Source organism: Chlamydotis macqueenii, chromosome 10, assembly GCF_036417535.1.
Source record: "Chlamydotis macqueenii isolate bChlMac1 chromosome 10, bChlMac1.mat, whole genome shotgun sequence".
Taxonomy (NCBI): Eukaryota; Metazoa; Chordata; class Aves; order Otidiformes; family Otididae; genus Chlamydotis; species Chlamydotis macqueenii.
In genome coordinates this window covers 21,328,806-21,400,354 of record NC_141565.1, presented here as the reverse complement: position 1 = coordinate 21,400,354, position 71,549 = coordinate 21,328,806, and the positions used below count along the sequence as shown (strand labels likewise).

Genomic DNA, 71,549 nt, shown 5'->3' with positions numbered 1-71,549 from the left:
CAATATAAACAAAACAGAGAAACCATTTAATGCACAAGAAAGAGATAACGAAAAGGGGGAAAAAAACCCTAGCTGCCTGACAGTGACTGCAGTGAGGACTTACTTATTGCATTTCTGACATCATACAGCAAAACCAGGCAGTTTCAGATTGTTTCAGTTCTAATATCCCTAGCCATTAGTCACAAATTAAACTCAACTACTGTGCATTTCCTAATGTTGCCAGTCCCCGGCGTCCCTGGTGTGCTGGGCGGCTAGGCTGACGTGCAGCTCCTGGCTCTGGGGGTGCTGGCTGGGCTGCGGGGCGCACGGTCTGCAAAGATCTCTTGTACTGGAGGACAGGTGAGGAGAGGAGCAGGACGGGATCTTGGGAGTCTTTGCCCATTTGCACATTGCTTTGTGTTTCCCGCACTTAAATGTTCTTGGCCTTACAGAGCCATGTCTCGGGTACTCGCTGCCAAGGGAGAATCTACACTTGGTATTTCTTTCGGAGGGAAATATTTTTTCTGGGAAGTGTAATACAGTAAAATGCAGCTCTTCCTAAGGGAGCAGCTAGTAAAATTTAGTAGACTCTGGTTTTTGAGAGGTCAGAATATAACAGCACTGGCACTTTTTGGCCTTAGCAGCTCTAAGTTGAATCTCTGAATACCTAACTTATTGTAGCTAAATTTTCAGAGGAGACAAGTGACTGTGTTTGCCTTTATTCCTGGGGTCACAGTTGGAGACTCTTCAGGGGAAACGGTAGAACCTGTCCCTTTGCAATCAAGCTGTTGTACCAGCTTTTGCTGTGTTTACAGTAGCTGCATTTGTTTTGTATATAAGAGTCAGAAGAGCCATATTTCATAAAATATGTATACTTCTTATTTTTGTATCAAGCAGTCAAATGCTTTAGAAATGAAAAAAAATATTTGTTGGACCAGTTTAAATAATTTTTTTTTTATGATTAGGCTCTGTAAAAACAGAGAGAAATGGATCTTGGGTGATACAAATATTCCTGCCTTCATTGAGGTCATGAAAATTGTGACAATTGACACCAGCTGAGAGTCTGCCAGTGAGGGACATCAGGTTGGTGGTTGTTTGATTACAGAAATGAACATATTTTGATACAAACTTAGATAAGCTTCTATATGATTGACTTGCCATGACTTACTGGTTTTAATTCACTTAATTTTGAGTGAAATAATAAAGTAGTATAGAAGGTGGTATGATACCATAGAAAGTATTATGGTATTTAGTGAACTGAAGGAATGATTTGAAATGTTGGGATTATGTTAGAATCTCTTTCATTCTTTTTGTTTGGTTTTTTTTGTTTGTTGGTTCTAATGTTACTTTTGCCATTATGCACTTTGCCACTGCCATTTCCAAATTTCTTTTCTGAGAAGTAACGTAATTCAGGAATCTGACACAGTCCCTGGGGTTCACAAATTGGTGTTTCAGTGTACACTTCTGGTACACATTGATTTGATTTTGTCAGCTTCAGGAAATTTGATAAGCAGGGCCATCCTTTTTCCCCACCTCCATGTATTGTATAAGTCCCTAGCTACTCATTTGAGATTTTGTAGACTAGTGCTCAGTAGTGTACTTGGTACTTTTAAACACTTAAACAAAATAGGAATTGAGTTCCTGAAACACTGGGCTTTAAAAAGAGGAACTGCTCTGTGTGTGAGGTGTCTACTTCTCCATGAAGACATCCTGATTTTCTGCCTACTCGGCATGTGTGGTAGAGCCAAATGATTTTAAGCATATTATTTTTGAAATATGTCAACTCTCGTTGTTGTAGTAGAACATAATGACATTTCCTATGATACAATCTGCAGACTGAAATTCTTCTAGTAAGCGTTGCCCTAATGGTGAAGAAGCAGTTGTAGATTAGCGGGGTTTTTTATATCCTTATAATAAGGGATACTTTTGTATCTGGAATATTTTTTCTGTGGTGTCAGTGATTACTGTGTGAGATGTGTATGTATCAGTACGGAATACTGTAGACTTCCTGTACTTTGTAAGAAAAAGCCCATTTTTCTACAGTTCTATCTAAGTTGAGCTTGCTCAGGCTGCTTGGGATGTTTCACGTGACTTTCAGTCCAGTCAGCTTCTACTGGTTTGTCTTCTGAAAGAGATCAATACACATCTTACCAAGAAATTTAAAAACTTTTTAAAATAGTATGGCACCTATAATCTCTGCTAGGCCATGACATCTCTGAAGTGAATGTAGTTTTGGTGCAGTGCTGTTGTAATTCCAAACTACAGGAGGCTACGCAGCTATGGGAAAGGCTGGAACGCAGTACCAGAGTTTAGCTGCTCCTCCAGCAGAAACTCCTGTCTAACATCCTCCCTTCATTGTTCAGCGGTTTTGCATTGGGTGTGCGGTATCCTGAAGCAAACACCCATCTCTTCTAAGGTGGGATTGGTGAAGGTGACTTGAACAGAGTAAAATGATGGGCTTTTTTGCGGGTTAGTAGTGTAATATTATGCCCTTCTTTTACTTTGGGAGGGGAGATGACCCCCTCTTTGCTGTTCCTCAAGTCCACGTGTAGTGTTGTTTCGCAGCCTGTGACACAGTCCTTCCTCTGAAGTTTTGCCTCCCTTATGCCCTTAAGAGTAGGGGGAAATCCAGAAGCTGAAAACCTGTCGAGCAGAACATTCTCTGAATTGTCATTCCTTTATTGTCATAAAGGAAAAAAAAAAAAAAGACCCTGAAGTGACCTACTGTAATTTGCTTCCTACTTGTACAACTTAGTGAAGCTGTCAGTTGTGTTGTGTGGTGTTGGTGTAGCAGTAACAGCAATGTCCATGCTTTTCATGGAGAAGCAGAGTTAAGAGCAAGAGAGAGTATTTAGCAGTAAACTCAGGCCTTGCAAAGTGTGACCTAGGTTGTTTGTAAAACATCTTAATGAACTTCAACTCTGAAGATGTTTCCTGACAAGCTGTACGGGTGTATTCTAGGGTAGAGATGTTTGCATAGCTGTAAGTTACTAAAATGACTGAGAAGAAAACCAGTAAAAGCAAACTTTGAAGTTTGCGGAATACATTAAAAAGAAACCTAGACTTGAGGGTAAACAATACAACCGTAGCATTGGCTTTCTTTGTGGTAATGTCTCTGAGAGGCTTCTCAAATAATTAGCAGGATATAAATATATCAGTTCAAAGAAACGTGCAAATCTTGTCTGACAGACATTATTATCTGGAGGCATTCTTTTTATCTGCAGGCGTTGTTTCTTGTGCATCCATGGTTACTTACTTTCCCAGAAGCTTAAAAAAAAAAAAAATACTTCTCTGTTACTAGGTATCATGTTTTATCTCTGGCTAAAGCTGTGCTATGGGTGAAACAGTTTTTCTGCATAATCTATGCTGGGAAGTGGTCAATAACTAAACTGGAGTAAAAGTTAGTTGCCAGCCTGTTGGTAATGCCATTAAAAGCATGCCCGGGGTAAGAAGAGGCACACGAAATACAAAGGAGGTAAGAAAAGAACACTTTTCAGCAGGATTGTAGGTCTGAAAGGGAACACGGTAGTCAATGTACATAAGAGAAGGCAAAAGAAGGCAAACTTGGTGATTAAGTCTGATATGCTGAAGCCTTATTTGATTAAAAAAATTGTTTCAGATAAGCTGCTGTTTACAAAAACTGAGAGGCAACCATGTCTTGCATGATGGCTCTCTGAGTATATTTACCGCTGAGATTTCTTTATATACACATCTTATCAAAGAGAAATGCATGAAATAAGGTGTCAAGAGGGCTCCAGAAGCCTTTTTGACTTCCCTTACAGCCAACTAAAATTCTAACAAGCAGATTTGTTTGTATCCCGCATCACAGTCTGTGGTCACCTAAGGCTGAACAGTCTGAGGGGTAGAAGCAAAGCCCTCAGAACCAACAGTTCCTTCTCTTCTGTACCATTTGACTCATGAAAAGTAGTATCACGTGGGTACAACAGCAGACAGCCGTTTCAGTGGTTAGATCCTCTCCAGTCAGATTTCTCTGCAGTTAGATTGGGTATGGGCTTTATGATCGGAGCTGCAGCGAAATCAAAGTGAGCACTCAGGTCCTGGTGTGATGAGCACACGTGCAACGCCAGTGACTTCCACTCTGGACAGCCAGCAGCGGCCTGCTGCTGCCGTACCCTGATGTGTCCGATGGCTGCGGTCTCCCAGTCCCCACGTGCCGTGTGTGCTGTTGTTATGGCAGCAGTCATGCCCAGTGCCTGGGTATGTGTGGCGTGAGGAGGGCTCCTGGAGCATCCGAGGGGGCTGCGTTGGGAAGCTGGGCTGGGGCTGCGCTCAGGGGAAAATCCTGTGCTGCGGGTAGGGAACTGATAATGCGAGCCAAAAGCTAAGCACTATGCAATCAGAAATCAGTAGCATTCACGTTTTACAGGGCCAGTAGAGATTTGCAGAAAGCATCTTGACTAAAATGCTATCAACACAAGCTGTGAATGTATTGCTATTCCAAGGAATGCTGTCATCACCACACAACTTGTCTGTACAATTTTATCACTACGGTTTTTGTGTGTGCTGTTCTTATCAGCCTGCTGATTACTGATAATACGCAGGTTGAAAACACATTTGCTCTTGCTTTTTTATTCATATCTGGTTTATTGCAGAAGGCAAAGATCATTGGTTTCAATATATTCCAGGCAATGTCTTTTTTTAAGAGCAGCAGTCCTTCATCTTACTGAAGGAAGGAATTTGGGAAATTAGTGGCCGTTCCATCTTTCGCCGTTTACACTCTTGCCAAAAGACAGAACTGACTTGTTGGTTGCTCAGTACGTGGTGAGTTGTTAACTTTTTCAGGCATTGGTGGTGGTACACAGAAGGATGCTGTATAGCACACAACAGGATTGGTATTTTTCCTGAATGACTGCTGGGAGTGTCTGACAAAATCCTAATTCCTACTGAAGTATTTTTCCCAGTTTCTTTTGCCAGGAATCACTGTAGCACACAAAGGCAGCAAACATCACCTTTTCTTTACGGGAGTGCCTGTGTTCATTTGATTTGGCACTGACTGGGACATACATGAGCTGACTTTAGGCTGACCAGCGTGGGTCCTGCTGCAGCGCGGCCATGGTAACAGCGAGCTCAGGGCAGGCTGACTGCCTGCGTCTCAGCGAGCTTCAGCTCTGAAATTGGGGTAGCCAAGCCAGCCGGTTTAAAATAAGCACAGTATAGATATGGTCTAAATAACTGTGATGGAAGATTGCACGCTGCCATGCCAGCTGCAATCCTGTGGGAAGATTTGTGTGTTTTATGAAGTTCAGACAATTTTACTTCCTTGACATAGCATTTTGGTGGCTTTTTAGTGGCTCTTAGCGGTTTTTTTTTTTTTTTTTAATTGTGTTTAGCAGCAGAAGCAGCAGAAAGGTGGGGATATGGGCCAAAACTGGTCTCTGAGATTCTTTGCTTGGTTTAAGTTCCTTCCTAAAGTGCTTTTTACTGTGAGTTTGATTTAACTGCTTGAGAAAGATGCCTGGATATTGTTCAGCCTAGGTAAAAATAGCCCCATTCTGTCAGATGGTCTGTATTTTAATAAGCCTTGTGCTAAGAGTATGTGTGTTTCACAGCATAGCAGAGGTGACCTAAGAGACTTGTGGGTAATAATTCATATTCTGTAATAATGAGTTTTCTCTAACCCTTTCTGTCTGCCTTAGGTTTTTCACCAAGTAAAAATTAAGGATTTTGTAGATCACAATTCAAATTCTGCTTGTCTTGAAGGACAAAAAGGGCCGTGTGATGAGACACAAGACCTGAGGTCGGAGCAGAGCTGTGTACACTGCTGTTGCCCTTTGCCAGGGAACTGAGACCCTGCTGACTGTGGGTGAGAGTACTGAGTGGAGTCTTAAATGTGCAGGTAGGCCCTCCTTCAGTCAGTGGGCTCAGTAGCCGATTGCAGTCTCAGCTTGGTGTGCATTGGCAGCCTTTCTGAAAAGGTAGATGTCTCATTGCTGCAGCTCCAGCTACATGAGGCACGCTGAGATATCAAAGACAGGGCGAAAAATCCGTCAGCTGCAGGATGGTGCTGCTGCTGTCGTTGTGCAAGGTGAAACACAAAGCACTGGGATGTTGGAACAGGCTGTCGCTGCAGGCAGCTTTTCAGGGGCTCTCGTGTAAGGACTAAGCACTGCCAGAGCCTGAAGGATGAGGAGGAGACAGAGACCTTGGGAAAACTGGAGCTGTGGTTAGGAATTTGCAGGAGACCTGGAAAGCGAGTTCATGTTAGGAAAGACTGCAGAGAGCCAGCAGATGCCTCATCTGCAGAGCTGTTGCGGTAGATGGCCTGCTGCGGTACTTTGGGGAATAAAATGGAGGACTCTTTTCAACGTCTGCATGAAAACTGCTGTGGTTGGTTACTTTTACTACTTGGTCATTTAAAATATTTTGTAAGAATCACGTTTATATTAGTTGGTGTATAATTTGGACCCCAGCTTTCTAGATGTGACAAAAAGAGAAACTGAGTGTGAAAGGCAGCAAGAATTTTATGATAAAGGATACTTCCCTAAAATGGCCAATACGAAGCAAGATAGGAGCGTAGCTGAGACATGGCATTAGAAACATATCTAACATTTTTAAGCTGTCAATAAAGCGTTCTTATCCTTCCCTCATGTCTAATACAAATTAGTCAAAATAAGTCATTTTAGTTGCAAGAGACTAATTAAACTTTCTGATATGAACAGAAATACACAACGCAGACAAGTAAATGAGGACGTTATGTTACTGAAAAGTGCATTTGCCAAAGAGAGCTTCACATCTTCTGCTGACTGCAGAGAGAAGAATAACTGATAGCTAATGCAGAGACCTCTAATAGGGTGCTGTCAGCTTGAATATGTCACTTCCTTGGACTTCCTTTCATTCTGTGTTGCAAGCAGTGCCTCAGATCCTGATAACAAACTAAGTGAAAGGCAAAGTTTGATGAGGACTATATATAAACTATTTTTAAGTAACTGTCAGCAAGGATAAAAATAACCAACAGCTTTTGGGAGTATAGGTCCAGCTTTAGGTGTTTCTTCAGGGTTTGGGTACTTCAAAGTTTATACAATTTTTCTTTTTTTTTTTTTTTTCCTCTCTTTTATATCAGTTGATCTTATTAAAAGATAGCCTTGATGTTCAGAGACCATAACAGAGGTGAGATTTGTAGGAAAAGGTTACATCGTCAGCACTGCAGAAAGTCGAATTTGTTCAAACTTTTTTCCTCTTCTTGCCTTTGATACCACAAGCTGCGCTACGTGGTTGGAGCTGCAGTGGTTTCATTGCAGCAGAATTTCGGCAACTGTTCATGGAAAGGTGGTGCTTTGGGATTGAAGGTCTGTTTCTGGTTGTGATCCATTGATGTTATGTCAGTGTTTGAGTTGAAAAGTCTGTTCTTTTAAATAAAAATAAATATTTTTTTTCTTTTTAATTGAAAGTTTGTGGTGAGATCCTAGCAAGTTTAATCTTCAAAAAGCTGAGTAGAGCTTGAGTGGCTGTTGAAGTGGCATGGAGGGTGAACCTCCATGCTGGGGCCCAGCTGGCCTGTCAGCAGATCCAGTGGAGGATGTTTTGATGCATTTGATTTTAGTTGGCTGTTTACTTCAGTGTTTTTGAGACAAACACCAAAGCAGATGATGTAAACATGTCAGACAACATGTTGTTGGGGTCTTTGTGGGTAACAGTATGTACTTGAGAGGAAGTCAGCAAATTCATTATTGAGAGAATCATGTTCTATGCTGTGGCAATGTTGTGTTTCAGAAGCTGAAATGCATAATCTCAAGTCCTTGTAATGTTCTTTCTGGGGTTATGGGGTCCCTTTCTATGTTTGTTAAATTATTTTTAGTAAGGCTAGTCCACAGCTAAGCTCCAGTCTGAGCTTTGGACCATGTTTCATCCTCTCCTCCCTGGCAAGGCAAAGCATAATGTATGGCTGAATGGCTTTTTCAGTCTTTGTTTTCTAGTCCTCAGTTTTTGCTTCTTATATGGAAACTCATGTTGTGGAATATCCAACAAATAGGAATTTTATTTATGATAATACATTCCTAGCACTCCAAATACCAAGGGGGGGATTATTAAGATTGCTTTTCTTCATTGTTAATGATTCTAAAAAGGTGATGAGAGCATGAGGTAACTGTTTTTATTAGTTACTGGCAGATGGTGACTGTGTAATGAGTGTGGATGTAGTGACAATTCACAACCACAGTAATTCATGAGAGAATTTTTGGTCTCTGGAGAGTGGAAATGAGCCTGCACAGCATCTAAGAGTGAGAGAAGTTTCTGATAACACTAGGAAATTATTCTAGTCAGGAAACCATTGGGTGATGAAAATTATGACTCTATTGTTCTGTATTAGATATTCTAAGTATGGGGTTGTTCTTGTGATCTGTGGTTTTGAGTGCACTGAAGACCAGTAAGGGAAGAAAACTCTCATAATTATTTGTGTTAGTGAAATGTGTTACTTTGCAGAAAAGCACATAAATCTGAGTGTTCTGTCTGTAGCTGTTTCCTTTCTGTGAAGATGAGTGGTGATGCATGTGTATTTGTGCTTCTGTATGACTGCTTCTCCTTTGAATTCTGTGTCAAGATCGTTCAGTGGATAATGTCCTGTTTTTCCAGCAGGCTTCACAAGTTCGAGTTGTTTTCACATGCATGTGTAGCGCTAATATTGGAGAAGCTACCATCATTTGGAAGAGTGGCCTTGCCTACAGCCTCTCCTTGCTTTGGATATGCTGTTAACTTGGCACTTTGTCTTGATCTCTTCATTATTTTTAATACTTGTTTTGTGGCCTTGTTCTTCAGAACAGAGTATCATACCTGACAAATTCTGTGTGGTAATGAAAGAATTGGACTAATGGATCTCAGACTAGTTTTTGGCTAAGAAATCTCTCTCTCAAGAACAGAATTTTTCTTGAACGTTCTACTATGGCCTGTATTTCTGAACAAAGAGAATGTTGAGGCTGCATTAAAACAGTATTTAGGTACCCATGACATTCTGTGATTTTTCCCATAAAATCCCACTAACTATTTTCCAAAACCTATTCTCTTTCTGTTAGTAGAAGAGCTAGTTTACTGCTTTTTTTTTTTTTTCGTAAGGTAAAGAAAGGCATGTATTAGACCTCCAGTGCAGTCTTTCCTAGTTCAGTTGGAGGAGAGAAATTAGGATGGAGATGAGCGTTTATATTTCCAGCTTCTCTGTGCTTCACAGAAATTATGTATTCTTTCTTGAGAAGGGAGACCATTATTTATCAAATATGAAGATCAGTGTAAGTTACCTTCAGGGTTGTAACTGGGGAGCTGCTCTGTGTGTTGTCTTGAGTGATAAGCAGTGTGGTTTTTCTCCATATAATACTGATTTGCAGAAACTCTTCCACACATGTCCTGGGAATCAAATATCTGAACTCCTTCTGTATAAATAAGAAAAAATAATTTGCCTTTTCTCTTCCTAAACATATAAGGATGTGTTTCCTACCTGAAGGTAGGATGTGTTTCCTACAAAGAGGATTGGGCTCCGTAATCTGCGATTCCTTGGTCTTGTCTGTATTACTTTCCTTCTATCTTTTCCTGTATCTGCCACCTACAAAAAAATACCTGATTTTCAATGTGCTTATCCAAGTTAGCTCCACTGCTTCAGAGCTTTCCTCCTCAGCCCACTGAATCCTTCCGCCCTATTCCTCCATCTTGCTTTTGCTGTGGATTTCTCCTGAACGGAGCACTCTGCAGCCATACTTCACACGAATTACAGGCATACCACTTTTTTTCCAATCATTTGCTGTAATTAAGGGAGAAGACTCCATTCCCTTCAAGAATGGAAAGCTCAAATCCATTTTCAAAACATATTTTTTGTAATGTTCAATAGTTGTTGTTCAATAGGGTTGTTTATGGGGCAGCATTGTGCTGTGGTTTGGGAGAGCAACGGTAACTGAATGCCAATTCCTCTTTTTTTCCAGGGATTTTCTCTGTGTTGCTTGATGGGTCACTCAGTTTCTTTATCTGTGAGAAGACGATGCAGATCTGCATTTATAGAGTGCAGGAAGGTACTTTCAGAAGAGCAATGTGTGTTGCAAAGCAGCATTTTGATGATTAAAGAATAAAGTTGGTAGTCTTGAAAATACCCAGCTAGGAATACAATTGAAAATTAAACCTTAGTACGTCAATTCAGAGAAGAGGATTTTCTGCTTAGTCTAGTGACTCCGTTAGTTTAAAGACCGTTTCCATGTACCCAGCAAAGATTATGCCCCCAGAGCAGATGTAGAGTTTGGAGTCCTGCTGAGGTGAATCGTCTCTTCAGAGCTTGAGTTTGCTGGCAATAAAAAGAAGGAAACAGCTGGAGAAAGCTGAGACAGGCTTTTGGGGGTAGGCTTCCTATAGATTATTCTCCTAATTGCTACAGCTGAGCACACAAGAAGAAAGGCAGAGCTGGGGGAGGTGTATTTATGAAAGATGTGTGCTTTCTGTTAGCTGATTGTTGGCCTTCTGACTATTGCGCTGTTAGGGTTGAAGCTTTGCTTCTGAATTTTATCATTTAACACAAATAAAAGTGTTCATTCTTAATAGCATCTTTCCTTGCAATATTTCACTTTCTCAAGGTGTATGGTGTTCTAATTGCTACTGGGTAACAACAAAAAAGAAAATGCAAACCCAGGCTGTAAGGTACCTGTTAAAGTTTTATCAGCTTCCATCTCTGTGTGATTTGGCAGCAGTTTTTTGCCAAATGGGCCAGGGAGCTCTAACTGTGACGAGTTTGTGCTTGGTGCCCATAGCTCACAAAAGTAAGGAGGATTGATCAGCTCTGGCTTGTTATCGCTGAACACTTAGGAAATAATAAAAGGAGAGACTGTCTAGCTGTAGTTAAGGGTACTTGTTGTGATTCTCCAGGATGAAAGTGGTGTGTATTGCTATTGCGTTTATGTCTAGTATGAAGTTTTCTGCTCTAGGCTTGGCTCTGTTTTGTGGATTACTACTTCCTTGGTTTTAACGTCCTCCATATAATCAACTAGTTGCGTTCCAACCAGGTTTACTGTAGGAAACTATACTCTTGCTAGATACAAGAAAATAGCTGTCAGTGAAGCCATGAGACATGGACACCTAACTATATTCGACACGTTGTGCTAGGAGGCAGTGGTGGGGAATATGTAAGTGATACTAACGTTTCCGTGCTTATGCTCAGTTGTGGCCTAACCCTTTCCATGTATGCAGAATTGCTCACTGTTGACACACAGTGCAAAACTGCCAGGTGCCTCAGCGGGCTCTAGGATCCTGAGACCCCCAAAGCATCTTACCTCTGGATCATGATAGAAGCCAAAGCAGATGTACCTGGACAGAGATGCAGCTAGGAGGAGAGGCCATTGCCCATTTACAGCCACTAGCCAGGACCCTCTCCTGTGGAGCTGCCCAGCCTTTCTTGACCTGCTGAGTTTGTCCCAGCACTTCAGCATTTCTCCTGGCTGCTGACCTCGTTTGTTAATGTTGTCTGTACCTCGCAGCCTGTGCACTGAGATGCTGCCAGCTGACTGCTGGAAATTAGGAAAGATAGCATAAACAAAGTATTTGCACAGAATAATTGTTGTGGTGACCTTTATTTCCATTTGACTTCAGAAGATGACTACACAGTTGGAATAAACACTAGTGCCTGTTGGCCTTGTTCTTTGATACAGAAGAACTAAGTCCATGTGTTCTTTCAGCATTTTTTCAGTCTCTTTTCCTCTAATAAATCCAGCCTCCTCAAGAGGCACTTCAGTGAAAATTTAATACAGAGTTCTGGTAATTGTTATTGCCCTCAGATGCAGGGAAAGTTAAGGGCTATACCAAGAAATGCAGTTACAGATCAAAGCACATTTGTTTTTTTTTTCCTTTTTTTTTTTTTCTGCTTTTAAGTCATGAAATCATGTAAATGACTTTATGCTTTCTTAGCATAAGAGGCTACCTAAACTATTGCGAAAAATGAGTAGCATTTTGGAATCCTCTGAGCATTAGCTGCTCCTCTTTTTACCACTTACTGAAATTGTAATATCAGAATGGCCTGAAGAACACGATCGCCTCTTTTTTTTGTGTGTTCTGGAAAACGTATTTCACATGTGCTTTTGATGCTACTGTCTTTACAGGAAACCTGCCTTTAATTCTTTCCTGAGAGAACTTTTCCACTTCCGTTAAAGCAGGTGTCCAATTTGAAGTCCCAGGAGAGGCAGGATCTAGGTATGGTTTTGTTTTGGTGCTTATTTTTTAAAAGCTGCTGTAGCCTCTCCCAGGGTTTAAGACTTGTTGCATACATGGAGTTGAAATTTTCTGGGAATATATGCAGATCGACAAGCATGAGCTGTAATGTGGAAAAGCTCTATCATATCATATAGTGATTTTTGGGGAATGAGGAGCTCTCTGGCCTCTGTCCTGGTCAGTCTGGGCCCAAGACTTGTTAGCACAGTTATGTGTTCATAAAAGCAAACTAGTGTATTTTTATGTTGAAGACATTTTTCTTGCCTTCTGGCATTGTAATTCTGCATGCTGTCTGCCTTCTGATCAGTTGGCTGTTTCTGCTGTATGCTCCTATCCAACGTCAAACTGGATGGAAACTCTCAACTCTCACTGCAGAGAGCAGCTACACTGAGCTGGATGTGATTAGCTTTTCAGAGCTGAGATCCTTCTGATGGCAAATTCTCAGGAGGTCTAAAACCTCATATAGAACTTAGTTGCATCTGTGCTCTGTTTAGTAAATGTCAGCTCATTGGTAACTTCAGTGTGCCCACAGACACACTGCTGCTGGCAAAGAATTGTTCTTATTTCCCCTGTGCTTCCCTGCTGTTTTCATTAGGTTTGTAACGTCATTTTCTTCAGCTACATGATTAGTGTCTAACTGTTTTTATGTTAATGCTTGAGTTCAATTCATTTAAAAAACTGATAAGGAACCGTGTTTCACTTTTTGAAATTGTGGAGGTACTCAAAGAGCCTTTTGTGCTCATACCAGATTTAATAACCACTTCTGGTGGGGCGAATGCTTGAAAAACGATGACCTCTAAAAATGTCTCTACTGCATATGCCAGAGGTAAATGGCAGCACTGTTATGTGTCGGGATAGACCATGCTAAACATGAGCCAAAGGAAGATGGCAAAAATTAGATTTACTGTTGCAAAAGCCTAAAGCAGCCCACTGCCATTAGGCAAAGCAACTCCCACCTTCACAGCCACGATGCTCTCGGCCAGGAGGACTTGGAAGCTTTTTAGCTGGGACTATGGCTCAAAAGAGGAGGCCAAAGATGTCAGAAGAGAATTAGTGATTGATCTGTATATAGAACTCATTTCTGAGAAACTAGTAGAAAAAAAATCGATTTATCCATCTCCTAAGGTATTTGGAACAGTGAAATGGGGGGAATACGGAAATCTTGAAGATAGTTTGGTGAATGGTAGCACGCCTCATCAGTAGCGACAGGTGCAGTGTTCTGCAAAGTTCCTAACGGTTATAGAGGTACAGGTTGTTCAGTAATATATTCTTTGCCTGGAAGCTCTTTCAGATGTTATTATTAGTTCTTAATAACTCACTTTTAGATTATAAAAATCTGTTGAGGTAGCTGGTGGTTGCTAGCAGCTTTAATTGCCTGCAATGAACTAGAGAAGCTCCTAGAAATGCAAGTGTGAGTGTAGGGATGGTGGGGGTTGAATCTCCCTGAGCTTCTTCCCTGTGGTCGATACCTCACAACAGAGATGCCTTTTGCTAGTTCTGTTGGTGTTTCCAAGCTCAGTTAGGATGGTTAGGCTGTGGATTTGGAAGGTGCTGTGAAGGACTCCATCTGTCAGCAGTGCCTCCCTGCCTGGATTTAGTAATTTGGGTAGAGGATAGAGCCTCCTGTGCAAATCTATCCTGTGGGAATTACCGGGTTTCTTGGAAAATCTGTTTTCAGGAACAGGGCATGCAGTGATACGATTTGTTCTTCCCTTTGTCCCTGTATTGTAGCTGTTCTGGATGCAAATCCTTCTTTGCCTCCATTCTTCATGGTGTATTTGCTGTGTATTTTGGGATTGCTTTGTACAAATAATGTACTCAGTGCTAAGGGTCCTGTATACACATCATTAATTTCTTCTAGTATGGGATTTGTGCTCCATTCTTAGTTTTTCCTATAATATCCAATAAATATTCTAAGCTTTGTGCTAAAGAGTATTCTACAGAATGAATTTCTCAATCTTTTCTACTGTAGTTGTTCTACTTATTAGGGAAAACTTAGTCTGAGAGAGAAGTAATGGAAAAGAGTGATTATAGCCGGTGGGGAAGAGAACTCCTGGGATGGACCAAGTGATACAAAGAGAGCCTGGATTCTAATTTTGTGTCTCCTGAATATTTATTTATGCAAAACAGAACAGGTTCAGTAGGAGAAACAGAACAAGGTCTTCCTCTTAACTGTTCCGGAGTTCAGCTTTGAAATAATGGCAGCCGAACAATTGCAAGGGGAAATGAACCAGTAAACCAGAGGGAGCACGGCAGCGGAGCGTTAGTGCTGCTGGGGCTGCCCAGGGGGGCGAGGCGAGGGGAGGGGAGCTGAGTGCCCCTCTGCTCAGGCCCCACATCCCAGCTGCCGTGGGTGAAGGGAGGAGCCAGAGTTCTCCTCCCGTGGCTGTGATGAAGGAGGGGAGACTGTCCCAGGGCAGCATCTTCCATGAGGCTGTAGCTTGCGCTTGGGGACCTAGATCTGTGGTTTTCTGCCTTTCATAGGAACGTAGTTAAAAGGTGCCGCTGGACAAAATGGATTTTTGGCATGGTAACAATTTTTGTTCAATCACAACAAGAATTTCAGTTGAACGCAAATAGCTTTTTTCATCTGCAATTATTCATTTGTATAAAGTTTTAAAACATCTGGCAAACAGAAATAACCCTTTTCCGCATCTGACCTCTGCTCAGAGGTTGCACTCTTAAAGACACAAGATGCACCTGAGTTTTTCTCTTCATGTCTTGTGTTCCCTTGGAAAACTGTTTGTCTGCAGGAAGCGCAGCGGGCAGAGCTGCAGGTACCCGTGTGCTGTAAATCTGCTGCCTGGCGGAGGTGTGAGGAGCGTTAGCGTGAGCATAGTGCATATATACGTATTTCTGTGCTGAGACAGAAATATGCCAGCCTGAGGTAAAACAACAGAATTTTTTTTTTATTCCCGAACCCTATTTAGAAGAGCCTGCAAGTATTTTCAGTTCGTCTGAAACCCTAAATCTGTCTCTCATTTAGCTCCAGCCCCCCGTAGGGGAATCGAGACAATTTTATCATTCGTTTATGTAAGCTTTTGTCACTGAAAAGTTAGATTTATGCAATGTAGTTAAAGCAGATTTACAGGACACCGTTAACTCTGAGAGAATGACCCAGGGGATATAAAGAAACTTCAGCTGAGGATATATTTTATTTTAGTGTCTGGAGGAGTTTTACACCAGACAGACACTTGCACCCTCATGCTGGTAAGAGTTACAGCAGCATATTTCTGGCTGTAGAGTTAATGAGGTTACTTGAGTGCATCTTAAATTCTGAGTCTGTAATGGGCTGAAAGTTGTCTGCAAACATCCAGATCAACACTTCCCTGCTAGAGCTCGGTCTCCGATGCTGCTTTGGGGCTGGAACTGGCGCGGCTCATTCCCCGGCCCGGGCCGGGGTGTGCTTGGTTCCTGCTCCCAGAGGAGGTGGCAGAACACCTTCATGGGCAGTGCAAAACTTCAGCCTGAGTTTCAGAACAGCAGGGTGGCTTTCAAAGTAGTCTTTGTCATCTGCAGATACCAAATAGTTTCAAAATATCTGTAGTCCTTGCATCACTTTATGTAATCAAGGGAATTTGGTCTAACTTAGCAATTGAGTACTCATTGAGTGTGAGCTGCAAGGGAGGAAAAGGTCCTTGCCTGGTTTTCTGGTCCATATGTGTCACTGTACAGCAGGAGCTTGCTTTTTATCAGTGGGGCTGAATTCCGTCCTCTCTCCTCCTCCTCCCAACACAACACCCCAAGCTGTGGGCGTTCAGCACCATGGGTTTGATTTGTGAGGTGAAAATCAATTAAGGCTCCTCCTTATCTCAGGTGTGGGTGAAGATGTGAGCATTTGTGAGCAGGCTCAACAAAAGCTCCTTAATGTTGTGTGGTCTGACTGAAGCTGGTTTACACTGTTGCTCTGACAAACCTGACAGGCCCTGGGGAGCATGGGCCAGTGCCCTTGTCTTTGGATGGAGCTTGGGAAGAACTGAGGGAGGTCACTTCAACTGGGCTTGTGCTGGGTGTCCCTGGGGGCATCAGCCCTGCTTACTGGTCAGGGTTGATGAAAGCTCTGATTATTTAAAAAAATCTGTCAGGAAAGGGGCTTTCTTCTTCCTTTCTCTTCTTGCGGACCAGAGAGATGACAGGTATTCCCTTGTGGCACCCACATCTGGAAGCTTTGTGCACAGCGGATGTGTAGGTGAAATAAAATAAAATAAAATATCATAGACAAAGCAAGAATGGTGAAGGTTTTGGTGTAAACAGCTGAAATGTTTGCAAGAATCGGGTGTTACGCAGATTTAACTTTCTCCAGCAGTAGTAGGTTTTGGCACCTCAGGCTGAGAGGGATACAAACCCAGCTTTCTGAGCCTTGGAAAATATTCTAATTTTGGATAAAACCAGAAGTAATTTTCTGTTTGTTTTCTCCTTCTGATGGGTAGCTCTGTGAATTTTGATGTTCATCTTTTACACTTGGATCCAGATGGCATTTCGTTTGGCTTGATGTCCTGGTGGTGGGTGCGTGACCGCCAGCGCTGCGCTGGCTGCGGGGGCTCTGGTGGGGCACACGGGGATGTGCTGCATCCAACCTGCTCCGCAGGCTCCTCTGCGCCCTGTAACTGCTTTCGCTGGCTCCCCTTCTCGCATAGACGCTATTTCTCACTTCTTCAAAAGCTTGGTGTGGTTTGTCCACTCTGTGCGCTAAATCGTTTCAGTGATTCTCCTTAGGTATGCAGGTACTATTTTGATGAGTACAGTAAAGGAACCAGAGAGACTGAAACCTTTTTTCAAAGTTTATTTACTGTGATCTCTGTGGATTTTCAGATCTGAAGTGTTATGTGCGTAAGTCTGAATGAAATTGCCGCATATCGTGCAATTGCCTGTTTAGGCAAGCGTCATATACTTTTATTGGTAGAGCAGGACGTGCTGTGGGGGAGTTATGTATATTTAAGACAGCTTTGAGTCAAATAGGGTAAATTAATTAATTGCCTCAAAAGGAGCTGTGAAATTTTGTGAATTAAAAAAAATCATATCTGTGTGGAAAGATTATAATCTTGAGACAATGACAGAAGCTATCATCACAATATACTGATAATGTCCATGAAAGGCTAAGTGAGATTAGAAAAGCTGCAAAAGCAGAAATTAGACCATAATTATGGGTATGATGGCTGGGCTAAGAGAGTAAAGATTTTAAGTCTTACAAAGCCAAATTTTTTAGAGCCAAATAAATAACCCAATCTGAAAAGGTGGAACAAATCTTGATTAATCCTGCGCAGGGAACAGGACACGTTTGAAGATACTGCTGTGAAGTTGGTCGTCATGTTACTCAAATTTGCAATAAATCTGGCACAATAAAACATTTAACTTCCAAAACCATACCTGTTTAAGAGGGTGTTTAAAAATAATTTTAAAGATACAGCTGAGGGTATAATGCTTTCAGGTAGAATGACACTGAAAGCTAGTGTGGTTAAAAACTGAAGTGAAAGAGACTCTTCAAAAGTGCTTGTGATAGCAAAAGAAAGAAAATTTAAAGAACGTGCATTCTGATTAATTTGAATGTGAAACCACCAGTAAAGCTAAAAAGATTCTGATGAATTGTCAGTCATGATTTAAAAAAAAAATCCAAGCCCTCTGAAACCATGTCTTTAGCAGTCTGGCGCTTATCCTGCTTTTGCAGTTAATAGGTAATCAATAGTAAATTAACAATAATACAGGTCACATTCAAGGAAAGTAATGCGACAGTAGAAGAGTTAAATGCGTGCAGTGTAGGAAAGCTTAGGAAGGCTCCCTATCAGCTCCCTGCCAGCTCCTTTTCTTGTGGGAATAGTCTAAGGAACTGTCACAAACTGATGTGCCAGTAGAAGATGGTCAAAACAATCAGTGAAGTAACGAAATGACAGGAACAGATGGTAGAATCCTTGGTGAAAAGGAACTTCAGTGTGACCATGAACTGTAGAGTAGCCTGTCGTTTAAATCAGCCTCAGCGTTACAGAGGCGAGAAGGACATGGCTCTTTGTGCGAAAGGGTAGGAGAGGTGGTGTGGGGAACTACAGGTAAGGATGTGTGGCTTCTGTGCCAGCACACTAACAGATAATAAAGATTATTAGACACATGTAAATATTATATGGTAGGAAAACATAACTTTTCAAGGGAGTCATGCCTGACAAATCACTCAGACTTGTCTGAGGGAGTTAGTGGATATTTGGGTAAGGGTGGTCTAATCAACCTGGTGTGCATTAATTTTTTCAGAGCACTTTCAGCAAGGTCCTTTGGGAAAAAAAAGAAAAAAGCCATTTTATAATGTAAAATGGATTAATAACTTGCTAGTGTGTAGGAAAGAGAAGGTAAGAATAAAGGTCTTTTTATTTGAATTGAGGGAGGTTTCCATTAGCCAAACAGATGAATTATTGGATTTGTGCTGTCATTGTGTTTGTAGCTGGTGAGGAAAAGGAATGAATAGTGAAGTGCTAACGTGTGGCCATACATAATGCTCTGTAAACAGCATGCATAGAGAAGGCTCTTCAGGAATGAGTGTACAGTGTTTCATACAAAACACACTGACTGCATAGTGAAATTATTAGGTGGTACATTTCAAACTACTAAAATGAAGCAGTCTCTCTCCCCACAGCATGTAATCACATTGTGGAGCTCATCAGTCAGCACAGGCTGTTGCAGAGACTTGAACTACAATTGTATTCAGAAAAAGAGTCAACAGATTTTTTTGGCTAGTGAATCTTTTCTGCTAGTGAATATTACACAAAACAGTCTCGGTGCCTGTCTCCAGCTCCGAAGCTCCGCAGCCTGAGGATTATGCTATCTTTATCATGAAGATCTACAGCTGGCTGTTGTCAGACACAGTGCTCTGCTTGGTTGGCCTCTTCCCTGACCTGCTGTGTCAGTTCTTAGGTGTTCATTTTAAGACCTGGTAATGATACTTGGAAAAATGTCCTCAGGCAAGGTGGTGTTAATTTTGAAGCCTACTTTCTATCAGATGGAATTGGCAGCTTAGAGCTATTTTTAAATTATTGTTGTGTTTATGGGCAGAGGTTGGATAAACTTCTTCCCACCGTTTTCAGGGAATGAGCATCTCTGGATTTCTTGTGTGAGTACTCTGCTCCTGCGCTCATCCCGTGTGTGTTTGTGCCATAGACAGAGATGGTCCGTGCCTACTGTGGTGTCATTGACCTACAGATACATCTCTAGAAAGGTTTTCTTATTTGAGCAGAAAGTGTTTTGAAGCAGCTGAACCACTACAGGTATTTTCACCTGTGCTGGAAGAGTCATTAAATGGGAGGTTAGCAGTAAAATATGGAAAGTAGTGCAAAACAGCAGCGAAGGTCTTGCTACAGCTCGTTAGACTCGTTTACTGTCACTAATGACTGAACTGAATAACCATTGCAAAATCAGTAATATTGCTGTCTGCTGTAACCTCCTGGCAGTAGAAACGGCAATGCTGGTGATAAACTGTGTGTTAATGTGTGAAAAAAAATTATTTTTAGCTTTCCACTTGGAATAAAAAGTCTAGTTTGAGTCTAGTGGGTTAAATATTTTCTGATACAGTAATTACCAGCCTTGTTGACAGAAGGATTGCACTGCTATTAATAGATATGTATCTCTGTTTTGGTAAATTTTAGCCACCTTTGTTTTGAGCTGTGGGAATTCATAATGTAGCTGATGCAAGTCACGCGAATGAAGATTGCTGAGATACGCAACTTGTCTGTTCTCACATATGGTAGTGTATGCTGGTTGAGATGTGGAAAAGAAACTAACCGTTGAGACAGAAAATTATGGGAGGGAATCAAAATAGTGCAATAACAGTTACTGTGTTTTAACAAAAATTCAAAAATTTTTCCTGTGATGCTACAAAACCGAGCTGTTTGGATACCCCTTAGTGATAGCTCTCCTGAAGTGACCGGGCTGCTCTCGGGGGTGTAGTCCTTGGCTCCAGGTCGCTAACGGCGACACCATGTCTGGATGCATCTGTCGTATGGAAGGAGTGATTTCTCTCCCGTGCCCACCCCCTTCCTTCACCTAGGAGTGCTGAGGAAGTGGACAGCACATCTGACAACTCTGAAGCAATCTCAGAGCTGCTTTTAATTCGCACTGGATTATGTTAGCAGGAAGCGCTGAAGCCCAGGTCTGAGTGCGTGCAGAGCGGGAGGCAGATGTGCTGGGCTCTGGTCCCAGCCCGTGCTACTGAGCAAGCCGGGATGCCGCTGGGCTTCGTTCTCATGACAAGACTGCACAAAGCAATTAAGCGGTGTCAGCATAAGCACTGTGCGCCAGAGGAGGATGCAATTACTGCTTCACCGTGGGACTGGCAGGGCAAAGTATATGTGGGGCTATAAAAACCACCGTAGTTTCCTTTAGGTGACTCTTACCCAACTAATGAAATGTGGCTAAAGTTTATCTTTGAACATTTAAAACTCCTCCAAGAGGAAGACTTTATTTTAATACAGACGGAAATGTTTGCTCTCGTTCAGTGTGTGTCCTTGGGTTTTCAGCCCCGGAGCATAGAAGATCTCTGTTATCGGCAATGTGTGTTGGTCCCTATATCTTTTATCAAAAAGATAGTTCTCTCCTCATTTTCAGTACTAAAGTATGCTTTAGTTTAGGATTTAAAAAAAAATAACCTCTAAACATTCTTTTTTACCATATAGGCTACTGAATCCCTAGAATCCATTTCTAGTTTGCTGCTATAACTTAATTCCATTTATTTTCTTTTTCACTCTTTTTTTACACATTTAAAAAAAACTGAAAAATGGAAAGGATTCATTTTTTAGGTGAAGGCACATGTCCAGTCTTTGAAATTTATCCAGTCTGGTAGATTCCCAAGAAAAAAATCCTGGGAAAAGGAGAATCTGCTGCGTTGAGTTCTGCACAATGTAACCACATTGTACTGGGGAGTGTGTCCAGTTTTAATGCCAGTTAAATTCTGCAGGACTTTCTCATGACAGCAAGCAGTCCCTCTGTGACTCCCGGTTTGCTTGCCAAACTCTTCTCAGTTGCTCTTTCTTTTGATCAGCTGCCTGCTTCACGCCGTCCCTCTCTTCGCAAGGGAGAAGCTAATGAGAGGGAAAATAAAGCAGACACAAGGGGCTTCCTTCCCGAAGATGTGTTGGCACGTAACTGACATAAACCTGCCTTCAGATTTTGATGGTCTGAACCTGCAAGCAAATGACTGACCTTGACGAATTACTTATAGTAACGCACGTGTGGAAATTATTCTCAGTGTTCTGACCCACTTTAGGTTTTTTTTATATTAAAAAAAAAATGTTGGTAGTTGATTTTGTGTTATTTTTTGATCTAATGAACACTTGCTCTGGAGCAGTGTAGCTGTGTGCGTACATATCATTGATTCCGAATTGGGGAAACTTGGTGTCAAGTGAAGGAGACTTGTTTAACAGTTTAAAAACAAAGGCGGTGTTCTCTTGAGTGTTGTATGCTGTACACAATTGCTGTGGGTAAGCTGTCACATTTTGTATTCTAGTTCCTTATTAAAATTATCTTTCTTGCTTGCTTAGGGCTAAATTTGAATATTGCTATTTCATGGTAATGTGCTTCTAAGCAGGAAAAAAAAAGCTGATGGTACATGCTAAACATTTGGTATTAAACCATATGACTAATTTTAGTTTTGGAATATTCTTTTTTTCTCTTTTATGCCGTAAGAGGCTTATATTTTACCTGACTTCAGACTTCCCCCACAAAGCTAACTGAGATTTACGTAGCACGGTGTGGAACAGCTTATTCTGAGGTGGAAAAAGTCATTGGCTGTCTCCTGCTGAGACCTTGCGTTGAGAAAGCTGAATTATAAGCCACTAAAGCTTAGCATGAAGAAGAGGTAAATTATTGTTTATTATCTTACCGTTTCCTGCTTGGAGCGCTCAGGCTTGTTAGTTAGGCGTGTTAGATGGCCTTTTTGAGGTGGCTGGGGATGGGGCAGGAATTGAACTGAAGGAAGAAATTTGGTAGAATGCTTAAATCAAACACTAGTTTCCCATTGCACAGATTGGCAGGAAAACTGCACACCCCCATCTATTGAATCCTCTTGCTACCACTGCCTGCTGCAGAGTTTGTAGGAGTTGTCAAAAGCAAAATGTTGGCTTTGCTGCTTTATCTTGGGAAACTTTTCAGCATTTTTTTTTTCTCCTTGCAGCAACTGAACATCCGTAGCGTACGTTGAAATAAGACGTATGCATAAGAAGTTAGGAAAACAGCAAGGCATCTTTTTATGTTGAATTGCCACTTTTTGTTTAAATGGAAAACAGTAACATATATTCAGATTTTTTTTGCCAAGACTTTGTGCCTTGTACAGTGGTAAGAGACTAGGAAATTATAATACAGAATAAATATATTTTCATAAACTAAATTCTTGGCTGCTTTATCTGTAGCCTTAATACATGCAATATATAATTACAGTGCCTTATAAGCATTTCTTAACAAGATTTTTTTTTTTTTGAGTAGTCACTAAAATGCAGTAAAATCAGTAAAAAAAAAAAAGAGGGCATTAGCACTCAGACCACAGTAAAAGCATCATTAAAATGTAAGTTCTAGGATACACTACTTTAAATTTAGCCTCGTTACATGTGCAATCGGGGAATAAACAATAAAGTGACCATAATTTTTCCGCAATTCCTTATCCTAACTGCCTTTTGAAAGTTTAATTAATGTTAAAAAATATAAGAAGGAGTCATGGGATGAGGCAAAGTTTAATAAGGGGTGCTGTCCTTCAGAGTGGTCAACGCTTACTGCCTGCTTGTGGTCCTGCAAGTTGCTCTTTGTTATGGCAGCAAAAAAGGCATTGCTGTGTTCAGGTACTGCATGTGGCTCATCCCCCTCACTTGGAGAAGAACATGCTTGTGGAGTAACGAGGGAGCCATCCTGCCCTCCCCGAAGTGAACAGCAGTGTTCCGCTCCTCTGGGGAAACAGCAGCGGGCCTCTGGAGTTAGCGCTGCGCATTTGGTTCTCCTAAGATAAGATGTTAATTAAGATAGCAGTCACCAAAGGCCTGATTTAATATATATACACTTCTGTTTGTGTGTGAGCTTTGTAATCCATCATTTTGGTTTCGTCTGGAGAGATACATTAGCTGTGGGTTCGGTGCTAACAAAAATCAGCAGGAAAACGTGTTACGGAGCCAGAGCTGATCTAGCAAGTGGTAAAAGTGTCTGTCTGTCCTGTCTGCTAACCCTCTTCAATATTAATTTGGAATTCCATTGTAAATATTCTGTTGTAGATATTTTTATGTTATTTATTGCTGGTAGCTAACACTTCTATTGGGTACTGAGTAGACCAACCTGTTGGCTTGGAGAGCTTGCCTCCCTGCCTGAAAGAATTGACCTGTCATCTGTTTGGTGAGAGGGCTGGAAGGGGCCAGTTTGGGGAACAGGAGATGAGCTTCAACAAGATCTTGACCATACATCAGTGTATTTAGGAGGCTTGAGGCCACAGGGTGAGTTCCTTGTCAAAAGGAACTGGTGTTTACTGTTTCTTTACTGGTGTTCATTAAGAAGGAAAAAATATTTTACACTGAGCGTTGTAAGGCACTGGCCCAGTTGCCCAGAGAGGTGGTGGATGCCCATCGCTGGAAACATTCTAGGCCAGGTTGGACGGGGCTCTGAGCAACCTGATCTGGTTGGAGATGTCCCTGCTTCTTGCAGGGAGTTGGACTGGGTGGCTTTTAAAGGTCCCTTCCAACCCTAACCATTAGATGATTCTAAGAAGTAGAGGAAAGAAAAATCTGTATTTATCAATTTTGCGCATATTTTGTTACTGGGATTTGCGTTGGTTAAGAAGCACAAGGCAAAAAGTAGGACTAGGGTAACTGTGTGGCATCTAGCGAACGTTCTGAGGAGAAATCCAGTTGGGAAGTAGTACATTAATTAAAAGCTTTACCAGAAAATCATGAGCTATGAAGACTAATGAAATTATGGGATGAAATGAGGTTGGTTTTTAACATTGCATTGTTAGTTAAGCAGCCATTACTGAAACTCTGGGCCTAGGTTAGAAATTTCATAAATATTGAAGATGAACCTTACGGATCACATCTAACAACTTTTTGCTGGTCTGCAGGAAGAACAGATCTTGCAGCATTGGGTGTCTCCTGCTCTTGGGTGTGTTACCTGGATCACAATGTGAGCGCAGCAGCCCGTAGCTCGTTTGTGTGCTGACCGTCCAGCACAGCACGGCTGAGGTTCCTGTTATCCAGGGTGACGGCCACTGCGGATGCTGGTTCTGCCTCTGTCCTGCTGCACCGTGGCTGGGAGTAGCTGTGGAAATCCTGTGAACTCGTGCTATAGTTTGGGACAGGAAGGAAATCACGCTGTGTTAATTGGAACCACAGAAAGGAATTTAAACTGGAGGACAAATAATTGCCAAAGCTAAAATGAGGCTGTAAGGTGGTTAACGCTGCTGATAGAAAAGGCCAGTGGAAGATTGCGTAGTTGGAAATACTGGGAGAAATGTCCTCTGTATAATTAAAAAGATGACCGAGGTACATTATTTTGAAGTGATGGAGAAACTTAGGTGATTTCTTTGCAGATAATGGAGCGTGTTTATTTTTCCAGCTCGTCATGTTTCTGTGAGATTTTAATCCAGTAATTGTGTTTGTCTGCAGCATACAGATTGATGACGAACTGATCCTGCTTGGCTCGTGATGTCTGTCAGGACATGGTTTTAAAGGTATGGCTGACGTGCTGATTTTTCGGGTGTTACCTTCAGAAATCCCTGCTGAAACAAGGGAATAAGAGATATTAAACAGATATGTGAGTTTGCGACTACAGCGTCAATGCCAGCTTGGGAGTATCGGGCAGCCGTGCAGGGAGGATATTATGAGATATTTTTCTGTAGCTTGTTTAAGTAACCAGATATATCTAAATCTTCACAAACTAATATATTAAGCCTCCTTCCTAACCCCTACAGTACAGAATGAGGACAGTGAAGAAGGAGCGATAAAATAGAGACAAAAATACCTACTTGTCACAGAAAGAGTTCAATAATTTTGTTTCTTTGCTAAAGGGGGAAAAAAAATGTAAGCTCAGGTACTAACTTTAAATTAGCTTAACTTGCTGATGCCTTAAGACGGGGGATTAGTGAATTTAATTATGGGATCCAGGAAGCACATTAAGATAACATTGGGCCTTAAACTAAAACCCACAAAGCAATGAAATTAAAGTTGGTGGGTTGTGTTCTATCTTTATAATGTCCTGTTCTTACAGCACTGCATCACAGGAGGCCCTACCTTCCCCCCCCCCAATGAATGAGTGACTTGTATGAGCTTTTCATGATGTAGCAAATGGTCTGCTTGATTGTCACAATTGTACGTGGACTAGAGTCTGTTTTAACCTGTAATGATGTGGCTGGCATGGTCAAGTAGGTCAGGTCATCGTCTCATTCTGCTTCGCGCTGTTCCAGTCCAAATCACTCTTCACCTTTGTCGATGTGATCGCAAAGCACCAACTTGAGCCAGATTGTGAGGGTTCCAGCAAAGCGTGTTTGGCTTCCTGGTGAAGACAGGTTGTTAGTAGTATAATGCTGACACAATGTGTGAGGCCAACCTGATTTTATTCCTGCTTTGCTTCTACTTTCCTGTTCAACCCAGTCTACTATTAATTATTGAGTTTTGTATCTGGGCTTTGTATTTACTTTTTATTTTTGAAGACAGAGACTCAAGATTAAACCCTTTTAAGACCGCTTTTATGAAGAGTCCTAATTCCTGGTCTATTTGCTGATGAATTATGCAATATTAACCTTTCTCTTGCCTACACAGGGTGGTGATTTTCTTTTTCACTTGCTGATGTGGAAGTCACACACTCCTTACCATACCTTTTTAACTTTAAAATGATACTGGTTTTGGTAGAACATAAGATTGCTTTGAAAAAGGAAACAAGTTTACTTTCCTTGGGTTATGTCATCCTTTCCTGGGCTTTCTGTTACCTAGTGTGATTTTTTTTTTGGTATTTACAATTTCTCTTTTACCTGATGAAAATGCAATGGCCTTTAAAAAGGGCTGCAGTTTAGAATTACTTGCTCTCGTGCTTCAAAGCAAAGGAGCTAGGAACGTTACGTCTTTGAATCTGGAAAGGTTTTGAGGAAAAGAAAAGGTTTGAGTCCCCTTGAAAGACTTAAATCAAAGAGCTTGGGCGTCAGAGAAATCTATGACTGCATTTATCAATAATATAAATTCTTGAGACACATACTGAAGGAAAAAAGTGTGCGCAGCCTTTTAAGTGTTGGCACCATACTGAGGAAAGGAACAAATCTCAGGGCTTCTTGTATTTATCCTCATTATTAGTTACTAGTCCTTGTGAAGCTTTCACAATTGCCATTATTTCACAATTTCCCCATATTCCACAAGAAGTAAGAGGTGAAAGAAACTACTGTGCAGATTTGCACAGGTAACTTTCTACAGATTCTGTAGAAAGTTATTAAAGCCCAGAATGATTAGAGGTAGAAAAGGATGACATTTTTAATAAGGGACTTCTTAATCTGCAAAAAAAGTCCAGATAGTAAAGCTTTTGGGTAAAGGAGAAAAAAACCCACCGCTAATCAATCAATTTATCTGTCACTTCTCTGTGGGTGAGATGAGTTGCCCAACTCTTTCCTGTCCTATTGATTATGATTATTTGGAATCATTGACTTAATGACTGTTAGGCCTTAATGTGATCCTGTTTTAAAAAAAAAGCGAGGGATAAGCTATTTATCTTTTGAGGTCGTAAATTGCTGGAAAGCGCAAGTTGGAGACTGAGGTGGAGCACTGGCAGCAGTGTTCTGAGGCGAGAACAACAAGCAGTGGCTGTTGTGTGTTATTTATAACTTCTGTACTTGACCTCCTGTTTATTGCATTGTAAAACAATTTAGAAATACCTGACTAGATAAAAGAGAATAATAGTATCAGTGATGGGACAGCACAATGTGCAGTGCAGCCAAGCAGTCTTAAATAGACAAGATGAAGCTATTTGATGCGCAGGACAGTCTTTATAGGTTTCTGAGTGGAAAGATTTCAATGCAACAAGTCATAATTCTGTGATGATCTTTTGAGCTGATGCAGAAAGTAATGTGGCACTGATTTAGCCACATGTATGCCAGCTGTGATATAATTGCGTTGCAGTACTTGTTAATTGTTTCATTTACTGAAAATTTACTTAGTATTTATTAAAGCATGTAGTAGTGCTAGGTATTTTTTGAAGTTCACTATGAATAGTCAAAAATCTGTCAGTCCTTTGTGATTAGCAGTTGGTCCTGCATTACTCTTGTTTTCACTTTCTCATTTGACTAATCTTGCTTGTTGAGAAGTTCAGTAACGAGTGACTGGTGGTGAAGCTGTCTGCAGTAGTTCCCTGACTGTACGTAGAGCCATCCGAACACGACCTACTGTTTATTCTTTAGCCGATGAACCCTATGTTACAGTCCTCAATATTTTACTGAGGCAAGACAGTAAATATGCCAGAAACAGTCTTTATTCTGCGGGGTTGTAAGTTCTGGTAAGTGTTTCCCAGCTGGGAAATGGTGAAGTGGCTGGTGGCTGTGTAGTTTATCCATCATGTAGGCGCTGGGCCTGACCTTTTCCTCCGGCAGAGCACTTGTAAGCAGTTAATGCTTGCGGGAGCGTGTAACTCCCAGGCTGCCGGGCTCTCTGGACGGCTGAGACTGTTGTGCCCTTGACATTCTGCTCTGTGAAGTCCTGCATTCCTGGGGTGGGACTGAAGCTGCCCCATAGGTGTTACCAAAGAATGTGTGTCTGCCTTTGATTCCTAGAAGTATTTTATAAAAAGTGAAGAAGGGCAGATGCAAGAGCAGAAAACTTCCCAGTTTAGGTGAAAAGTGGTGGTTATAGCAGAGGAGGAACATTTTTCACACTTCAGATGGATGTCTTGACCATTGAGTTGTTGGATAAGAGACTGGTGGTACCGTTTCAAGCTGAATCTCTTCCTTACCTTTCCTTACGTAAAACAAAACACTAAAAAACAATGAAAAAAAAACCTCCAACACTCCACCACCAGGCTCCTGTTTTGTGCTGGCATGTGGAAAGGCTTTCTCTGTGCCTTGTTTGGTGGTATCCGAACAACTGTCCTTAGCAGGTCACAGCCGTCCCTCTTGGCACTTTCAGCTATGCATGCTCACTCAGGGTACTTCCCTGGACTTTTCTCTGAATATTGAAATGCCTGAGTTAGCCATGGTTGATAGCTGATTTTAAATTATGTTTACAGAAAATCTTAGCTTTGCAGTAAAATACAAAGCTTGAAAAAAATAGGCTAAGTGTGACAAGATACGTTGGACTGGGGCACTCCTACTGTCTCCCATGGCAGATTTGAAGTTCTCTCTTGTGGCAGAAAATCTGGCAGCTGCTTAACCTTGGGTTTGCCTGCTTTTGCAGTGGGTTTGTTAGAGATCATCCTGTGCATCAGGAATCTTCCAAAATTTCTTTCTTAAATTAGACTTAGCACACGTTTCCTTTAGTATAGTCTGTTCTAGAGTGGATCTTCCAGCCTTACTTTTTTCCTGTATAGACTCAGTGCTTTCAGGCATAGGAAGCTGTTGCTATTTTTGCCTCGTATGTGGGTCTTAAGGTTGACGTTTAACAATTTGGTACCAGTTGTATTTATCCTGTCCCCGCTAAACGCACTTCCATGATTTCCCAACTGCTGCGGCGCTCACTGTCTCATCTTGTGCAGGTGAGAGATCCCCTCTGCGATGGCCAGCCACAGGCTCATCCAGCACAACGGCGTGTCTCCTGCAGTGCTCAGCAGTGGACACCTGAGGAATTCAGAACAGGGCGGGCACCTCCGGCTCTTTCCTCAAAGCACAATCCCAGCCTTCAACGGCTCCTGGCTTCCCATCTTCCCATGACAGATGCGCTCCCAGGAGGCAAGGTGGGTGGCTACTTCTCATCTCCAGTGGCAGCAGAAGAAACTGCTTATACCGAGTGTACAGAAAACCTGCATTTTCCCACCACCACCACGACACCTGCATAGCACACTGTGCCTCTCATGTCCTCTCCCTGGATGACAGTTTGTTGATAACACATTGCTAAGCCTTTTTTCTTTAGTTTGAGGTGGTTATTTATTGATCTACTTGTGGCAGTTGGTAAAATGCCAACTTTTAGTATTAGCTACTGGCTCCGTTTTATTTAAACCTTGTAAAATTTTATGGTTTCTCTTCAATGTGTGTAAATGTTTCTCATGGAATGGTTTAGAAAAAGGCTTTTAGTATTTTCTGCCTTAACCCTTAAAACTCTCATTGTGCGGATTTCAAAAAGGGGAAGATGAAAGATTCCCTCACCCATCCTTCTTCTAGCAATTGAAAAGGAAACGTTCTAAAGCTGGTGACCTGTCTGTAACAGAGCTGAGAAGGGAGGGAGGCAGGGCAGAAGAGGCATGATGACATTCAGAATTCCTGCAGTTTGTAAACATAAATTAATAATATAAAAAAACAGCTAAAAAAAATTGTTAGCCAACTCTTGTTTTTCAAGTATTGCAAGAAAACATAATACTGTACCTCCTTAGAAAGTAGAATATAAAAGCGGGAGGAACGGAGGCAGGTGTGGCGAGAGGCACAGACCCCGTTGGCAGCCAGGCCTGCTGTGTTATTAACACGCAGTTGCCACGTGCGGGTGTCTGTGTACTGATAAAGGGAATGCGTACAGAAAGTTTTAATAAAATAGGCTGACCCTCCTTCCTATAGACAGGTTTGTTTATGGGAGTCTCTTGGAAGAATTTCAGGGCTGATGGGTGACTCAACAGTTCTTACAGATGAGAACTTTTTAGAATATTTTGTGTTTAGTTACCTTTGTTGTCATTTTAAGTTGTCCAGCTGTTCTGTATCTTTTTTCCTAGTATTTAGTCCACATTATCTTTATCATGAAACTTTTATTTACATTTTTATTGTCTCCTTGTTGTCCAGTTAGATTGATTAATCCTTATTCTAGTGAGAACACTCCTGGCAGAGCTACATAGACTTTATCCCGTTGTAACCTAGACATATACGTACAAAAGCCGTTACCTTTTCCTGGGTGAAAAAATGACTTTGCTTGTGTCCAGTTAGAGAACTGCCATATTATATGGATCAAAAATTACTAGTGAAGAAATGCAAAACAAAGGACTTGACAACAGCTATTTAGATAATACAAGCTGTTACTCATTATGTAAACTTTGGGTTTGAATTTTCTGTAGTTATATATGGAACAGTTGACTTCCATGATCCCAAATTGGGTAATATAAGGTTTATCAGTTTGCAAGAGCATGAGCTATGGGAAACAAAAGTAGACTGTGACAATGTTGAGAGGAAACAGCGTGCTTGAATTTCCTGGTATTTCTGATAGGGATTGATAACTTTTTGTATCTAATTATAAGTTTAGGATAGAATACACTTGTCCATAGCCTTTCTGTGCTTGTAATAGAGACAATATTGATGACTTTAGTTTTAATAAATCACCTAGCTGGTATTTGCGGTGAGTTGCTTATGCCGTTAAAACTCCAGTCTAATTCAACTTGAGTATATGAAAGATCACAGAAAACCAGCAGACTCTGTGCCCATTCCTCTGTCTTGTGATGCTTCATGTTTCTCTTGGTGAAGTTAACTGTCAATTTCATTTGGGTTTTACTGCTGAAGAATGCCACTGCTTTGATGGCACGTAGCAGCCTTAGAAGCAGATTGTGAAAGCAGAATTTTTTCTGCTTTATTTCTATTTTAATTTGCTAGGCATGTCACTTGTCTCTAAACCCTGCAGTACTGCAGAAATGGCCTTGTAATTCTTTGTGTAGAAAATAACTTGCACCAGATCTAATGTTAGCCTTTTCATTACTCACCTTTTATGGTAATCATCAGTGGGACCCAGAGAAGAGGCGTTTACACAGGCGCAGATTTCAGCTGGGTCTGAACAGATGGAAGCCGGAAATGAGAAGTAGTGACAAGCATTGCATGCCTTGTATTCTTTGTGATAAATTCACCTGAATGCTGAGTTGCTGTGTGTATGTGTAAAATCAGTCCTCATCTATTTTTAGGAGCACAATTTGTTTTGTTTGGTGTTTATATAGCCTTTGGCTTGTCCCCTATGGCAGTAGGCATATAATTTTTTTTTTTTGAGAGCAGTGTTTGCTTTTGTGTATTTCTTTGCAGCAATTAAGTGTTTTAATTTCTTATCTCCTAAGAATTTGTTTCTGTTTTCAGTTCTCTCTTGTCTAATCCATGCTGCTTTGCTGCAACTCATAGGCAAGAAAGGAGCTTCACTGGTGCTGTGACAGAAGGGGTGAAAGATGAAACTACTTCATTCGGTCTGCGTCCTGTTACAGTGGTATTGGGTAAAACACAAGTAGTATGACCAATGCTACAGGATGTCCAGGAGTCACAGCCCTAAAGTTTGATTTGATTCCCAAGGCTGTAACACAAGGACCTACAAAATTATTGTGTCTTCCAGAACTACCTGTTAGAGATACAGTTGAAATTCAGTAGCGCTAATCAAGGTGAAGAGTGAAGTACTCTCAGCCTGTATACTACAAGCAGCCAAAGACTAGAATTAGAAGAGAAGTCATAGCTATATAAGAAAACCAAAAATAACATGAATTCAAGGTAGTGTCTATTGCCAGCTGTGCATAATTGTACAAAAGCAATATTTGCCCAAATTAATCTAATCAGACAAAGCAGCCTGTCTGAGTTGTGACCCTCCAGAACTGGCATGGGTGCTTATTTTAGGCAAATGAAGGAAGTCTGACAGTAAGGCGGTAACACAATGCAGATCTGAGTAGGAATGAAAACGCTTATTTCAAAAAGTTATGTTAACTGAGTACGTTAATGTAGCCCTAAAGAATTTTCACGCAAGGTATTCTATAAGGTCAGTTACCATTGCTGAAGAACTCCGTGATGAGCAGGAGGGATGTGGGCTCCAGCAAACGAGGGGATCTGCAGGCACTAGCCTGGAGGACTGCTGGTGGAATTACCCACGTGGAGCTTCTCAGCTGCTGCTCTGGCAAAGGATCACATTTAACGTTGGCAGAAGGAAAAGAAATGGACAAGAAATACATCTGGTATCCCGGTGTAATTCCAGGGACTTGTACTGATGGGGCATCTATACAAATGCTTATATTCTCTGACTTCTTTGAAAGACCTTGGATGGAGTTGGAAAGCCACAAATGTAAACCATGCCTTGAGGCACGTTCAGCATTCTGGTTCAGGCCTTGCCCTCTGAAAGAAGTCAGTGGTCAGACATGACAAACTTGCCAAGGTGCTTTGAATGTCAGAGTGGGCATGCTCTGCTATCTGCAGAGCGCAAGAGTATGGATGTGTAGCAGGAAATTTAGGTGATAAAACAGCACAATTTATTCAGAATAGAGTAATTCTACATTTTGTTGGTACAAAGTGAAGAATATTGCAGAACAGGACCACTTAGTCATACAAATAAGATCTTAAATTATTTTCCTCCTTATGCCACCTGTTCTAGCAGCTAAAAATAATCAAGAATTTTATATTGTATTATTACTTGAAAATGGAAACAAATGAAACAAAGCTGCGTAGCAGTCATTTTCATTCAGTGCCATCCATTCCCATGTCAGGTCTCTATTAGTCGTGAGCAGTGGCAGCGCAGGCAGGGCTGCTGCTTCTCATGCTTGTGGGCGAATGTTTGCATTGTAGCTCATTGATTCTGCAAAATCATAATAGAAGTGAGGCTTCCTACTCCTGTGACTATTGCCTTGCCTTGTGTTTGCAGAGGCTGATTGAATCTGAAGATGAACAGCGTAATATTTCCAGTAGATGTATTGGATTCATAAATCTTCAGTTCCTCCCTCTCTTAAAATTTCATGTTCTGTAAAGAAAAGATTGTAGATGGAGTAACCAAACTGTGGAACAACTTGTTCAATCATCCCTTCCACTGATTTTCCTAGTGCTGAATGATCCTTTCTTACGGCAGTGTACGTGCCTCCGTTTTATGTCACTGCCATTTACCAACTTGGGGATGTTACTCTTAAGGTGCAGAATTACTGTCAGCATAATTTTTAGTAGAAAGAAGACATTTACTCTCCCTTACCAAAATCAAAATCCTTCCTTGCTCCTAAGGGTTCTTGGAGGCTTTTCTGTGGATTTAATTACCAGTATGGCAATTCTCATGTCACTTGTTGACTTGCTGTTACATTCTTGATTCAGCATGTTGGCAGTTGATGCCTGCTTTATGGGTGCAGAGTTATACCGAGTTATTTAAAGGCTGTCAGCATATTGGAAAACACCCCAAACATACAACTGTATGACTGCTGGGTACTGAAGCATAGCACTTCAGAAACTTGGGTCGCTGTGTGGCTTGTCTGTTAGTGGGAGGTTAGATACAGCCTGACCAGCAGCTGCGTGGTGAGGTATGGGCTTCCCTTACAGTGGAGGCTGATGATTGTAAAAGCTGGCGATTAATTCACGTAGCGTAGAGAACTGCGAGAAGAGAAAGATGAGGAGACAGTTCAGTGTGAGATGCTGAAGTCAGGTCCCACTTTCAGGCAAGTGGCTTGTAGGGGAACCTGTAAGAACAGCCAGGCTGGTTTATAAATCCCCAGACTGGTGTAGAGTGAGGTTTGCTTTGCTGTACTGGTTTTATATATAGGGAGATCAGTAATCCTGAAGGATTTAGAGAAGAATGTGATAAGAAGCTCTTTATCATTCTGCTTTCTGAAAGGGAACTAGACCAACAGTCTTGAAAAATGATGACTTAAGTAATATATCTAGTTTAGTAGTTATTAATGCCATAATTACTCATGCTATGAATTACTTTCTTCTGGGTGGTACAAGAAGAAGGACTGATTGTGTATGAGTGTTTTGAAATTAGCGCAGTGAATGTATGTGCGATAACAGAAGTCGGAAGTGTTTCTTGGTTGATCTAACATTCTTAAGTTAATACAACACAGTGCTAGGTATGAGCCGTGCCATTTTCCCATTAAAAATGCAATGTGCTGAACATAATGTATTTTACCTTCTTAAATCATTGCAGGATCTTGGCAGTGTTTGTACTGGATTCTGTGTAAAAACACAGGCTTACCAGTGCTGTAGGTACACTTAATATTAACAATATCCTTCTTGTACCTATTTGGTGTCTTGGTCTGAGAAGTTCCCTTCCAAAAGAAGACAAATCTAAAGCTAGTATTTCTTGGAAATATTAATGCATTTGGGTTTTTTTTGGCTCTTCTTTTATGGCCCTTTGTTAGTATGATGAAATGGAAATTTTATAGTGTCTATTTTAAAGACAAAATCTTGTTTAGAAGACCTGTAGCTGAGAAGTCTCATAGATAATTAATAAAGGAACAGATTTGTCTGATGTTCCACTCGAAGACTATGTGTCTGCAAGAGACAGGAGTTTGGAAGGATAAAAATTACAGGACTTCTGATTCTCTAAAGTTGCTGAAGAAGTTGTACATTTGAAAGCCAAGTTTTGGCTGCGGTAATACAAGCAGTAAAGGAGCTGAGTCAATCGGTGAGTGGACACGAGAAGAATTTGTCTTAGCTTTCCAAGCTCACCACTTTGAATTAGTGCTTTCACATCTCCCACTTGTAGGCCCTTCGTTACTTCTAGCTGTAGACCTTGTAGTTTGCAGGTAGGTGGTACCCATCGTGTGCATGTGGTCACGGAGAGAAGGATATTCCGTTTTTGTGCCTCTTGTTGGGCTCGGCCACTTGCAAAACCTTGGCCGGTAGCTCTAGCAGTGGAAAAGCTGCTGTACACAAACGAATAATGAGGGCAGTGTTTTTGTGAGCAGTGGCTCAGCAACACAAAGGCAAGCTCTCTTCAGCCTGCTGCCTCCTGTTTGAGATCAGATGTGAATATTCCTGCAGGACCCGTGTGCCCCCTGACCTTGCAGGTGTTCGCTGGCATGTCATGTTACCCCAGTCAACAGCCCTTGCCGTTCCATGGCCTTGTAATGGGAGGTAGAGCGGTCCCGGGAGATTGTTAATGGTATAAGGTTTCCGTGTCATGGTCTGTCGTTTAAATCTAACACCTGTTTTGGTGATTGAAAAGTTGTCAACACTGTGGTAAGCTTTTGTATTGCCTGCTCGTGTCCTGCTTGAGCCAGCAAAATAGAAACGTGCTTTGTGCCAATTCCCTAGAGAACGGCAGAGCACACCTCACACTTCTTTTCCTCTAAGAAAAATGCAACTCGGTACTCTCCTTCCTGTGGTTTTGAAAACATGGAGCTCTTTCTGTAGTAAAATTCTGTGTATAAGGCACATTAAAAACAATATATTGCTTTAAAATACAATCTTTGAAGTCTATTAGAAGATATTCAACACTGCAGCCTTAGTTCCTCTCTCATCAGATTATATTAGATTTTTGGGCTTCTGTTGCCGAAGCATTGAGTAATGAATCACTTTCATCTGTGCTGGGTGCACACCGTGCACATACGTGCTGCCACTGCCTCCTGCGTGGTGGATGAGGAGTAAGAAGGTCAGTTTAGGATGTGGAGTTTCTCAGAAGTAAGTGCATGCTTTGGTTGAAAATATTCCACTTGGGAGGCAGAATTCTTCCTCCCTCCCTGATGGAAAAAAGACAGCTCATCAAAATCCAGTGTATGCTGTAGGAAATACCTGGCTAAGTTAATTTAAGTCAAAGGTTGATGCATATAAAAATTCTCAAGTGTCTTTCTTTAACCTATTTTAACTCCTTCAGTCTGACAGGGACCTTTTGTTCAAGGTTTAAGCTAAATATAATACCGATGTTTTGGAAGTGTCTCATACAGATGAACCATTTTGACTCATCTTCGTGCCTGTTTTCCTTTGCTTTTAACATGCCTTTTTTTCCTCTGCTAGTTTGTTTAATATCAGAAAATGTCATTCTTATTTTGCCATTTTTGTGACAGGAATTAATTTGAATAGTCCTCCTATAAACGATTTAGTAAGGAAAGTCATCTCACTACAGAGAAATAAAACCTTCCCTTAACTGAATAAAGGTCAGGCTTTGGCGTTGATGTTAATGGAGAAGAGAAAGGAATCGTAAGCTCTGTTCTGATACTGACAACCAGTTTCCAAAAGGAAAGATTTAAACTGCATATAGTTACTGTTCAGAAGAATTTGAAAGTGCTTCTTTCCTCCATTTGTCTGCCTCGAGTTCTCTTCTTTTTCTATTTATTCATCTGCAGTTGAGCATCCACTAAACAAAGTTTTCATACCTGGTGTTAAGGGTGGGATGGACTTCTTACCAAAGCTGCGATGGCGTGAAAGCCCAGGACAAGGGCGATAGCAAAGGAAGTAAAGTAACTCTCTGAGACTCAATGGCACACTAAAAATACCGTTTCTCAGTTCAGAGAAATAAGGCCGTGTCAGAATGTCTGTGCGGCATGTGTTAGAGATGACAGTGCAGAAAATGAGAGCAGGGACTCTGCGTCACACTTCTGTGCCAGTTCTTAAATCCACGCAGGAGGCAAACAGTAACGCTGCTGCAGCCCGTCTGCCGAGCCGGTGCATCCCGGCAAGCCTGAAATAGGACATCTCACACTAGGAGCGGAGCTGTGTCAATCACGGCTTGTCGATTGTTAAACTTGCGTCTGCTTTCAGACTCCTGCGATGTGAGTGGTGTGTGTCTTGGCAAAAGGACCTGCATTATCTCAAATGCCATCTGTTATAGCGTACAGATATTTTTATTATGTCCTCCATTTTCATCTGTCACAGAAAGTTAAAGGAACGATATTTTTTAAGTGATAACCGGAATAATTTGAATTGCTGTAGGCGCAGCAGAGCGATCTTTCAAAGAGTGAATTCTTCAGAGATGTTCGAGGCCTGATCTGAAGTCAGCAGGAGCTGATGGTAAGATTCAGATGTCAATGAGCGAGAGAAGAGCCCCTTAGACAAAGACAGCAGTTGAGAAAGTGGCTTAAATCTACTTTCCAGCTCCCCCAAATTCGGTATGGGTTTTTAATGACCCTTCCTGCGATCTGACGTGTTCATTTGAACATTGGCAGGCTTAACGAAGGAGGCTGGTGTTACAGAGTCAGGAAGGTCTGGTGTTTGAAGACCCCCCAAGCTGTGCTTGCTCCCGCCTTTGAGAAGGAAGTGGTGTTGTGGGGAGCAGCACGTGTTCCTCCACCTTTGCGTCATGTGCTGTGTTCCAGCACAGGGCTTTAGCCCGGATCCTGGAAACAAGCCAGCGTTTACTGGGTGGCAGTCTGACACAGGAGTGGACGGACAGTGTCGGTGCTGCATTGGTCTCTTCCTCCTTTCTTTAACGACTTGATTCACACTGTCTGGGGAATTTGTGAGTCCTGAGAGATTGTAGAGTTGAATGTGAATTGTAAACCTTCTAAATAAGAGACCAAGCTAATGGGATTTAATGAAGAACAAAATACTTTTCTTTTGACATGAACAACATCTCTAATTTGTTTGAAATCTCTTTCCCCCTGTCGTTCATTGGAAGCAAGGTACTTATTTTTAGATGTGACACCAGTCTTCATTTTTTTTGTTGGTTAACTGTGCAGCTGAAAAAATACTCTTTTATTGTTATAGCAGAATTGTGCAGCCCTTCCTTGCATCAGTAGTCACAAGGACAGAGGTGGAACAAGCTCTGGATTTGAGCGCAAGTGTAAATCAAAAGCAAATCCTTGATGACTATATGATTATTCTAGCAGGAGTTTAGTGTATGTTAAAGACTGAGCACATGGGACTATCAATATCAATTACATTGGTAGCTAAGACAGAAGTGGATTTTATTTCAATTCCAAGATAATTTAAAATAAGAATATTGATTTTATTCAGTGGCCAAGACCTGCTGGTTGTGTTCAGAACGTTTTTTTTCTTGCTTCACTGAAATCGTTCATTTTAGCTGGTACTTCCTAGCTACTGACGTGCTTTATTTTCAGTATGGGTTTATGGTGCATATTAAAGTGTCAGGTGAACTGTTTAAATAGAACATCATGATGATGTAAAATTTAGTGCTTACTGTCCTGATTATTTCATGGTAAATGATGCATTGAGAAAAATAGGGTAGGAAATATGTAGAAAAAACAGTGATACATTCAATGCTGAGCAATAAAATTCTCTTGGTGATTACATTTTAATATGAAAAATTATTAATTTCTAAGAATAATTTATAATCTTTAAGAAAACATATTAGATGATTATTGTTGCTTTAAAAAAGAAAATTATTATGATAGTGTCAAATACGAGGATTGGTACTGAAGTTAAATTGGATTTTAATTCTTCACTCTGCTGAAAGTTAGCAGATCTGTTTGCTCACCAGCCACTTAGTGTATGACCTTGAGCAACATAGTGGCAAGGGCTAAATTTCTTGAAAAGTGTTCTCTCATTAGAAGAATTTCTGTTCTCTACTGCGTGCCTTGCAGGCACTTGAATCAGAGTGCTGGAAAAAAACACATTTGTTTGGCCTTACTTCTCTGGGAAGGAAAGCCAAAATTTTGTGAATAAAGAAACGCTCCAACCTTGGCCACTCTCTTGAGAAGCCGCCCAAATACGATTTTCAGTAGATGAGCTTGTCTTTATAGGTTACGTCCTGGAGTTTCCATGGAGCTCGCAGAGTGGTGGTAACGTCTTCAGCCAGACTGTGGGGTTGATGGGAAGCTCTGCTTAGGAACCGAGACAGAGGACTGTGCTGTGCTTGTTGCCACGTTGTGTTGGTGTTCAGCAGCTCCTGGTTTTCTCTCTTTCCCCACCCAGCACACCTTACAGGTAGGTGATCCTGCTCCCAGAGGAACTCCGTAGCACGCGTGAGCTAAAGAGAGCTCGATTCCCAGTTTAACCAACGAGGAAAGCAGTAGTAATCACAAACACCATCTATAGCACGTTGGCCAAACGGTTTTGCAGAAATACTCATGTGAATGAGACCTTGAGCTGAACTTGCCAGCGTTTAATTTCTTTGCAGGGAAAACCAGAGCACACTGCAGTCTTCCCTGGTATAAAACGCACGTTTTTAAATGAAGCGTGCAGGACTTAGCTCCAGGTGCCTAGGATACCTATCTAGCGTATCTGCATGGAAATAGTACTTTCTTTCATCACGTTAAAGCTTAAGAAATTTCCTGGAGTTCGAAGGAGTGTGGTGGGGCATGACTTTTCATCTCAGGAATATTTTGAGCTATGCTGTGCCAGGCCGTTTCGGAGACTGGGAGTCTAGGAGCAGGTTATGCTTGCAGCAGGAGATGCAGGGCACAGTCTGGTCATCTCTCCTTAATGCAGTTAGCTAATCTGGATTTATTCACATCCTTTACTGGATCAAGGCCAACATACCCTACTCTTTGTTAAATAAATTCCTCAAGTCTGTATTCTTCGGAAATACAATCCCTTCCCAATAAGGACTTGGGTTTTGTTTGGGGTTTTTTTACTGTCACTGGCCACTATAACATCTTCTCCCTGCTCTCTTAAGTACTTGATGTGAAAATATAGGCAAAAATAGGTAAGAGGCTTAGTCTGTTCTTAATTTACATTAACACGCGTCTCGGTTTGTATGCTTTATAAACAAAGAGATTTCCCAGCACCTTGTTAGATCCTCCACAGGCACAAAGCTGCAAGGTAGTTCTATGCAAATTTTTCACCCTTTCTGAAAACTCAAGCGCAAAAATGGCAAATCCTGATGCAGCAAGAAAAACTTCAGGAAAATAAAACCAAGAAAATACCCCGAACATTTTTATTTCTTCCATGACTATTTAAATTTTTTAAAAAGAAGACTTGTGTGCATTTTCTGAATATCTCAGCGATGACCTGTGTCTCTCGTGTTCAAAGCTTGTACAGAGTGTTTTTACTGAACAATGAAAAGGGTTCTCGATTTTTTTCTGTTTGTTTGCAGGTTTCTCAAATGCAGCATTTTGTTCTAGTTCATAATTGCTCCAATAGTCTCACCTCACTGGTTTCCCACAAAGCCACCTAGATTGACACTTCGACAAATTGAAAGTTCAGTGTGGAATAAAAGCTCGTGACAAAACCTGACTGCTTTGTATGGAGGCGTGAGATTAATGGTTAAAATTATTTAGCTGCCATTGTTTGCCTCTGTGAAAACCAGAGCACAGGGGCTGTACCTGTCTGAGTTTATTTTGCCCCCTCTCACCCCACGTCTAACTGCTCTTGGTTCATTCTCTTTCTTCTTACTTCCTCTAGCTGTGGTTTGCTTCTCTGATGCTTTGTCTGGAGATGCCGTGCCGGGAGCATGGGAAGCACCAGCATCAGAAGCGTGTCTGGCTGGGCGGTCTGGGCTGGACGTGGTCTGCTGCCCTCCCAGGTGTGTGGCTTGCAGTAGTGGCACATTTTCGGAAGGGTGTCAGAGAAGCGGAGCCCGCAGGGCCTGCTGATGTGTGCAGTGTATTGTCTCGGGAGGAATGGTGAGTGTTTATTGGGAATGGATAATGTACTGGTGCAAGGAGCCTCTCCTTACAGGCTGTCACTGAAGGAAACCACTGCCGCTTTTGTCTGGGGTCCTCGATTTACCTCTGATGATGTTTTTAAGGCTTTAGAGTAGTTACTCCAAAGTGTGAAAGCATACGTTTATGAAAATAAGTCACACATCTATTGGGCACGCAGAGAGGCCTGTCCACAAATGTATTGACATGGATTCTTCCTAATTGCTTTTGTAAGACCAACTTAGTGCCTCTGGGTCCTCTTGCTTGTGTTTTTGGACACCCAGCAGCCTTCCTCTGCAGGCGTGTTATCTCTCAGCTGCCGTTATTTCCCGTTGACTTAAAAACTCTCATACACGCTGACTGGAGTCGCTGTTGCGAGCCTGCTGTCTGGTGGGTCTCCTTACGTTTGTGCATGTGGAAGCAGCTATTTCAGAATAAACTTCTGAAAAAGTCTTGGAGAGTTAAATGTGGCTGAAAAATCTATAGCAGACTATTGTAAGGACATAATAGAATGTGGCACAAACGTAAGACCTTGCTCCAGGACTTTCTAACATCGTTGTGTAGCAGATACGTAGCTATATCAGAGGCGGTTGTCGAGCTTTTAAAAGTTCTGTGGAAAGGTTCATATTTTTTATGCCATTAATAGCAGGTCTGGGTTTGCTTGCCAGTTTTATTGGCAGGTTTATGAACTTCCTTGCTACTATAGATATGGGTTAGAAATAGACCTATTTTTTCTTCTTTAGTGTGATCTTTGTTGCGTGGGGGAGTTTGTTTTGGGTTTTTTTTGGGGTTTTTTTTGTGGGTTTGGTGGTTGTTTTTTTGGTTGTTTTGGTGGGTTTTTTTTTTTTTTTTGGTGTTTGGTTCTTTTTTTTTTTGAGAGTCCTGATTGGAGTCAGTCCCCTGTTGCACTAAGTGCTGTACATTGAAGAAACGATATGTAATGTGGTAAATAAACTTGCTTGAGGCATTGATAAAACTGAAACTTTTTGGGGGGTTTTAGTCTATTGCATATGTATTCTGCAGCCTATCTAGCAAGGAAACATTAGATCTGATTAGTCAAGGTAGTTGAAGGCAAGCTTAGTTCTAAGGAGGTGAAAAATCCTGCGGATTTCCTTGGGCTACTCATTTGCTAGAGACAGACAAGTGCTAATATACAATGAGAAATTGAGTTCATAACGTACAAATCATGCATCTGCTGTTATTGCAGGTGAGTTTAAAGACTACCATACACTTAAAATAAGTAATCTGGAAAAATTTTTACTTAATCCCATAAGTTATCCATGCCTCTCCAGACACATTACCAGCAAAATCGCCACTTCCGCAGTGATGTCAGCAGTGGTTTGGGATTTTCAGTGTACTGTCAAAGCGGTTTCAAGAGTGAGTGTATTGTCAGCATGAAAGCTGACCATTGGTGGGCAAAATAATTACTTAATTGTTAAAGGGAAAAAAGAAAACCCTGAAATTAAAGGCTGTTGTAGTAGCTAGTACAGAAATGTACATGGCATTATTTGATACATCTAAAAGCCTAATAATAAAGATGTTCCCCATAGAGCCTTTGTGTTCTGAGGAATTGGTTGTGGTTTCACTTAATAAAAGCTCTACTCATTACTAGGAGGTAAAAACAGTTTCAGTGCCCTTAAAGTAAGAGAAGAAAGCAGGAGTTGTGTGGCAGGCTTTATGGCTTCCAGAAGGCTTGTAGATCATTTGCAACGTGTGCCAAGAGCGTTGTGTGGAATGGGAATAGAGGCCTTGCAGTGGGCAGGAGATAAAGGATAAATGCCAAGAAGCAACTTTCTGCTGCCTCCTCCCCTGCGAGGATCCTGGTGATAATCAGTGCTGTAAGAAGCCTGTCATCTGCCCACATTGGAAGGGGGAGGAGGTTGTATTCAAGGGAGTGATAACAAAAAACGAGTTCCCGTTACCGAGGGAGTGATGACAAAACCCTCTGAGATCATTTCCCTCCTGATAGTTACTCCAGAAGTCAAGGTTCTATGTCTGTTATGCAGGCCTACAAGTTGTGGCACATTTCAGACTGTTGTACTGGTTCTGCCAATTGGAGAAATATTCCCCTCGCCTTGCTCTTGTGCATGCGTGGGAGCGTGTACACGCACGTTTGTGCACACACAGAAAATAGGAATCAGTGGAGTTACACAGCTGCATCTGAAGTTAATTGACATCACATTAATGAATTTCCCTTCCTTGAAGAACAAGTTTGCAAAACACTACAGCTGTAACAATAAGGAAGGTCAGTTCTTTCTTTTTTGTCTCTCTAGAACCGTAGCCTGTGGGCATTACGGCTGGGCAGAGCCGTACGCCTTGTTCTGTACTTGACCGTGGACTGGAACGGTAGCCAGAGCTGCTTTAAATATCCGGAGGGCTCCTTGTTGTCATCTGCTGTGAGGAGCTGAGACAGCTCTCCGTAGCTGGTTGGTGATCTAAGAGGTCCATAGGAGTTAGGGCAGGCTTTCTTTGTCTGAGTTGGTTTTACCGTGTATTTTTGGATGAAAAGATAAAGCATAGAGGACACAAAGGTTAAAAAGAGAACATAGCAGCAGCGAGATTTAATGTCTCTAGTCTGAAAATATAATGTATTTGGATTGAAAAATACTGGGCTGAAGTTTTTACAAGAGTAAGAGAAATTATTAGTTTAGGTGTCCATTTCCGTAACACGGACGTGCCAAGGGCACAGTGTACTGGACGTATGTTCCCTTTCCTACCAGCCTGGGTCGCGTTGATCCCCTTGTCAATGCAATTACTGGTTGTGGGCAGAATGTCACGGTGGTGCAGTGTTTTTCTTCCAGCTATCCTGAAGAGGTGATGAACTCACACACTTAGCATACTTAAAGGAAACGGAGCATGCGGAAATAATGGGAAGATGCTGTGGTAATTGCTGTGACCATCACAGAAATGCTTCACTGAGAAATAATTATCCTGGTGTTTAGAATAAGGTATTAACAATGTCCAGGTAACCCAAAACGCTGAGGTGACTTCTGCGTTCACATCAGTAAGGAAACTGGTGATGACCATTTGCCAGTCATAGCTTTACTGATCACTGTAAATAACAGTCAAAGAAAGTGAAAACTGGTGCTCCCAAATGTAAATACTCAGAGCAGCCACAAGAAAAACCCATCAACAAGCTTAGGGTAGCTGTTAATTATGGAATCTCAGAAACGCTTGGAGACTTGGAAGTCGTAATGAATAGTAGTGACTGATATCTTAGAATTTTCAACAGATATTACCTTATACCTTGTTGCCATTAGGACTTTGCATAATGATAGGACATTAATTTAATTGTTTCTGCAGACTGTGGTTGGTTCCCTGTGTCACGTTGTAACCCAGACAAACGGCTTACTCAGGGTGGTGAAGGATCTGTTGTTTTGCAGACTGTATATAAATCTAATTTTCTTTAGCATCGAGTTCTGAAATGAATAATCACATTTGGTACTATGTATTTTTCTGCATTACAATTTACTAATACAAAAACTTGGCAAAGGTATGGATATTAAAAATAGTTATCACGCAGGTTGAGCCGTATCTGTAAAGCTGCTGCTTATCTGACATCTGCAATGTCTGCTTTGCCAGCCAAGTGCTGCGTGATGGGCTGCGGCTTGCTGTGACCACGTGATGCGGAACAGGGGCACTGGAATGAAGACTCTGGCGTGGTGACCTTCGCTCATGGAAAGGTCACTGTGCTTTTTTTACCCGCTATCTGCACAAGAGCTGCACCAAATACACAATGAATGAAATTTTTACTTATGTAATGTTCTGCCTTCCATGGGAGTGAGGGTGGTCTTTATATTCCTCTTTCTAGCTTCTCTAAGAACCTTTATTCTCCTCTAGAAAGAGCAGCTTTGTACCAGGAATAGAGAGAAGAGTCCTGCCTGAAGCCGAGCGGGATGATGGGCAATCACAGCGATTCCTAACATTTTGAAACTGGACTGCAGCAGTGTTAGCAGAGGGACTATTTGTGTATGCAAATACTGCTCAAGTTAGTAATGATTTCTGGGATCAGTAACCACTGGGGTCACTAGTAACTAATTCTTTCCTTCTGAGAAGGATGTATAATCTTCTGTTACCAGTATTATGTGATTGGAGCGTAGAAATTCATCTTCTGACAAGCATGGCAGTGGTTGTAAATACTGCTTGTGTAAGTGTTTGTACATGTATTTGTTTTGCGTTATTACTACATAAGCTTTTTTAACAGCTTTTAGTGAATTACTGACTTTTGGCAGCAATGATCATATTTACTTGGCATATCCATCATTTAAAAAAGATCCTGCTGTGTCCTTCAGAGGTTTTTTTTTCAGTTGTCATCTCTCAGTGCTGTTATGTTTGTAGCTGCTTTTTAAAATGTTGTTGAGGTACGAAATTCGTTCTTTAAATGTAGAGAACAATAGGAAAATGATTGTGGATTGTTTTGTGGTTTGTTTTTTTTTTCTGAACTCAGGATAGAGTAATAGTAGTGAAATGATTTGTACCCTTCTCCTAAACCATTTCCAGGTGTTAATCTGTACCACACTGCTTGTTAATCTGGTGCCTGACAAACCCAGAGATTGTCTGGCAGGGATGGAGCCAGTCACTTGCACTTCCTCCCTTGTGTTGCCCTGTTCCCGCTAACTCTTCTGTTTCCCTCTCTAATCAAAAGGAGACAATTTCAAAGTGATTAATGATCATCTCCTTTTTTCTTTCATTAACTGTTAACTCCCCTAGAGAGCAGGCTTGCTGCTGTAACAGCTGACCACAGATGGTCAGATGAAATAAAATAGATGAAGAGAGCTGAAGTCCATCAAATCAGTTTATACAGCGGATTATAAAGAAGAACAAATTGGCCACTTCAAGAAGTAATACTGGGCAATCAGAGAGTGGTGTTCTTGCTTATTTAGTAATTTATAAGCCAATGGCCTTAACTCTTGTTTGAGGATACTGAATTGTTATCAAGAATATAGCTGAAGCGCCTGGACACTGTTATCAGGGTTCCCATAAAATAGATTCATTAATCTGCAAAACCTAAATTGTGCTTATATTGATTGCCTCCTCTCTGACATCCAATCAAGTTTTCACCAATTCATCTCTTCCGTGTGCAGCATTGCTTGTGTATCATCCTCCTGAGAAGGGTTTGCATTACACTGGTGAGTGTCTACACCCACCGTTTGCAGGTACGGTGAGACGTTGAAACAGTGGGGTTCGTCAGCCTGGGAATACTCTCATGTCCCCCCAGTCATCTCTTTTGTATAGGCAACGAGAAGAAATGCTCCTCTGTAGAGAAGAGGTCAGTAGCAACATGGGCACCTCCAGCTGTGGTCTAGAAGCAGCTAGCTCTGCCCATGCAGTGTGGAGGGAACATAGAGGAATCAGTCTCGTCACTTCAACACCTAAAAATACCTCCGTTACAGTTTATAATGAGTAAAGTGATCTTTCATTAGATCTGCATCGGCATGCTGCCATACTCCTCTGGAAACCCAAAAGACAACTTGCATGTCACAAGGGTGTAGCAGGAGCAGGCTGAACTCCTTGGCCATTTGTCTTTGCCTAAATATGGTGTGAGATCTTAGAACTCCAGAATTCTGTGAAATAAAATTTCCAGGCTAAAATCTGGTTTCATCTACCTAGAAAGAAAAAAAACCTACGTTGTAGAGATGTTGTTTCTGTCCGACCCACTCTTATGTCCTGTTGTGGCAAAGTAGCGGGGGAGAGTTTGGTGCTGGCAAACCTCAGTGTGTGCTTTTCTTCAGCTGGGTAATTAATCTCTTTCTGCTCCTTCACCTTCACGACTGAAACTTTCCTGTCTAGTACAGAAATATCTTTCTAGGGAGCCAAATTATGAGACATAGCAGACCACTTTTAATGCATTTAAGGAACATTTTCCTTCACGCTTTCCATGGAGAGTGCTCTAAGGCCCTGCGTGTGCGTCCTGCCATCTGAACCTTGTTAACGATCCCACCAGTGTCTCTGATCAATGAGCACATTCTTTATGCACCTCGTTATCTCCCTCTGGGATGTAATGGAGACTGGGAAGGGGGAGGGGTGTTTGATAAGCCTTTCCAGAGTGTTACTGCAAAGATGGGGATGAATATACTAATAAAATGAGTAATTTCATCTTCTCACAGTAACTCTAAATTTATACTGAATAAATAGTCTATGCCTTTAGAATTATTTTAATGATAACACATGGCCTAATCAACACCATTAATGACAAGGATTTTTGCATAAATCCAAGATATTTTAAAGTGGAAGATGGCTAGGAGCAGTCCTGGCAGGAGTCAGGCCGTGCTGGCCTGGGCCGTGGAGGAGCTTCCTGAGCCATTCATCGCCCGTGCCCAGGGGCCACGCTCTGGCTTCAGGAGCCTTGGCTGCCTCTTTCAGGGCGCTGGCTAAACTGCAAAGAGCATAAAAGCTTCCCTTCACTTTCCATTTTTTTTAATTTTTTTTTCCCCTTGGTGTTGCGGAGCAGTTGAAAGCTGAGTGAATGCCTGGATGCGTCGGAGGGTGCATCCCCGAGCCCGCCAGGCAGCTGGGCACAGAGGCCTGATTCACTGCCGCGCCGGCCCCGGCTCTGCTTTGTTGAAGTCCCTGGTGCCGATATGGAGGGAGGACAGAGTATTTTCTGTGAGGAAGGAGGGGCTGGCTCAGGCTCCTTCCATTCTCCAGCTGCACCACATAAAACTTGGTAATTCACTAATAGAGGTAGTCTAGCCGCGTGGCAGAAAAATGGGGAAAAATCCACATGTAAATCACTTACAGGCACATCTTGCAGCTTTTTGCCACTTCTGTGAATCTGTTTCTCCCAAAACTCTCCTGTCTGTCCAAAACGAGCTTTCCAGCCAGGCTTCCTCCTGTCCCACCCCCACTGTGGGGAAGATGAGCAACAGTGGGGAGATACGTGGAGCGTCAGTCCAAAAGCGGGGAGCCAGAGGGAGCTCAGGTGAATCGTTTAGGATGTGATGGTAAGAGATGTTAACTAAAATGCTGTGTTACTGAAAACAAAACATTTTCAGGTGAAAATAACTGAAGCAATACCCTCTTTCTTTGGCTTAGTTAACATGTTTTCTGGAATAGGTCTGTCTCACTGTTACTTTTTGCTGTCTCCAGTTGTTTTTTCCTTTGCCCGTTACTGCCTGATTCTGCAAAAGCTGAAGCACTCGGTGTCAGGCACAGGGAGAAGTTTCTGCCTGCAAGCAGCATGTGTGCCCGGGCTGTAGGCTTCCCTGCCTGTAGGCAGGGCTGGTCTGCCTTGCATCTTTGTTGGCCGTGCAGCTGAAGCATGTTTGCAGGTGCAATTGTAGTGTCTGTAATAAGAAAATTCTTCGCAGTACATTTTTTTTATGCTGTCTGGCTGTTTATCTGGATTATTTGTAAAGGGAGGCACTTGAACATCCAAACTGAATGCCGTTTGTGCACAGATTGGGGGATTTTTGTGAGTGTGACAAATTATGACCTTGACACTACTCAGTTATCTGGGGTTCTTTTTACACAATTGGGTAGCTGTTCACATAAATTAGGTACAGGGTGGTGTACCTAAATCTTAAGTTTAGGACAGCATTGAAGTGTTAAATGAGAATCTGTTTCCAAGGGCATTCTTTGTAACTAGAAATTTAGCCAGGCTTTGATGTAGGAGAGGAGTAGGGCTAGCAGGAGGTCCTTCAACGTCATCTTCGGGTTGACTCCTTCCGGTGAATTTAATCTTTCTCCTGTTTGAATCTGTCTGTAGATGACGTGGGGAACTGCAGAAGTGTTAAGCTACAGGTCAGTTATGGCCTGTTGAAGGGAAGGTAAGGTCACTGATTGTTAGATGAAAGGCTTTGTTATTCTTTTCTGATGCATTTAAAATTTTCTTTTCTTTCAAGTCTGAAGAAATTGTTGGCTTCCAAGATCTCACAGTTTGGAGACTTCCTTTTGGCTGGTTTTAGAATGTTGTGATAACTTGGTTCCTATTGATGTGACAGGATTCTCTCGACTTCATGGGTCTAATAGCTGCTAAGGTACTTGAAAGATTTCTCTTCCTGCACTTAGGAGAATAGAAATCCCATAAACAAATCAATCTCGTTCAGGCCCTCTCTTCAGGGAGCACACCAACTCAGGCAAAATCCTCGAGTAAAACAAAGCAAAGCTCTTGCCTTGCCCAGCCAAAGCCACAAGCGCCTTTTTTTTTTGCCTCTGTCTGTACCAGGTAGAATGTCTACTGACAGGGAATTCCTTGGAAAGCTTTCACATTCGGTATGGAGAAAGAACATCTGCTAATCTGCTGTCTTAAAAAGAAATGGGAAGGTGATAAAATAATTGCTATTTTGAAAGTTATTTATTTTTGTAAGTTTGTCCTGCAAAGCCTTACCTTCCATTTTATAGCTAAGCACAAACCATTCAGACTCTCTTTCTATAAAAAAAAAAAAAAAAAAAAAAAACCAACCCCAAAAAACCCCCACTTTAAATTACACTGATATTGGAAGTACAATATAAATTCATACTTTTCTGTGTAGACATATACGTGATCATAGTATTGTTGTGGATGAGGTTTCTTTGAGCTCTGTTATTGTTTGACAAATGTAATTTAAAAAGTATTTCTAGAAGTTTTGTTCTTGTATCTTTGTTTCTGTTTTGTTTTGTCAATTGGTAAACTTCACAGAAGAATATCCAGTAAAGAAACAGATGCTGACTTAGTGGGTACACAGTTGGAATGACAAACCAAGATCAACAGATCATTATTTTTCACAGCAAGCAGAGAAGAGCTGAGAGAAATGGCTGATTTTAGTGCCAACATGTGCTGATAGTAGCTCTTGCGTTCCAGAATGCTGCGCAACAGGAGCAGCTCTCGCGCTATTCTAAGGTTTTGCTCTGATTGCCATTGCGTTTTTTACGTTCAGGCCACTGCCAGTTTGCTCAAAGTACTGCTGTTACAAAAAGGAGGCTGATAACCTCCTCTGCTCTAACTCAAATCAGAGTTAATAAGTTGTTGCATGTTGTCAAGTATTTATTTTAATTTTCTACATTTCTACCAGCTTTGGGGCTTTATTCCCAGCTTTATTGAGTTGATGCTCAGAGCAGGTCAATTCAGTGTAGGCAACAAGGTCTTTTCGCTCTCTGTTGACTCCTTTATTGCTGAACTAGCTTAGCTCTAGACTGAATCTTGATGTGAGTACTCTGCTGCACTTGTGCATCACCCGATGTCTTCAGAAATCCGCCCAGGTCCTCAGCTTCTTAAGGAAAAAAGTAGGTGATTGAGAACAAACTTAGTCAGTGCTTGTGGAGAGCAGCTTTGGGGACTTGTCCCAGCATCTGGTGGATCAAGAGTGTATCAGATGCTTTATTTTTACCATCTTGTTACATATATGGGTACAGTGGTAGTCTAGTTCACAATTCTTTGTGATTGTTAAATGGGTTAAATTAGTAGCATGTGGAAACGCCAGATAATATTTATTTTACATTTCTGTGTTTGACTTCTGAGGTTTGAGTGATAATTGGCTAGAGGGAAGTGCTTCTATTTCACATTCATCATATATTCATCATCATCAAATACATGCATAGCAGTGTTTTTCACGTCTTAGTCTGATTTTCTCTTTGCCTTCACAGAGCTGTACAGCTGGTGAAATGCATGCATTGTCTCAATTTTTTTAAACCAGTTTTTGACTTAATTCTTCCAGACAGGAACTGAAGAGTTTCCCCTGCTGCTGCTGCTGAGCAGCTGGTAAGGTGAAAGCTCTTTGAAAGCATAGTCACAACCTGCCAGTAACTCACAGCTCAAAGAGCTCTGTTCTGCCTGTAAATATTTGTACTTCAGGAACTACTATATTGTTCTCTTGGATGGCAAACGGCTTGCCTGTAATTTTTTTTTTACCCAGTAAGGGCTGTTTTACCTGACTGCTCTTGAGTTTTGTTCATAAATACTCCAGCCACTCTGGATTGCTTAAGTTTGGGACATTGTAGTAAAACAAGACTGTACTGTGGGACATCATGAACTCAGCAAGGTTTTCTGGAACTGCTGCATTTCCACATGGCTGCTGCTGATCTCCCCAACACCATATCCTCGGAAGTTTTCTCTGTAAATGGCATGACTGATTTACGGTAAGCAAAGTGGTTGAAACCAATGTGTTTTTTAAGAGAAAATGTGCAGAGGGCTGGTTTTCAAATGTAGGTGATAAACTGTATTGGCAGGTGAGGGATTTGGGCCTGCAGATTGCCGTGTTCCTCCGTCAGATGATAATTCGAACAGTTAAGTGGGAAGATAAAGCTGACTGTTAAGAGTGTGAAGAATGTCTCTGAACAGTGCTCCTGCCACCTGAGGAATAAGGCATCTCTCACGTAAGTGGTCGTGTGCCAATGGAGGCTGCATGTGTGTGAATCCAATTCTTTGTAAGTAAATGACACTTAATTTAAACATCCTTAATATTTGGAATTTACCAGTAACTGCATGAGCTAGTGAAGTGTGTATGTTTAGCACCAATCCCTCCTGAAGTGAATGAGCAGTCACTCACCTTCTGCCTTCTGTCTGTCTAATAAATGGCTTTGAGGCAGAAAAATGCGTTTACTGTGGTCTTGATACTGTCAGTGGCCAGGAGTGTGCAAGAAGGTGGCCAGCCAAGATCATCTCCAATCGTTGCTGCTAAATCTCTGCGGTCATTTTCAGAAAGGTCAGTTAAAACCCAGGAAAATGAATGAAAAAAACAATTTCTTAGTGTAGTTTAGGTGATTGTTGAAAATGTTTTGAAGAAGCCATAAATCTGGTATTGATACTTAAACCTTTGAACTGGATGGTTGGGTTACATCACTATAAATCAGTGGCCAGCTGGATAAATCATAAGCGTCAGAATCCTCAGAGCTGGGAGGTGAAAGTTCTGAGGAGCTCATGAACTGGATGTGCCAAGATAAAACAAACTCCAAAGTCAGAGACGCAAGGGTACCGGCTGGCCTGCTGTGCCATGACTCTAGCAGATGCGTTGTTCTCTTTCCAATAAAAAAAAAAGTGACCCCTGCTCCTGCCCCTCCTCCTGCTCAGCGGTCCCGAGGCTGAGCACTGAGCCTCCTCACGTTGCTTCTAAATCTGCTTTTCTCTGTGGTAGCGTCTCTGAGCAGAACTGCGTTTGCTGAGAGCAAGGAATAACCAGTGTGTTCTTGGTGTCTTAGCTATCGTGATTTCAGGCAATGACAGCAGAAGGGTGTCAGGAAGGCTGTTTTCCTGGGTACATGTGAGAGGAGAGTAACTCTTGTCTGGTTGGAGCGGTGTGTGAACCTCCACAGGGGATTTTCGTGATACATTGACAGCCTGTGAAACCATGACGTAGGTATCAAATCATCCTTGTGACCTTCGTACCTCTTTCCCCCTACCTGCTGCTCAGATTTCAGCATGGATACAGCCAGCAGTGTTTCCGTGGGTTGCTAGGGTGGGAAATGACTTTCTACAAGTAATCCTAGTTCAAAAATTGCATGATGTTTTGAGAGAGCACAGAGGTTTTTTATAAATAATGAATATTTGTAAGGCAATGTAGTCTTTCAAACGAGAAGTTGTTTTGTCACACCTGAAATAATATAATGATGATGAAGAAAACTGGCTCTGTTTCTTGTAAGAATTTTTTTTTTGGTTAAATATTGTGTTTCAAGATCAGAGGGGAGTCTGAATGCAAAATGAAGAGATGACTTCAAAATGGTGTAGTAGGAAGGAGGTGTTTTCTAGTCTTTTGATTACAGTGCTGATCTGAATAGAAACACCAACATCTATTTTGACGTGGTGATTGGAAACAAAGCTTACACAGTTTCCAGAAATGTCAGTCATACTCCATGAACATTTATTTCCCTCTGTCATAAAATTGTACCACCCACTGAAGTGAAAACCACTTTTTCCTTTGGTTTGCTGGTGTGTTAGGTGGAAGCACACATTTAGCTGGATTTCAAGCAATCTTTGTCTCCTTCAGTATTCAGATGGAATTTCTGTAGTGTTAAGATGCGCTGACAGTCTTGCAGTAAATCCTCATTATAAATATGCATTCTAAAGAGACTCAGCGTGCACAGCCAGAGCCATTACTTGCGTAGCATATTTGTTTTCTGGGTTTTTTAACTTTGATTCAAATGTAACTCTGTTCTTCTTGCTGTTTAACTTGATTTCAAACGGTTCGAACAATGTAGCTGACGGCTTGAAACCACATCTGGAATTTGGTAGAGGGGAACCCAGCTCAGTGCCTGTCCTTTGAAGGCAAAGAGTACTTTTAAAACGCTTGCCAAAGTTTGCTGTAATCTCGGGTTAAGTGAAAGACGAGCAATTTTGAAGCCAGCTGGGAGCCCTGGTGAAGGGTTCGCCTCTGGCAAGATGATGTCCCCGTTGGTGTTCCTCAGCCTTCAGACTCCTGCCACACTTCTGGGCCGCTGCCAGCAGCATTGATGTGGGAAACGCAGATAGAGGCCACGTAGCCAGATTGACGTTAAACCCACGGATCAAACGTAATGTGGTCTTGAGATGGGCCTCTGTTGAGGAGACACAATTCTGGTGAAAAGATACAAAATGAAGAGTGCTGGAGCTGATGCTGTGCACTGAAGAGAGTGTCATGCTGAGAAGTGAGGTTTGTGGGGAAACAACGCTGGTGGCAGGAGAAGGGCAGGCTTGTCTTCTGTCTGCCGTAGTGTTGCTGAGGAGGTGAGGATAGTCTTTAAAGGGTTTCCTCGGGTTAGCAGCTAAGAGAAGAGTTTTTGTTAAAAATGCTACCTCCTGCCATTCCTTAGGAATGATGGAAGAGTTCTTCGTGTGTGAATAGCACCATGTACAAATCCATGATAAGAAATGCTCTGCTTTTGCTCCCGCCAAGCTGTACACCTTGTACTTCTACTAGATTTGTGCTGGTCATGGACTCTGTAAAATGCATTTTCCTCGTTCCCCAGCAAGAGATTTCTTTCCTTCAGTAGCTTGTGTTTTTCTTTTGCTTTTATTGAAGCTTCTCTTCAAGTGTTTTGAATTTATTTGTTGCTTAGCATGTTCTCCTCCCTGGAGAAGACATATGACTGGTAGGGGCCAGCCAGATTACTCAAACCTTTTTCCTATAACCAGTGAGAGAAGAGAGAAATGAGAAGAAATAATTCTCTGAGTTTTCCCCATTTTGTGCTGTGAGGGGAGATCTTTTCTGTGTAGGAGGGTGGTCATCAATATTTTCAGTACCAAAGACTTGAGTAACAATACTAGAAAGTGCTGTTTTTCTACAGATTAATTTCCTTATACTGGGCTTATTTAAGAAAAAAAAAAAAAGTTATTTTTCCAGGCAGAGTCAAACTATAAATGTGGTAGATTTATGTTGACACAGGTCAGGTGAATGTCAAATAAGATGGCAGTGAAATAACAAAGCGCTTTAAAAGAAATGAGTGCAACTCCCGGTAAGACAGAGAACAGCGAGGAGGAGAAATTGGTTGAGGTTCATCTAGAAAAATCTGAACGTACAAGAAATCAAATGCAGTAATGATCCTAAAGAATTGCTGATCAGCTTGGTGAGTTCTGGTGTTTCGTTCAGACAAGCTGTAAGCTGGAGAGGGAAATGGGGCATTAGGGAGAGGAAAATTGGCAATTCCCGTGAGTGTCAGAATAATAATGGGACAGATGCCCAAATCTCTCTCTGAAGTACGTGAACAGACCCTCCCCAGGTCCTGTCTGAGCTCAGAAGAAGGCTCAGAGGGGTCCTCTGCTCAGTGTGGGGCAAGGGAAGCGCAGGTGGGATTTTTAAAGGCACATGTAGAAGACTCCCACTTTGTAATTTCTTGTGGATCTTTACGGCTTTGAAATTTTTAGTCCCAAATCAATAACTGCGAGAAAATAAGTTTGATGCCGTGAGTCAGATCCTGAGTAGCTCCAAGTCAGCATGGCTCCACAGAGTTCAAGGACTGTAGCAGCTTTCCTGCCAGTCTTGGATGTGGAGGAACATTGGCAAGTTGCCTTAGTCCTCCACAGTATTTTAAAGGTTAATTATTTTTAAAGTACTACAGTGTTTAATGTTTGCTGATACTTAATTGAAACAAAGTCTATGAAATGCAGAACAAGGTAACAGGAGACTTCATAAATCAAAATGCGGCTAGGTAGGGGAGAACTTTATTTCTCTGTTGGAAATTGCAACTTTGACCCTAGAGCTGAGTTAAACTTTGCTTCTTATTTATATTAGAATGAATCTTTTTCTAATTCTGTGGATTTTTACATCTGATACTTTTCAGGGGAAGGGATTTTTCTGTTTTGGTTTGGTTTTGTGAAGGTGTTTGGGTTTGGTTTGCTTTTTTTTTTTTAAAAGAATAAGGAATTATGGGGGGATATTCCGCTGTAGTTTTTTTTCATTACTTGTTCTGCTTCCCTAATGTTACCTTAATATAGTTTCTATGCATTTGTAAATAAACACATTTTCTCCTGAAGATGTTCCTATTACTGCTCAAATGTGGTGTTATGACCTTTGATACGTGCTGCACTCAAGTCGAAAAGCATCACAATTTCTTTTTCCTCCCCAAAATTGCCAAAGGTTACTCGAAGAGCTAAGGTATTCTTTAATTTAAGGTTTTAGAACTGTTCAAGAGAAAATGCACTTGTTGTTTTTGAAATTTTCTGATGCTAGCTTTGCTTCCAGCCAAAGAAAAAGGATTTGGTTCTCATTGCAGAAGGGTACTCTCATCAGCTGTTAGTGCTTCGCTGTTGACATTGTACCTTTGTATTACTCTTCACTCAAGGATCAGAAACTTCCGCAGGTTGATTACTCACCAATTAATCTCAAATGAATTTCACTGTCTCATCTAGTTACTTGTATTTCTGTTGTACGGTGCTGTATACTCTTGCAAGACTTCAGCAACCTTGGTACTGGCGACGCAAGCCCCAGGTTTGGACGGAGCCGTGCGTGGCATTTTTAAATGTCAGAACTGACAGGGAGTTGTTTCAGCCGGGGCTGTCCTTGTCTCTGTGCTGTCCTGTTACAGACTAGTCCTCGTCATCCGAGATTTTGTGTTGCTCATACACATGCTGTGGGACAATAACATTCTGTCCTATCAATCACTAACTTTCTTACCTTAATTAATAGGCTTATGAAATTCTTAAGCATGCCTCGTTGCCTCAGTGGAAGATCCAGGTAACAGCAGTAGAACTGCAAATATTTTTTATTGTAAGGTGCAAGAATGTTTTAAATACTTCAGAGCTAATAGGTGAACAACTAATATTAGAGTTCAGCAGAAATGAGCCTCATTTCCAAGGTTCTCTGATTACTGGTACTTCATGCACACTGCTCTGAGAAGTTCACTACAATTGGAAATCAAGGAGAATTCTCTTTTCTGCTTTTTTATGAAAAATACATTAACTTGTGTTTCTGTCTTCATTTAAGTTCTGCTTGCTAGAGCAAATCTGTAGGTAAGCCATTGCTCAAGTTTTCTTCAATAAATACCCTTAATTACATTGTAATTTCATCTTTTTCAGTCAGAAGCCAGTCATTAGATTTGAGTTCTCTTTAACAACCAGTATGTCAGGATTTTTTTTTTCTTCACATGCTACAAGACATATGAGGAGGGAGAAAAAGTTTCTGAAGTTTTTTTAACTGCTTTCCTGTGTAGGTACGTAAGCGTCGTGTGGTGGCCAGGCGGGCTGCCATGCCCGTGCAGTGGTCTAGTTTGCCAGCTAGGTATGAATGGGTCCCTCTTGTTCGACACTTTGCTACGGCCAGCTGCGCGTTGCACTTATCCGCGGGTAGACGGGAGCATGATACAGTCATTATTTTCCTTGGAACGAAAACTCCTTTGACTGTGTTAAATCTAAGCTTTCTGTAGCTGGTTGCCTGCCAGTCTTGTACACCAGCAAATATTTTGGATCGAGTTATTCCGTCGCCGAGTTTGGGTTTGGTACCCTGCTGCGTTCCGGCTGTGCGCTCCTCCCTGTCCCCTCGGACCCTGGCCACACCTCCCCGTGCTGACGCCCCCCGAATTCCCAGCGTCAGCTGGCCCATTCTGCCAGGTTGCCTGATCAGTGAACGGGGCCAAGTTAGACCTGGGGTGATTGTCAGGAATGGACTGTTGTGTTTTGGCTTTGAGAAGGGTCGTTTGTGCGCCACATGGGTCTGTGTTTCCAGCTGCACCAGTGAAGGATTAGCAGGGCTGTCCAGGCCAGCCTGGCAGAGATGGGCTTTCACCAAACTGCTCCCAGTTGGAGTCTGATCCTAGCCTGGCTGGCCGCAGTGGCTAAACACGCCCTGGGAAGGCTTGTGAGCGGTGAGACTTCAGCTTTTTGAATAATTTAGGAGACAACTCATCTATTTGTTTAGAGACCAAGTTTGAATCTAGTATTCAACTAGACTGAAATTTGGTTGTCTCTGTGCTGCAGTAGGATTTGGGTGACTTAATGAATTATTCATGTCCCTTTGTGTAGGGTCTTGATTTTCCTCTGAAGGTTATCAGTACAAATAGCGCTGCCGATTGATAGTGCTTGGCTGAGGAGCTGTGATGAGGCAAGAGCCTAAAATACATCTAGAAATTACAAAATTACATTTTCACACACTATTGTTATAAAAATATATTCAGAGTTAGGTTACAAAAGAGAAAGCTGAGATAGTGATATATTACATAGCTACACGTGGGTTCAGAAAGAATTCCTGGAATTGTATTACCAAGTGTGTCACTGCTGTGAACAGCTGTGTTGCAGAAATACATTTATTCTTCTTGCTGAAGATAAGAGCCTTAGTAAAAAACAAATAAAGCAAAAAATGCTGTATGAGTTTTCCCCTCAAATATCTTGTGCTATGTGTGTTGCTTTCCTAACCGTTTTGAGTTTTCTTTAATATATGGTGAAAGCTAAAGGATTTAAGGGAGCTGCTCAGTTTAGTGAGCAGGAGATGTCTAAGCTCAATAGCTGGGTGTTAAGTCCTGACAGTGGGGGCAATGTGTTGACCATCAGTTGCTCAGTTGCATGTGAAGAATCACAGAAGGGTTTGGGTGGGAAGGGGCCTTTAATGCCCATCCAGTCCAACCCCCCTGCGAGGAGCAGGGACATCTCCAACCAGATCAGGTTGCTCAGAGCCTCATCCAGAGCCTTGAATGTTTCCAGGGATGGGGCATCCACCACCTCTCTGGGCAACCTGGGACTGTGCTCCACCACCCGCAGCGTAAAACATCTCTTCCTTATGTCCAGTCTAAATGTACTCTCTTTTAGTTTAAAGCCATTACGCCTCATCCTGTCATAACAGGCCCTGCTAAAAAAGTCTCTCCCCATCTTTCCTATCCTAGATACGGGAAGACCACTCTGAGGTCTTCCTGGAGCCTCCTCTGCTCCAGGCTGAACAGCCCCAACTCTCTCAGCCTGTCCTCACAGGAGAGGTGCTCCAGCCCTCTCATCATCTTTGTGGCCTCCTCTGGACCCTCTCCATGATGTTGGAGGCTCCAGAGCTGGACGCAGCGCTGCAGGTGGGGTCTCACCAGAGCGGAGCAGAGGGGCAGAATCCCCTCCCTTGGCTGCTGGCCACGCTGCTGGGGATGCAGCCCAGGATGCGGTTGAGTGCAGTCAGCCGGGTACAGAAGTGTGCTCTGAGAGGCAGGGAGCCTTGGGAGAAATCAGCCTGCTTAGTATGTCCGCTCCTGCCTGTCAGACTAATAGAATAAGAGAAGGTGGCAGAAAAATAATTGCGTTCTCTTTGCTAATGAAGGAGCATTTCAAGTCGCTGATAGTTTTACTGGCTTAATTACTTTGCAGTGGCAATACTGAGTGCCTTTGATTTGAGTTTTGTAATAGCGGTTACATGGGCTTATTAGTTCCTGGGTGAACCAGGTGATTTTTTTATGCAATTACATTTCAAATGTGTTTAAGTGCATAAGGAGAAGTACAGAAAAAAGAGAGAGGTGAAGTAATTAGTGAGCAGGATGGGTGTGCTGGGGGCAGGTCCCAAAGGAGGCCGGAGCTGGGTTTGCAGTTCCTGCTTGTTCCTCTCGTGGGTTCAGTCCCGTAGTCGTTTCAGCACCTTGGGGTCTTCTGAAAATACATCCATTTATTTAGCATTAATTTTTATGTAGATATAAAATCCCACTTGGATGAATGGAAGAAAATGAAAGAAAAAAATTAGCGAAGTTTTTAAACTTTGTTGTTTCAGACCTCTTCTATAAAGTTTGTAAAAGGTGGTTGTGAAACTTCTGTTATTTCTTGGCTGATGCCTCCTAATTCAAAGCTAAAAACCAAGGTGTATGTTTAGCTTAACAAATAATTTTGCCTTTGCTAGTTTCCCAGTTCTCTGTAGAAAAATGGATTTAAGTGAAGAACAACAATTTTAAAAGGCTGTGTAGTCTTGGTGGTCAGAAGTTGGTTCTAGTGTGCTCAGGGGTGCTGTCTCTGCTTGTCCTTCAGACATTGTCTCCGCTGCTGGAGAAGAGTGCCGGAGAAAGAATTCTTCTCTTCTTGTGCCACTACAGATGGTCGCAGCGGGACCTGCTCCTGGGATGGGGCAGCCTTGTGTTCACCCACTTGCGTGGATCCCGTCAGAGCGCAGTTTGCGATGGCTGCATGGCGTGGCCTGTCACACCTACCGCAGGGTTCAGAGAGACACAGCGCTCCTCTGCAGAAATTTCACCTCTCTGGCAGCTTACCGCCGTGGAGGGAACATCTGTCAGGCTCCACACTCGTGTGATTCAATAATGTTCTTTCCGAGTTTGGCTCGAAACCACTTGTAATACACAAGGCATTTCACGAGTTTGCAGCCTCATAAATCTGTGTGTGCGTAGGTAACACAGCCAAAGCTATCGGGTAGGTGATAACCGTGCTCCACGTTTAGGCTGCGCAGCATTAGCTGCCATCTTTTAACTTGAGAGTAAAGTGGATTTGGATTAACCACTAATTCTGAAGCGACTGAAATGCTCCCTTTCTGCTGACAGCACTTCTGTTCTTCCTGGAGTAAAACATTTCCTCCGAGCACTAAGATGCTGTGACAGGCAGCACAAGAGGGAAGGTGCAGGAATCTAAGCGGTAACATTGCAGTAAAGCCATCTGCACAGCTGGATTTTATTGCTGTAGCTACTGTGGCATATTAGTAGCCAGGTACATTGTCTGACTTGCATTAATTGTGTATACGGCTGTGTGTGTGTTGGTACGGTGTGCTGTGTGTAAATGTTTTTCTGTGCTCTGCTACTTGCAAACATGAACAGTTTTTATCTAGCAGGCAATAAAATACATAACCCGGAGCGTGGCACATGTGATGTGATGCAGGTACTCGAGCCAGCAAATCTATAATCAGTATCTATAGGGTAGACAAGGATTGATGAGTGAATTAACCATCTCACGCTTTTGCATGCAAAATGAACCGAATGTCCTAAGAGACGCTTTCAAAGGCAACCAGAGCATTGCCATGTTCTGTGGAGGAAAGGCAGTGTTTTCACGTTGCTGGGTTTATCCTTGAGAGGTTTGCATTGTTCACAGGGATAACAGCCGTGCTGCGTTGTGTGTAAGCGCATGGCATCAGAATTAATTACCATGTTGCACTTAAAAGTTTGTGAAACAAGGACAAATTCACAATTCCCTTAGGTCAGTACTTGTTTATTGAGTTAGGCTCTACGTTTTCCCCTCATCATTTCAAAGGCTTCAATCAATAGAAAAATAATCAACATTTTGGAGTAACATATTGGTAGGGGCAAAGTAGTCATAAATGGTTGTCAAAATAGGAATTATATAGACACTAGACTTTGGAATACTTTTAAATTCAAGTGCATCTTTTGTGGCAATATAAAAAAAACCTGCTTTTTAGACCAGTTACTCATTGACCTGAAATCTCAGTGGGGCATAGAATTCTGATTTTAAATTTAAACTGTTGGATTTTTCCCTTTTAGAGCTGCAAGACACCATGGTGCAGAGCAACAAGACGTGTTCAGTTACCCTCCGCATGGTAAGTCTGTCAGGACTTGAATGATTTGCCTTGTCATGACAGACCATGACCCTCTGTGTCCCGAAGCTCATTGCTGAGAGGGTGTAGTGGCGCGGGCAGCTGAGGGTGCTGAGGCGGTGTTTGTCAGCGTTGTGGGGTACGCTGTTTCTGTCCTGCACACCAGCAAAACCAGCTGGGATGTGCCAGGGTAAAGCCTGGTATTTTTTATTACTATAAGATCATTGTATAGTGTGTCTTACCAGGCTCTATGCCGTTGTGTCTTCTCCACTTGTAGTTACCCAGGTACAACCACGGTCTGTGCGTTTTCAGTTGGTTTTTATTTCTCTCAGTGAGTCTCAAGGCCTGTGTGAGAGATCTGTGGTGTGAGATGGTATCGTGCCAGTAATGAAATGCTGGGTTCAAAGTGAAAGGCAGTCATTCCAAAACGTTTTTATTTTTAGATCCTCCTTTTCTTAGTCTTGGATGCTATTTCCCTCTGCCCTCCTTCAGCGTGATTGCTTGCCAAGCCATGTGAGGCAACTTAAAGCTGACATCCAACCACAGCTTGAAATGTGCCTTGAAATCTGTTTTAATTAGATATGAGCCATAATAATTTAATTACAGATCCACCCACTAAATTGTCTGTTTTGAATTGTAGCAGCCACATTGTATACAGAAACAAAAATGTTTGGAGTAGATGCCTCATGGATTTCTATCGAGGGCTTTCAGGCTTGGAATAACGTACCAGAGTACTGTGATTGTTTAACCTCTGGCTTGCTAATTACCCATGTTACTTGTAAAATCTGCTAGATTTGTCTCGATATAAGTCAACTCTGGCTTAACTGCTTGCTCCTGGGGGATGAGGTGCCTGGTGCACCTTGCACTGAGGAAGCGCCTGCGTGCAGGGTCGTGCCTGTAATGCTGGTAAGGAGCACACGGCCAGCGATAGATGACTGGAACTTGAGAAATGGCTCCTTGCTTTGTGGACAGAGCTTTCAAATAATTAGTTCCCATCAATTTGAATTAAATATGTGTCACACATTTAAGGTGGGATTCCATCCTTCACATCATTCAGTGGCGACATGTAGAGGCCTTTGTCTGAGAGGAGTTGCTGCTGGGGAATGGGATCTGGGTTGGGGTTCAGTCCTCTGGTAACGGATGTGATGACCGCTCAGTGATGTGTGTTGTAATACAGCAGGAGGAGGATCAAGGAGCGGAGGCTGTACCTGAAGAGGAGAGACTGAAGCACGAGCAGCCAGAGGTAGGAGCAGACAAGTCAGTTAATGGCAACTTAGTGTGCAAAATGCCACCAGCAACCCTCCGACTGATGGAATCCGTCAGTCGGTCAGTCTCCTACCCATCTTTCTGTCAGCATTAGGGAGTAACGTTTCCTTTCACTTTGCTAACATGCGAAAGTAATCTTTAGATTTGGAATGTTTTATATCTTCATATTCACAGATTAATAATTTTCAATTCGGTGATTTCTACTTATGTCTAAATCTTTGAGATGCTTGGTGGATTTTTTTTTTTTTTTTTTTGGACAATTATTCTGATAAAATCCTGTTAACAAAATTTCTTACTGGTCAGCAGTTAAAGCTGCAAAGCTGTAAAATCTAGGTTAATTCTACTCTTTTTGGCAATAGTATAAATTCATATTTCAGTTGATGAAATGGCATTGTGAAACCTGAGGGATGGGAGCGTACCTACATGTGGGCAGGTACTAGAGGGCAGCTGGTGTACTGTGGCGTAGGGCAGGGTCTGAATGAAAACTGAGTTGTGTGTTCAGAAAACCTAGAAGCAAAACATCGTTGAAATGAAACTTCTCCGTAGAAGAGGGGCTGCGGGACTTGGAGAGGGTGCCGATGGGTGGGATATGGGGGAGGCTCGTGTCGCTGCCGCTGGGGTGGCGGTTTGCTCTGTGATAACAGCTGGTACCGGTTCGAGATCATAACCTTTCTCCAGGAGAATTCCCATGCTCCTGGGGATAAAAGGCTGTATTCTTCTGGCTCTGGCTCTGCGAAGGCAGCTCCAAAGGAAGATGCTTTCTGTTGTTTCAAGTGGTAGTTATCAAGAAATAATTTGGCATTTTAATAATTATTTTTATGAACAATTCTTCTCATTAAAAGTTCGTTGCAAGTCAGCAGGCACTGTTGTGATGGAAGGGCTGATGTTTTAAGAATTCATTTGGCCATCACCTGTTGCAGGATTGGACTGAATTGTTTGTATCAGCTGCCTCTGAAGGAGAAAGCTGAGGATACTACCTGTCCGGTGCTTCTGTTTCCTTGGCTACAAGATAATTCAAATGCCGTCTGTTTTATTGGCATTAATGAAAATCTTCTGGGATACACATCTTCGCATGATACGCAGTGATTTCATTTGACTCCTAGGCTGTGTTAAGACATTAGCTGTAGGGATGTGGTAGTTTGGGTACCAATCTAATCACCTCTCCAAAAGGGTGAGAACGCTTTAGGCAGACAGAAATACTAATGATGTGTATTTCTCTCTACTAAATATCCTCAAGCGGCATATTGTGGTGTTTGAATCTTTCCTTCCATGACACTAGTATGGCATCAAGAATTTTTTTTCCCCGAAAAATCAAGTATGTGTTTCTTAGTGAAGACCTATAATTAGGTCAGAATTTTATAAAAAACCTTCTGTTTGCATAGAGTAGCATTAATTTTGCATTCTTCTATCAAATGAAACACAGAGAGGGAACAAATAATTTATTCATGCAAAACCAACCCACATGAATCATTTATTTACCTCTGGTAATTCACAAGCTCACGTTTTATGCATCAAGCTGCAAATTAATCAAAAATGTCTAGGGGTTGATTCTGTCCAGAAAAAAAAGTAATAATGACACAAATAGCTTCTCCTGTACAGAAAATCATCGTGTGAACTTGGGCAAAAAGTCCATACAGGGTTGTGCTTTTTTTTTTAAAGTAACTATCTGAAGGAGCAGCTGTAAGAGAAACAGTTTTCACTGTCTTTAACCTTCAGAAAATATTATTAACAAAGAGTTGGACATGCAGTTCTTCTATCAAGTTAATCCATGAATTCAGAGCAATTCCCTTGTATTCGTTAGAGTTTTTGTCTGTGTAAATAAAACTAAATCTGATGTAAGAACTTTAATCTGCAAATGCACATAGAGGTAGATGAGAAATGTACTGACTTTCTTGAACTGTGATCCATTTCCAGCATCAAAATTTAATGGAACAAATTCTGCTCCTGCTGAACCCAGTGACAAATGATGCATTGAGTTCTACACTTAATTAAGACCAATTCACGTGGCCTGAGTATCAGATCTCCATTTGTGAAGGAGGTTTGGTGCTTCTCAGTCCTCTCTCCTCTCTTTAAAGCATAAAAAGAGCTCCCCTTCTAGGGAGGAAGAACTGATGGTGGTGAGAGCCTCCGTGTCTGCCAGTAACACGTTCAAAACCTGACTGTCGTGGTGCTGAGCAGCCTTCTGCAGCTGGCCCTGCTTTGAGCAGAGGGTTGGACTGGGCGATCTCCAGCGGTCATCCTCCCTCCCCGCCTCAGTGAGTCGATGATGCTGTCAAATTGTGAAGTGGAAGTGCCCCGTGAACCGACAGAAAGATGCTAGGCTGTGTTGTAATTGAGAATTTCTCAAGGCTATCATTCTCCTGTGCTAAAAGCTTCGCAATTGCAGGAAGATTATCTTAACAAAGATGAGAAGTAATTACTGTGCTGCCGCGTTTTGCCACTACAGTGGAGGAGCTGTCAAGGTCTCCATTACAACAAACATGGTTACAAAGGCTGATCTAACCTTACACGACAGATAGGAATTAAAATCTGGTAGAGCAGAAGAAAGCTTTTTTGTTTCGGATTCTGGTTAACTTTTATTTTATTCTAGTGAATGGATAGGCTCTTGAGCCTTTCATTGGTATTTTGATGTGAGCTTCGTTCAGGCCACTTAGGCAAAGTGCAACCCAAAATTATAGAAATTAGGGAAGTTAGTGTTTGATGGATGCTTTGTAGCTCCGTTAGAAATAAGTTATTTTAAAATGGCTTGTATTTGTGTCACAAGAGTCCCTGCCGCAATTGCAGTTACCGTACTCGGTTGTCAGTGGTCTGGCAGACAAGCTGCGTGCTGAACACGCGCGGTGGTGAAATACTTCCTGACAGAAGAGGACGTTCCTGGTACTGTGCAGCTACAGCATGCTGCAGCGTTTCCTTCTCCAGTCTGTCAGTGTAAGTGTCTCAATACTTAGGAAATGTTAAAAAAAAACCCCAACCATTCAAAATTTATCTTGAAGAAGATAGCTTTTGGCAAAAAAAAAAAAAATGTTCTATCCATAGTGTCCCAGCTGATTTTATATGTTTATAAAGGGTGACTGACCAACTCAGCCTTGATCCTTTGTGAAGGCGCTGTCCCAGACGGAGGAGGAGAGCCTGCCCTGGACAGAAGTACGGATGGCGCTTCTGCTGTGTGTGCTTGGGAGGGGAGAGGCTGGGGAGCAGCCGGCACTCAGCGTGCTCAGACCAGGAGAGCCCCACCTGCCTTTCACAACTGTTACGTGGTTTTAAAATGTCATGTCCTTTGGCCAGACATGCTCTTCCATCTCCTTTGTGAAGTGTTATTTTTCTAAGAACAATTTACATTTCAGCCCTTGTTGAATCTGGTTCTTTTCCAAATATGCACAGAATTAAAAAATCTCTTGATGATTGGCACTTGCTAGTTTTAGGATTAAAGATTTTGCACTAATACAAAGATCATGGCATTTATTAAAGATAATGTTTTACAATACTTTCTTTTTTTTTAAATGCAAACTTATTCTCCTCATCACTGTGAGCTGGCACCAGAGGTTGGTGCTGTGGATTGGAGTTTTGGTTCTGGAGGGTGGTGCAGGTTTGTGGATCTGGCCACATTACTTCTGCCGTGATGCGCTCCACTGTTCTAGGGTTTAGTACAAAGTGGTTTTGTTCAGCGCTTTGGCATACAGAGCAGTAGAGAAGAACTATTTTATACTCTTTACAGTTTATCAAGCTTTTCTCGTTTTTTTTGTTTTTTGGTTTTTTTTAGAGTTAGGACTAAGAACAGCTTCAGCACCGACATTTTCAACACTTCCCACTGCTATTGGGTTCGAGGTGCTAAGCAAGGAGCCTCGGAGTGTTCAAGCATCTCCTGGCCAGCTGGGAGCTGCAGACTGAGCGGAGGTGAAATGGAAGTTGGTTGGATCACGTCTCCCTCAGCCTGGAGTGGGCTTACTTGGGAGCATTTTGGGGACAGAGTAGCGCTGTTTCTCCTGGAGTGGTGGAACTGGGCAGGGGACAGGACCACAGGGTCCACTGAGGGTTAGAGAAACGGATTTGTGGGATCGCAGAATAGTTAGGGTTGGACTCTTCCATTGCTGTGGGGCCTGTGGTGAATTACTTCACTGCTTTCTGGTTTGGTTCCACGAGTGAAAATGGCAATTGTCGCCTTTTGTTGAAACTTGCAGTTTTTTCAGGGCTTTTTGCATTCTGAAATGAGGCAAGTAGTTGCCATACCATTCCTACCAGACATGACAGCTTCAGAGTTCTAGTAAACATAGATGTTTTCTCCCCAAAAAGCCGGAGTATTTTGGGAATAGCCTCTCCTTAGCTGTGTTGGAGCAAGCGGGGTTGTGGCCAGCAGGTTCAGCAGAGCAGGACATGGTGTGCTCAGTGCCACCAGCCCGATGGGGACAGTGTCCTCTCTGGAGGGCTGTGCTTCTGGTGGGTAGGGGACGATGGGAGAAAAACTGATGTTTCTTTAACATTTTCCGGTAGGTTAATGGCCAAATCTCTTCTTTGCTTGGGTGTCCCGACTGTTATACCCTTGTACATTCGTAATGCAAACAGTCTGATATTCTTTATGATGGTTAATTTAATTGGTAACAAAAGCACTTTAAAGTTTATTGGATCTTCACAAGGCCTAGTTTCAAGGGCAATTAAACATCTCATTATATCTGGTAATGTTAATTGCATTTTTAATTTTATTTGTACACTGACATTTGCTCTAGCTAAAAATAGTCTGTGACAGGACGGAAAGGGGAACTGGAGGTACATAGGTACAAACTGGTGAGCTGTAGGTACAGGAAGAGTGTGGAGATATCTGTCTAGGAAACAAAGCTGCCTATAGCGATGGGCCTTTCTGTAGAGTCCAAATTGGTGGTGGTTCAAAAAAAAGGGTGTTTAAAAATGTAATTAAACTGATCCAAGCCATTTAGGTTTAAATATGACTAACGTCTTGTTTTGGTAGAGGAGCTCAAAACCGGTAAATATACCGTATTTAATCCATCTATATGCTGTAAACTGACATCAGCAAGCTCTTCCTACTCCTCTGGAGAGGTGTTGTTTGTGTTGTTGAAGGCTTTAAAGTTTTAGGTTTTACAAATATGACTAAAGTCTTGCAGATTTTACAGGTGAGACAATTATTTCTGTTCCCATTTATATGCTGCTGGAGAATAAAAAAAAAAAGCTGAATTACTGATGCTTGGTAGACTTGAATTTAAAAGGAAACATTTTTGAAATGTATTTAAAAGCCACAAGGACAACATGAAACAGAGGAAAATGCAAGCTTGAAATTAATTTATTTGCTTTCTGAATAATTAAAAAGTCAGTGTGAAGTACATGATAATGCGTGTCAGTCCTCAGCTTGTTGGCTATGCTAATTTATGCAGTGTATTATAGTTGGCAATTAATGTTCTTCTCCTAACAATACACCAATTAATATTCTTGCATTTTATTAGTAATTTCTTAGTCAGTTTTCCTTGAAGACAAACATTACAGTGCGGTTTTCAGAAGGACGCAGGTAATCCGGGTGAGGTTCAGGTATGGATAGCAGCGGGTGGCTCCCCGGGGCGGCTGGTGGAGATAGCGCTGGGAAGGTGAGTACTGATAACTCACGGGGAGATTGCTTGCGGCCCACTACGTCCCACAGCGCGTGGCAAGCGTTTAACTTGTGTGTCTGTGCGGACCCTCGCACTTACCCTTTCCATCCATGTTTACACAGTTGCTGAGTGCCTTCGATTCGTGGTCTGGCGTGTGGTTTTGCCCGTGAGCCTGTTCCTGCTTTGGGAGAAGTTATCCCGTCTTTTAACGTTCCCAGAGATGAGACGTTTTCAGATGGCACAGACACTTCTAACAGCTGTTTTGTAGATCATCGTTCAGCTCTGCTGATACCTAGGGGCAAATTAAAGCCTCTGAAAGTTGTGAAAATTTTTTTCCAAAGTCACCAGCAATGAATTGGGAAAGGAAAGCTGAAGCAGATTTCTTAGCAAGGCAGCCTGCTGAAGTAACAGTAGGGTGGTTTTAATGATAGCTCTTCTGCCTTGACTTGCAAAATGATTCATCAATTGCCAGAAATATTCCTCAGAATGTTCCCATTAGATTAAAAATGTGGCTTGAAGTTGTATCAGAATACATGCTCTCAACCTCTCTCGAAAGAAAATAGCACAATTTCTGTCTCCCCTCGTCATCGGTGACCTTTGCTTGTTGCACTGGCAGTGCACGAGGTACGCGTGGTTTCGCTTTGGAGTAGCTCAACCTTTTGCATACATCAGGCACTCAGTTTAATAGCTTTATCTCAGCAACATCTTGAAAGTATAATGAGAAATTACTTTTCTCGTGTTACTGTTTGATAGCTTTGAAGCTTGCGTTTGGAAGCTGTGCTGAATGTAATAGACTTTTCACTGGGTAGACTTTAAGACAGGTCGTTCTTTTTCTGGGAAACGGGATTGAACTGCTTTGTGTTAGTGCTGAGAGGTCCTGGCTGTCAGCATCCTCCCCTTCTGAAGTGATGGAGTGAAAGGTGCTTTCATGGGAGCACAAGAATAATCTTAATTGACAGAAATCATTTGAGGCACTGTCAACAGAATATTACTCCTAATCTGCTTTTTCTGATTCTTTCAGGGATTTCTATTTCTTTTTAAGGATTAATGCAAATCGCACATAATTAAAGATTTTGTAGGTGGAGGCTAGTAGGCTAGTCCTTTTCATACATTAAGCAGTGTCAGATTTACTATTTCACGTAATCCTTGGGCTCCCATCTATGAAACTGTGTCAAACAGAGTTAGAGAACACATTCAAATACGTTTCAAAGTTCTTGCTCAACCAATTTCTGAAACAGTGTATTTCAGTTGTAACTACCAGCATGGTTCTCAGTGGGTAAGTCTCACTAATCTTCCTGAATAATCTGACGCTTAGGATGATTGCGTTCAAGTAAACCAGGAAAGCGATCCGCAGTTAAAGAAGCTTTGTCCGTAGAAGTCAATTAAAATGTCATTAGGAGAAAGAAAAATGCCCTGCTGCAGGATTTATTATCTCAGGAAATCTCGTATTGGAAACATGAGCAATTGATCTGCCATCAAACATGTCCAAAATGACAGTTGAAGTGATTGAAACACAGATGAGCTAAATAAGTTTTAGCCTAGTAATTACCTGTAACTTCTTAACACAAAATCTAAATAACGGCACTCGTCAGGGGTGTGGCAGTGTCATCAGTAGAACCAGGCAGCTCTCAGGCTTTGCGTGGTCGTGGCCGATTTCTGGGGAGCCTGTGCTGAAGCCGAGGCATTTAGAATATATGTAAGTAAATAGACATGCGTGCGTGGCTGACAGCATAGCATTTAAGGCTTTGATCTCACAGCTGATTTATGGGGAAGCAGTGGAACGATGTGTTAACTGACGGCCTGATGGTTTTAATTGCTCTGCAGCGGTGACGCCCCGCACTAGAGCCAGGTAAATTCTGTCTGCTCTGGCGTGTCTCGACTGCGGCGGGCACAGCGAGCGGCTTCTTGCTGTTAGTGCAGCAAGGTCTGCTCTCGGGTCAAGGCTGCAAACACCTACTTAAGTACGTTTCTTACTGGGGGCCTTAATGTGAGTTCTGTACCCATGTGTGAGCTGTGCCTTACGCCCGTGTGTCTTACCTAACTGTTCAGGCTCTGGTTATCGCATTTGTTTTACATGGTACCTAACGTACACCTGCTTTGTATTGTTCACTGGAGGAAAAGTAGTCATGTTCAAGGAGGATTTTTGAGGAAATGGAGAAATTGTGCTGCTTTGGTGCAAATTCGTTGAGCCGCAGTTTGTGGCGTGTTAGTGTGAGGGTACAATTTAAGAAAGAAGATCTAAGTGCTCTGTAAAACAAGCTAACACTAATTTCTTGCTCTGAATTGGAATAACGTACTTAATACTATATAAATATTTCGAACTAAATGAAAGATTTTATAGAGCATTAAAAATTTATAGCACATCAGCTGCTTTAAAAATGCTTTTCCTTCCTTTCTGCTCCTGTGTGTTTTAGCCGGCTTGCCATTGACTGTGACTGGTTTATTATGGCCCTCTTATTTCTGAGCAGTCATTACAAATGCCGTTAAGTTAAAGTGACTGCATTTGTGGTGGTTGCTGCGTGATGTCTGCTTTACTCTGCAAACAGACTATAAATTATGTATTGAGAATTTATGAATTAATCTATAGTATATATCTCATACTCATAAATATTGTACAGCACCTTGCAGCTTGTTTATAACCTGCTGGTGGAGATCTTTAAGTGCAAGGTTTCTCATGCTGTTCTCCTGTATCAGAATAAGCCGTTTTGATTTTCTGCAGTACTGTTTTTGTTCATCTTCCAGTACTGCACTTTGCCATGTGCAGAGCAAAATGGTCTGATGTGTATAACGGAGCAAGGGATGTGCCTCCCTTCACCTTTCTGTTTTGGAAGGGAGATAAATCACGCGTTTCATACCTGTGGAGCTGTTTTTTCTTTCACCTGGGCCCTCTGAATAATACACGTTTTCTTCAGGCAGCTAATTACGAGGTGAGATTAATATGGTAGCAGATTGTAACCGCAACTGAAGATCTCGGTAACTGTTAAAACACTCCACGTGACTGCAGCGCTCAAACCTTCTGCTCACTGAAAATGAGACCTAGATGCAGTGGTACACATGAAGGAATATTACAGCTAGGTTGGTGAGACTTCAGAAAAACCCAGCCCCCTAACTAGCTAACCTCTGCGCCAATGAAGAGCAAAAATGAGTGATGTGGTGATATTCCCAGAACGGATGGTTAGAGCTCATCCGATGTGTTTCTCACACTCCATCTCTTCCTGACAACCTGTGTTTTCCTGTTTCTTTTGTTGGCTGTGTAACCTCCAGCTCTGCGAAGCTTTCCTAATTCTTCATACTCCAGAGTTTGTCGTCAGTCTGACAGTTCTTAGTTGGAAGACGTTTTATTTATTCCATGTAGCAAAAACGCTGTACGCTCTGCTGTGCCTGCAGGAGACAGGACCGGTCACCCCAGCACCCAGCGCGGGCAGGGGCTCCCCTGCGTGTCAGTACACAGGAGGGCACGAGGCATGCTTTTTTGGGGGAGCCGTGTACACGAGAACCTTAGCGTGCCTGTCACCGTACTCTTCGCTCCCTCACAGTAACGCACAAACCCCCTCCGCGGACCTCCCCCTTAGAGGGATGTGGTTTGGTGGTGGTGCCAGCGTGACTGTGTGGTCAAGTCTGTGTACTTCCCGTATAGAATTTCTTGAACATATGGAATGGTGGGGTTTTCTTCTGGTAGATCGTATGATCTTTGGAATTTGGAACTTCTTTAAATCCAGCTCCTCATTCTGCAGTAATGTCTTGAATAAGAGTGATGGTTCTTTTTTCAATTCCAGCTGTAAAATTGATCTTTAAGTAGTGCTTTTCTCAGTGCGGCGGATTAACCATTAGTGCATGATGGAGGAAAATGCTTCTTGAAATACAGGGATTTATTTTTTTTTTGTGGCCATTACACAAGAAAATAAAGTGCAAAAGGCAATTGTTGTGCCTTGGGGATGGCTCTTCAGTTTTGTTCAAGATGATGGCTTTTTGATAGGGCTTAAGCCTATTGTCAGGAGACTCTTTATTCTAGCTGTGCAAATGAAATGTGGTGTACCTTTGTGAGATTCACACTACGACTCAAGGAAACACTTACATAAATGTAACTGAGGCAAATTTGTCTATTTTGCTTTCAAGTTACTAAACAAATCCTTTGGTTGTTTGCAGAAAACAGTCATTTTGCTTCCAGTATGTCTGTTTACTAAGACATACTAAACACATCTGGCTAGATTTATCTTTCTGTACAAATCTACATGACAAATTTTTCATATAATTGGGATCTCCTGACGTCTTTACTTAATTTCTAAAACCTTTCTATTTATGTATCCTGAAAAATAAAAGCTCGTCCAAAAGTTCTGCAATGGAAGGATTTAATCACCGGTGAGAAGTGGTGAGAAATGGCAAATCAGTGCTTGTTTTAACCAGTCTCGGG

At 41.9% G+C, this 71,549-nt stretch overlaps 1 protein-coding gene across 1 annotated transcript; it reads left to right on the top strand.

Annotated features, from left to right (window-relative positions):
- The first annotated feature begins 24,544 nt into the window (after positions 1-24,544).
- LOC147599571 (uncharacterized) lies at positions 24,545-61,520 on the top strand. The gene is made up of 5 exons (XM_086755336.1): positions 24,545-24,644; positions 24,768-24,832; positions 28,825-29,022; positions 60,229-60,284; positions 61,459-61,520. Exons 2-5 carry the CDS (start codon positions 24,821-24,823, stop codon positions 61,505-61,507), a joined length of 315 nt encoding a protein of 104 aa, XP_086611462.1. The 5' UTR covers positions 24,545-24,644; positions 24,768-24,820; the 3' UTR covers positions 61,508-61,520.
- Positions 61,521-71,549: the final 10,029 nt, after the last annotated feature.

Bases quoted from the DNA above. Each gene is read 5' to 3' on its own strand.
- LOC147599571 (XM_086755336.1), top strand. The intron at 29,023-60,228 runs GTGGGTGGCTAC...TTTCCCTTTTAG, and splicing joins ATGCGCTCCCAGGAGGCAAG to AGCTGCAAGACACCATGGTG. The intron at 60,285-61,458 runs GTAAGTCTGTCA...GTTGTAATACAG, and splicing joins GTTCAGTTACCCTCCGCATG to CAGGAGGAGGATCAAGGAGC.